Consider the following 72,089-nt stretch of genomic DNA (forward strand, 5'->3'; position numbering starts at 1 on the left):
TCTATCATATCTTCCAGATTTACAGAAAAATTTATACTTAAAAGATTAAACCTTTTGTGAAATTCAATAAATATCCATCTGTTGGTAAACCTCTTTTGAGAATTTTTTATTTTACACCCTATCTACATTATTTTTTGTTTTACTAAAGTTTATCTTTAAACCAGACACATTTGCGTATAAGTCTAGCGTTAGGGGAATTCCGCCAAGAGATATCAAGAAGCCTCCTATGATTAATGAAGTTTCATCTGTATAGTGGTGTATTTTTATAATCTTCTTCATATATATTTATGCCTATTTAATTTTTATTGTTTCGAATTAAGATACCAAGGGTTTCTGCAAAGAGTATAGATTAATATGAAGAAATTTCATCTCCTAGTGTATATCCTTTCTCTGTTGGAAATATTCAGATTTATACCATTTTGTATAATGCATAAAATTGTATCACTATAAAAAATTCTATTCATTTTTTCATTGATTTACCAAAATGGAAATGCTCTCAAGTTTCAAAAACGAATTTTCACGACACTTTATCAAATGCTATTTTAAAATCAATAAGCATGATTAGACATGGTATTTGTTTACTTTCAGTGTAGTTTATGATATCATATCTAAGTCTGATATTTCCCCCAATAAATCTACCCTTAACAAAGTCTGTTTGATCATTACTAATTATTTTATTTAAAAATTTTTAAATTTGTTTTGTTATAAAGTCTGTTGCTTTTTTATACAACTATTTATAAAGTAATTGGGCGCCAATTAAAAAAAAGTATTTAGATTTCTCTTGCATTGGAATACAACTGATTATTCCTGACTTGTAGTAGACAGATTCGCCTAGTTTATGTGATATATCAATTGATCTTGTTACAAAGTATATTAAATCAAACAAGAAAATGTTTTAAAAACTCAGCTGTAAAACCATCAGCACAAGGGCTTTTATCATTTTTCCTATTTTTAAAAAAATGAAAGGGCTTCATTTTTCATTATAGGTCCTTCTATTTCTTCTTCTTTTTCATCCCTTGTAAGTTTTCTTATGTCCAAATTAGTTCATTTCAAACATATATCTTCATTTTCATATTCTCTTTTCTTCTCATAAAACATTTTTGTCATTTTCTTTTTTTAATTTAGGTTTTTTGTTTACTGATAAAGTTTTGTGATTCTAACAAAAATGTTTTGGTGTTTTTTCTTTCCATTGTATCCATTTAACTATTGGCCTAATATAATTTTCTCTAAGTTTGTGGTTTATAATATTTTTAAGTTCAGTTTGTTTTTCGTCAATTAGCTTAATTTATTTATGGTCTGCATTTTGTTCTGATAGTTTAATTTTTTTTTCTTAGTGTTTTTAAGTTTCATTTTAGAAGTTTTTTTTTAATGTTGCATATAATATTGTTTTTCCTCTTATATCGATTGGTAAAGTTTCTAAAGATAAGTGATCTTTTATTCTGAAACAAATGGGTGCATTACTTATACCTTCAAAGTTTTTCAAAATCCAGCTGTGGATTTTTTTTTCAATGTTCGTTATTTTCTGATTGATTAATTGTACATAATCAATATCCGTTAACAAGCAGTTATTAAACTTCCAAAAGTCTCTTCCTATTTTAAGTTCAGTATATTCAATTTGTTATAAATAAGTGCGTTATAGCTAGGCATGGTAAAGTATGTTAACATTTTGCTAGCCGAAGTCTTAAAATTACTTCATTATAGCCTTAAATTCGTTAAGTCAAGTTCGTTAAATACGTTAGTTTTCTATAGAATTATAAAGGAATTTTACTAAAACACGAATAAGTTATAGTAGTAAATTTGCTCTCTGTCTGTTATCTTTAAATTTTTGCTCTATTTTCTTCTCTCTACAATTATTTGGCCAGAAAAGCTAGCACTTGTGTGAAAGCATCCACAGGAATTGTAGATTTATTTTCTTTAACCAATGGATGGAGTCATAATGGTGGTCGAACTTTTACATCGGAATATTAAGAGAAAAATCTTTATGAATCTTTTCAACAACCATTTGGTCAGGAAAGCTTTAATTGGGGTAAAAAAAAAATCCTCAGCTAGTGTAGAGTCAAGTAGTTTTCAATATTAATTCCCATGGGTACACTATTGGTAGATATTTTACATAGGAATATATAAATAAAATCTTTAAAAATCTTCATCTTAGAATCCAACCGACCAGAAAAGCTATAACTTTGCTGGGAGCATCCTTAGGTAGTATCAATTTCAGTTTTTCCGAATTTTTGATTAGGTTTATGTAGAGAAAAATCTTTAATAATGATCACCTCTAAATCCATTTGGCCAGAAAAGCTGAAACTTGTGTGAAAGAATAGGTGGTGTAGCTTCAAGTTTGCTCAAATAATCATTTTCTTGGATGGGTGAGGCCATAACAGGGAAGAAGTATTAGAAAAAAATATAAATCTTCTTCTCGATAACTGAAACAATAATTCATAGAGAAGCTCAATGTTTTACTAACGTACATGTATATGTTATGAAAATGTTGAAAGGCTTTGAAAATAATGATGTCTACTACAATACATTGTCCTGATATTTTGAATTTGATACTCTAAAAGACGGTCTGAAGCTTTTGTAGTTTATTGTTGATCAGATGAGAAACGTACCGATTTGTTATGTAAACAAAGCTCTGGTCATGTGTCTGTTTATATTTTGAATTAAGACGTAAAATAAATGTGACAAATTCTTGGAATTGTTTATCACAATATATTATATCCGTGCTTTCTATATATTCGAGATAAATTACAATTGTACCATAGTCAGGTACATTTAACACATGTGCGCTGAAAAATATAGTTCTTCTCATGATCAGCAGATACACTACAAATGTTAAAAAAAATCGATGCTATTTAATACGTGTTTTTTTAAACAAAATTGACGTAACATTAATTTTAACCAAGCACCTTTTTATGAGAAATATATATGCAAATCATTCACATTCCTACACTAGATGCCCCATCAGTCGTTTTCATAAAAATATATTAGGTCATTCCTTGATTGACATTTTTTTCACTAATGAATATCGCTTGTAATATTACACACCATTATCATTGTTCGTTAGATATCACACAAATTCTTTTAATTATATACTGTGAATGCTTGTGTGTTTTAATGACACCTGCACCGTATTTCTGATCGCACGAGTGTATACTCTGAATAATGATGAGTGCACAGTTTGCTAGTGTTGCAAGACTTGTGGCAGTATTTGTTACGAACACTAACAACTATCTACGACAGTTCCCTATTAAGTTCAATAATTTAAACTTCGGCTGAGCACAGTGAAAATTCAGTTTATTTAATAGTCGAATATCTTGGATATTGGGTAAACCATACAGTGTATCTATTCTTGTTGATGTTCAAAACTAAACAACAGATATAGTCAATCAGCCTGAAAGAATTCTGTTTATTGTGCATTGAGTCACTCTAAACAAAAACAAGATATAAGCTTTGTTTACATAGCACATCATTTTGAGCTCTGTATCTTGCTTACGTGTATATACTACTAATAAACTAAATCCTTACTTGATGCAAACCTTTTTTGTTTTAAGTTTATTTTTTCAAACCTCGCATCTTCGCGAAAGAGACTTTAACCACGAGGTTGCCATTATATATTCGATTTCGACATCTATATATTGGGAATTTTGCATTCTTCTTTATCTAAAATTATGTAACATTTTAATATCTTTTTATTTCTTATCAGTATTCATATATCGTATATCCAGTAATTTTCGAGATGCTCAAATGTTTGCTTTTCTTCGATTTCTTTCAAATCGCAAAATATTGAATGCGCAGAATTATATCTTGAATTATTTTCTAAAGGAAACTTTTAAAATCGCAAAATTAGACGGACGTAAAATTAAAAATTCTACATATTTTCTCAATTTTTGCAAATTTTGTGATACGCAGCAGAAAACCCCCCGATTGAAAGAGGTATTGATTCGATAACTGTTACATTTATTATTATGCTATATTTCTGGATAGCAAAAAAGGCATGTACAGTAATGGTAAATGCCAAAGGAATTAAAATGCATACATTTAATCTTACACTTACATTAATCAAATGTTTCTATTTCAAAAGTTTTAGTTCAAGATTCTGCTTATTTATTATTATTTCGTATTATTTTTTTAACTTTTAAGACAGTATGTGATATTATCTTGATATCGATATGTTAAAAGCTAATAAATGTAATTATTAACTACAGCTACAACTTTTTTTTTTACTGTACTAGGAAATATATATGACCTGAAAACAAAGACACATTCATCCATACATGAACAAAATTAAAATTAATCCGATATAATACTGTCTAATTATATATGTTCTAATGCATGGTTTACATTAATTAGTGGGTCTATTAGACGTTATTAAACACAAAATCAGAAACGATACGCGAGGATATTTTTCATTAGATGCTGAGTTTGTGTGCTGATTTCTCAGTAATACTTATGCCAAAAAATAGTTCAAAATTGTTTGATACTAAGCTTTGTAATAATCAACGTAATACTCACCGATTGTAAAGCATTTTTTAAGAAAGGACAAAGCGAATATAAACGCATAGATTGTCACTTGAATATGCATCTTCATGGTCTAAGAAGGGGAAGAAAAACCAAATCTTTTTGTACAGAACGTCAGTCGTTAAACAAGAGTGAGTTAAATGGGATTTCCGGATAAAGTTTAGCATGGTAGTTGAAGAGATATGCTTCAAGTTGTATTATTTTAAGTACCAGTTCATAGAAATATTAGAAGACAGATATAATAGGGAGAACACAAATGATAACTACTTATGATCCACACTTAGATTTTGTTGTTTACTTTCTCTTTCTTATTAACATGATGAAAGTATGCAATGTTTGGTAGTGCGTGACTGTTGCTTTTTCCGGAATATTCAGACATTTTGAAAACATGAAAACTAAAATATTTGAAGGGAAACATTGCCACATATTTTTTAGTTTTATATAAGATTAATCTTTTTAGGAAGCCATGTATTGTCTTTATCATCTTATCTATATCGTTAATTTTTTTAAATGTCAGTATATATAGATATAATTTAAAAATTTGTATGACCAAACTTATCATTTGTAATCAAAAATTCAAACAAATGGTCTATTCTCATAAAGATAGCTAAAATATTTGTAAACTTATCGTTATCAAACACAAAATTTATGTTCAATAATCCTGTTTTACACGTTTATCGATCGTATATTAAATTTATTTATCTCAATATGTCCGAAGATGTTAGGGTTTTAGTTTCGCAGCATAGAGATTTACATTTAAAAAACCCTGTATAAATGTCTTTCAATTTTTTATGACGCATATGATAAACGAAAGATTCTGACAAACAAGTTGATAACACAGGACTATTAACAGTCTTGTTTGAAGCCACCTACAATGTATTTATAATTTTTATGGTCGGCACAACGACCTTGTCAGCAAATACAATCTTTCACTGGGTCGCATGCTGACTGACGGTTTTTATACTAATTGCTAGACCATAATTAATCACCTCATTGTCTACGGACTTTTCCGATTTTTTCCCCCATTACGACAAAGAGCACACGGTGTGACCGGTCAGCAGATGATGCTCACTCCTCCTAGGCACCTGATCATACCTCTATCTTTTTAGAGGCCCGTGTTTCTCTGCCTTGAATTTGTGTTTCGTTTTATGGATTTTTTTAGATGATTGGCAGTTTGTTATTGTCATTATTCATCAAGATAGACGAATGGCTTTTTTCCGGTTTCCAGACTGACCCTTACAAGTAGCAATCAAGAGATGTGGGTTTTAGTGTCAATGAGACTGTTTCTTGCTCAAAATGTTATAAAACTCCAAACCTATGCTAGCTTAGTATCATCAATATTTTCTAATTATAATCACTTACTGGTAGTTTCCTGCACGTCTAACAATTTATAAAATTAGGAAGCAGTAAAAGCTTGAGTTGTTGAGATGTGAGAGGTTGGGATTGTTAATGTGTACAGATACATCTACTTGTGTATGTAGGGGAATCCCCTAAAACATTGTGTATTACGTCATAATTACCCGAATCTGTATCGTTTCTACATGTTTTAAAAATCGTGTAGCGCGGCATCTACTCGTGGTGCTTGAGAATTGATCAAGAAATGCTTATCTTTATGTCGTCGAGCCTGAAACACACTTGGCTGTGCAAAGAAATTAAATACCGCACTCACGCAAAAAAATAAATTAAGTTAGCAAAAGCAGTTGTTTTAATGTGTATATACACTCAAAAAAACTTCAAAGTGTTCACTCTAATAAAAAGAATAATTTTGAAATTACGAAATAAAATGATGTGAAATTTTCGTCATATCGTAACTGATATGTCTTCTCATCAGTAGTACAGATAAAATAAAACAACACCGATTGAAATAATTTACCCGTGACGAAACGTCAAAACGTAAAATTGTTTTTTTTTCTGTGCATGCTTAATATTATAGGCATTATTTTGTGATTGATTTTAGTCTTTGGTGATAGTTTAAAAAGAAAATCACATAACATGGCCAAAATGATCACTGCATACACAGCCAGGTCCGTTGGAATATTGGTGTTTTGACCTCGACATTGTTTTAAATGGTGAGCAACCTGAAGGAAGCGTTATTTTGATATAATTTTTCTATTTCGTAACCATAGTAGCTGTTTAATCGGCAAACTCAAAGTAATCCAAAAGCTCTGAGCAAAATTCAACCAAACCGGAAGTGTTACTAATAATTGGCAAAGGTCAACATTTCGGGTCGCAACCTGGGGTCAAGATAAATGCATCGTTTTTAACAATTTGAAAGCTAGTGGAAATCAGTCACCCTGACGACAAGACCAACGAATATGCTTATTTCATTTATGAATACATTGTACTAGATGATCACTTAGAAGTTTTGTTGAGTATATATATGAAGCCATTATTTTAACAATTACAGGTTACGCGCGTACAGGTAACATTGATCTCAACCAGATATTTAATCTTCCTTTTAGTTGTACCTGTAAGTATTTTACTACTGGTACATGTACACGTACCCTTACACGTAAAAAATATCAACCTCTCTCTTATTTATATGGTAAGTTAGTATTATTATATCCTAGCCAACACTTTGCCCATATATTATAAACGATATTCAAGAAGTCCTAATGAAAACTACGTCGTACGTGTTTTCCACCCGAACACGGATACCTGGCCTTAATCTGAGAAATAGTACGAACTTCCTTGCACTGAAATTGATTGTCTATATATGTCTTTTACAAAACTTTTTATTGACATAAACATTTTCTGGGTGTTTCTTGTTCATAAGCTCCCATCCTCTTGGATTGCCTAGCTCCGGTGTGAGTACATACACACATTACAAGCATTTTTGTGGCCATTTGGCTAGTATACATTAAAATATATAACATTTGATTACCATTAAGATGTTCCTTAATTATTGATTATTTACAAAATTGTGTGTGTTATAGCTGTCGCTGATTTCAACTGTGTAAGTCATCATTTGGCTTTAACATTACTTTTTACCCTTTATATATGACATTCAATGGATTGTCATCGACAAATGTATGATACAAGACACTTAAAACAATGCCAACATTATTTTACAGACGTTTTTGAATAAAGATTGTGATTTCATCAGTTAAAAATGAATTTAAATAGAGTATTTATGAAAAGTACAAGAAATGCGTATAAAATAAAAATATAAGCGGACAAATGTATTTTTGCGTGGTATGGTATTTTCATGGCTTCATGCAAAATATGAATTTCAGAAGTTTCGTGGAGAATATACCCAGAAACTGTCTATGAAATATCGGCATCTTTTACATCCGATTACTTTATATTTATATATTTATTGATAAAAACTAAAAGGAAAAGGGGGATGTTGTTTATAAATATACAAAACTTCAAAAATAATTGGAATGAAACATTTAGGTATACACTGAAGAAATAGCTCAAATTTATACAAATCGGTATGACTCAATTTTATTTGCTACTCGTTATGCTCAAGAAAAAAGTTCGACTTTAACAACGGTTTTATGTCATACCTTGCCCATTTGGCACTGGTTTATTATACGGTCGGTACCTTTTATGAAACGAGAATGCGCAATCTCAAGTGATTTATTTTGATTTTTTGTCTTAATACCCCTCGATTTATCTATGTTTACTCTCGTTCAACTTTTCAATTTGTTTGCATCTATTATGTATTTTTGAAAAAAATCCGACAAATAAAGAGCAGCGCATATCGCTTTTATGAAGATGTGAAATACACAACTTATCACGAACGACCACAAACGGAAATACATACTTTGTGTCACTGGTTGTTTCCTTGTTAACGTTTACAAGCTACGAGGGTTGTTCGCAAATTATTGAGACATTTACTTTAACTTCCTTGTGTAAAAAGATAAATCATTGAACTTTCACCGGGATATAAACCAGGATGTCTTTTATTATCGTAAAAATGTTGAAGCTGATGACATTATTTGTTCATTCATGGTACGCTAACAAACTTGCCTACATCCAATGACCCGGCGCAACCACAAAATCATCGCAATGTTACTTTAACGTTTTTCCTTGGCCCTATTTTATAAACACCTCACAAACGAAAGGAAAACATGAACTATTTTTCATTTTTCTTCTTTTCTTTTTATTTTAAAATTGCAACAGTTAAATATATTTTCCATTTTTGATTTTTTGTGAAAAAATCAAGTTATTTCTTCCCAAAAGTAAACTTACTGTGAAATTGCCCTTACAATCATTCTGTATGTCTTAGAACTGTTAAAATCAGTTTGTGTGAAAGTACTTGATACATTTATTTAGTCCCTTTGTTTTAAGTCTAGTTAAACAATCAGTTGAAAAAAACCCGACCTTCTGAAGCTTTTGACCCTTTTCCATCCTAGAGTTTTTATTTAGGCAATTTCTTGGCCAAAAATGTCTTTTTCCGAGGTTCACACCATTTTTATGTGTATTCGCTGCGCCACCTTGACGTAAAAATTCAATGAACCGTCTCAGTCAGATTTCAATTGCTTGGTAAATATATAAGTACTTTCCTTGTATTTCAATTCATACACCAGTAAAACTTACACAAAAGTTAGTCACAATAAAGAGCAAAATAAACATACATAATTTGATTTCTTTTATCAAGAATGGTAAGTCTAACAACATTAAAATAAAGATGTTTAACTTTTTTAAACTCCGAGTGTGTGCCTGCGCCGGGTACCCCGACCACGGACTTGTTTATGTATTGTCATAAACAAACTATTAATTCTTTTGTAGTATTACTTAGCTCATTTATTCGGTTATGTTTCTTCAATGTTCATACAAATTTTCATTAAAATCGGCCGCTTAAAAAGAGAGATATTTGTGTTGTCTCAATAATTTCCGAACAACCCTCGTACAAGCATTGCATTTGGAAGTCGAACTTGATACATTAATTATAAGTGTAGCAACTAACGCAGTATGATAAAAATGTAATCAGTCGAACCCCTCATGTATACCCTTACCAAAATATAAGGCCTCTGGCAAACAGTTGCCGCAAATTTGCAGAGAGTTTGTCGCAAATTTGCGACAAACAGTTGCCGCAAATTTGCGGCAGGTTCAGAATTCGTATGCAAATTAGCTTCTGGCAAACTGTTTGCAGCAAAGTTGCGGCAAGTTCAGAATTCGTATGCAAATTAGCTTCTGGGAAACTGTTTGCGGCAAATTTGCCGCAAGTTCAGAATTCGTATGCAAATTAGCTTCTGGCAAACTGTTTGCGGCAAATTTGCAGTAAGTTCAGAATTCGTATGCAAATTAGCTTCTGGCAAACTGTTTGCGGCAAATTTGCCGCAAGCTTACAGATAAACATAGCAACTTAAAGATATTACAACATAAGAAAAACAATTAATAAACACTAATAATCATTTAATTATGAGTTACTAATACATGTACTATGCTTTTCAATCAATTAACAATTAACTTCTACTGGTAATTAACAAAGATGTTTAACTTAAACAGTTGCAGCAAAATTAGAGATAAAGGACACAAGTAATTAACTTTAAATTTTACACATTTTATAAATTTTAAAAATAAACATAAAAATGATGAATAAACCATAATAAAATTTGACAAATAGTACTCAACTGATAGGTGATGATTTGTTGCTGCAGATCGATAAACTTGAATGCAGTTTGATCACAACATGCATGCACAGATGGACTTGTACAAAAGTTCGCAATGAGCGAAGTTCAAACTATATAGTTCACAATTAAGCTCTGCGCGGTCACTGGTCATGTTACAATTAATCACGGATTCTTTAAGGCATTCTCGATGTCTTTTTTATGACAGTCTGCTGTACGTGCTCTCCGATTTAATTTCACACATAAACAATATCACACAAATAGCTGAATATCGCAATAATGCCCAAAATGGAATGGTCAGACTTCATCACTGTTGTTTAAATATGCTTTTCCACGTAAGTCTTACACAAATTCTGTCTTCACTCTTTTTTGGTTGCATCATTTGATCATAAAATCAGTGAGTAAGTTGTTCATGCATGGTTTTCTTTAGGTCTGTGTAACCCGGCAAAGATCGGCAAACAAGTTCTAAAGTTTTCTGGTAAACTAATCAGTTTGCCGAAAATTTGCGGCAAGTTTCCTGCAAATTTGCCGCAAACAATTCATTTTGGTAAGGGTATCTCTACATGTGGCGATCAACGTTAGCGGATCTAAAGATCCTATTTTAATTAGATTTATTAATTCTACAGTCATCTAATTTGAAACATATAAAATTAAAAAAAATTATATGCAGGACGCCTGTATATGATTTCCTATCTGCACCCTATTTGGTTATTGGACTCTTGATAAAATTGTGTACACGATCCAGTGTCCTTGAAATTTGATGAAACTTTGAACCATCGTTTGACTTGTAGTAAAACAACTACAAGCCCATAATCCAAACCAGCATACATGTATGTCATCATTTATTTATCATTGCTGGAATAAGTTGTCATGTATCATTTTTTTCTGCTTTTCAAAAAAGAGATTGTTTAGGCCGCTCCAATCGTTCCTTTCCAATCTGATAAACAAACATGCCTGCCTCCAATTTGATAAAAAAAATGTGGTCTCTGGTGTAAAAAAGTTTACCGTTGTTTCGCTCTCTGATCAATTTGAATTTGTTTTACATACCTCTGTCATGGATAAACTTAAACACACTGCTTTTCTTCTTGTGTTACTGTAGTCTTTTCAGTTAGTTTATCAACTTCACACTCCATTCTTAAGTCATAATCATCATTGTTTGAAATCATAGAAACGTGTTAAATAAAAATTTCCTTTCGAAGTGTTAACAATATATATAATTATTTTAAGACACGACAAAAGCTCTCTGTTTATTATTAATTCTTGTATCAAATTTCAAAAGTACAAAAGGAAAATACTTTTAATGTACTTTGTAGTATATAACGAATTTTAAAACTGTTATTCATAAAACTATGTACATTTATAGAACCATCGATGACATAGAAACGTATATTTGACAATATCGTTTACGAGTGCTTAAGTAATATAGTCTTTTTTTTAAAAATTAAAGAATATTTAAAAGCATTAAAAAGACACAAACAATCCCTAGATACAATGAAAGTAAGACAAAATAATGTGTATTGTTAATCTGATTGTAGAATTTTACATTTCCCAAAATGTTTCTAAATAGAGTCTCCAAAAAAGTATTTTTTAAACCTTTTTATACTTGCAATATATATGAATTGACATATTTAAAGAAATAGGAGAAGAAAGTTTTTGTTCAATGATATTGTTTCAAGGCCTAGCAGAATCAAGAGCAATGTACGTTTTAATGAGATTCTGATCAACAGTTTAAGATCAGACTGTATTTTGCAATTGTTTTGAAACGGGCATGGTCATTCAAATTTTGGTTCATCGTAAGAAAAAATTACTTAAGCATTGTTAACAATTTCGCCAAATTCATGACCACGCCCCTATAAATAAGACTTGTGAAAATTATAAACGTCAGAAATATTATACAAACATTATGCAATGTTTTAAACAACACACATTCTCTCATTCTCTCTCATATACAGTTAAAAGAAATAAACGAAACTAGAGCAAAGCTCGTTGCAAAGCAACGAGTGGGTCTTCCGTTAATGTCGGAAGTAAAGCTGGGAGTTCCTGTAAGAAGCAGAGCTCTTGAACCAATAACAAGAGTAACTAAAATAAGAAGATGAAAAAATCGAATTATTCCTGGTACGACTTAACAAAATCCGAATGATTTTAAGTACGACTTAACAAAACCCTTCCTGATTTCAAGAACGACTTAACAAAAAAAATCCGAATGTGTTCAAGTACGACTTAACAATTATTTTTGGTACGAGTTAACTTTACTTTGAACATTACGCTATTTTTTAAACCAAGGACGCGGAAACAAAATTTCCGGAATAATAAATTTTTAAACCCCGATATCTCTTTAATGCATTGTCCGATTTTAAAACGGAGTTCAGTGTTAGATTCAGCCTGATAGGCTCTATAAATCACATATTCATTTTTGATTTAATCAGAAAATTCATTTTTTCGAAAAATTTGTTTCACTTCCGGTTTCGACCGGAAGTGACGGATTTTTATTTCCAGTCTTATTGCACATAAAAATTGCCAAATTCATAACCACAGAAAATTTCAAGACTCTATCTTAAAGCGTTTTTGAGAAATGTCGCGGACAAAATGACTTTTTTTAATGTTTAAAAATGACGTAACGTCAAAACGGAAGTGACGTTGTTATGGAAACTTTAACATCTTTGAGGCATTCTAATTGCACATAATCCCTGAAAGTTTCCTTTAAATACGTTGAATTATTTTTGAGTTATGAAGCCGAAAAGGAGTCAGAAAAAAAATTAAAAAAAAATAAAATAATAACTAGAGCAAAGCTCGTTGCAAAGCAACGAGTTGGTCTTCCGTTAATGTCGGAAGTAAAGCTTGAAGTTCCTGTAAGAAGCAGAGCTCTTAAACCAATGACAAGAGTAACTAAAATAAAAAGATGAAAAAAATCGAATTATTCCTGGTACGACTTAACAAAATCCGAATGATTTTAGGTACGACTTAACAAAAATTCTCCTGATTTCAAGAACGACTTAACAAAAAAATCCGAATGTCTTCAAGTACTACTTAACAATTATTTTTGGTACGAGTTAATTTCATTTTGAACATTACGCTATTTTTTAAACCAAGGACGCGGAAGCAAAATTTCCGGAAAAATAAATTTTTAAACCCCGATATCTCTGTAATGCATCGTCTGATTTTCAAACGGATTTCAGTATTAGGTTTAGTTTAAAAAGCTCTACAGAATTCGTATACGTTTTTTATTTGATCAAAAAATTCAATTTTTCGAAAAATTTGATTTACTTCCAGTTTCGACAAGAAGTGACGGATGTTCATTTCCAGCCTTATTGCACATGTAAATAGCCAAATTCATAACCACAGAAAATTTCAAGACTCTATCTTAAAGCTTTTTTGAGTTACGTCGCGGACAAAATGGCTTTTTTTAAAGTTTAAAAATGACGTAACGTCAAAACGAAAGTGACGTTGTTATGGAAACTTTAAGATCTTTGAGGCATTATAATTGCACATAATCCCTGTAAGTTTCCTTTAAATTAGTTGAAAACTTTTTGAGGTATGAAGCCGAAAAGGAGTCAGAAAAAAAAGAAAAAGAAAAAAAACTAGACACGATTTCGTTGCGAGCAACGAGGAGGTCTTCCGTCCGATTTTTAGAAGGTGAAATGACGTCATCGACTTTAATTTTCGACAACAAAACATGATATGGAAAAAGGGGTGAAGTACTAATGCTTTTCTGTAATGCTTTTTATAAGTTCTCTAACGTTGCTTTTTAGCTCACCTGAGCTGAAAGCTCAAGTGAGCTATTCTGATCACATTTTGTCTGTCGTCCGTCTGTCCGTCCGTCTGTCCGTCTGTCTGTCTGTCTGTCCGTCTGTCCGTAAACTTTTCACATTTTCAACATCTTCTCAAGAACTACTAGGCCAATTTCAACCAAACTTGGCACAAATCATCCTTAGGCAAAGGGGATTCAAAGTTGTGAAAATTAAGGGCCACACCCGTTTTCAAGGGGAGATAATTAGAAATTAATGAAAAATTTCGAGAAATTTTCAAAAATCTTCTTCTCAAGAACCAGAAAGCCATGAAAGCTGAAACTTGTGTGGAGGCATCCTCAGGTAGTGTAGATTCAAAGTTGTGAAATTCATGACCCCCGGGGGTAGGGTGGGGCCACAATGGGGGGTCGAAATTTTACATAGGAATATATAGAGTAAATCTTTAAAAATCTTCTTCTCAGAAACTAAACAGCCAAGATAGCTGAAACTTGTGTGGAAGCATCTTCAGGTAGTGTAGATTCAAAGTTGTGAAATTCATTATCCCCAGGGGTAGGGTGGGGCCACAATGGGGGGTCAAAATTTTACATAGGAATATATAGAGTAAATCTTTAAAAATCTTCTTCTCAGAAACTAATCAGCCAGGAAAGCTGAAACTTGTGTGGAAGCATCCTCAGGTAGTGTAGATTCAACGTTGTGAAAATCATGACCCCCGGGGGTAGGGTTGGGCCACAATGGGTGGTCGAAGTTTAACATATGAATATATAGAGTATATCTTTAAAAATCTTCTTCTCAGAAACTAAACAGCCAAGATAGCTGAAACTTGTGTGGAAGCATCCTCAGGTAGTGTAGATTCAAAGTTGTGAAATTCATGATCCATGGGGGTAGGGTGGGGCCACAATGGGGGGGGGGGGGTCGAAATTTTACATAGGAATATATAGAGTAAATCTTTAAAAATCTTCTTCTCAGAAACTAATCAGCCAGGAAAGCTGAAACTTGTGTGGAAGCATCCTCAGGTAGTGTAGATTCAAAGTTATGAAATTCATGATCCCTGGGGGTAGGGTGAGGCCACATTGGGGGGGGGGGGTGTTAAAATTTTACATAGAAATACATGTATATAGAGTAAATCTTTAAAAATCTTCTTCTCAGAAACTAATCAGCCAGGAAATCTGAAACTTGTGTGGAAGCATCCTCAGGTAGTGTAGATTCAAAGTTGTGAAAATCATGATCCCTGGGGGTAGGGTGGGGCACAATGGGGGGTCGAAGTTTTACATAGGAATATATAGAGTAAATCTTTAAAAATCTTCTTCTCAGAAACTTATCAGCCAGGAAAGCTGAAACTTGTGTGGAAGTATCTTCAGGTAGTGTAGATTCAAAGTTGTGAAAATCATGATCCATGGGGGTAGGTTGAGGCCACATGGAGGGGTGGGGGTGTTAAAGTTTTACATAGGAATATATAAAGTAAATCTTCTTCTCAGAAACTAGTCAGCAAGATGATTCTTTATAATTGTTAAAACTTTGGCTCCAGGACAATTCTTCGGCCTCACAAGAAGGTTCAGAGTTTGATGTAGCTAAATATCCCATATATAAACAATTGTAAAGGATCTTTTTGAGAACTGCAATACTCAACATGCGATATGACTATAAAATTGAAGCAGGCAGCTATTTTTTCATTAGAATCTTTTTGTAATACTGTATTGAGTTATTGTCCTTGATTTATTGATTCTTGATTATTTTAATTAATGCATCCACTGTTAACCAATTATTGTGATGATTATTTTTATACAATAATAAATATTCAATGTATATAAGTTGTTCTGCATTAGAAGTTTTGGGTTAGGCCGGATTAGTTTGTTTATTTTTGATTTCCAATTTTTAGATACTATGAATTATTTAAGGCCGGCACATATATAAGGACAGTGTCTATTACATTAAGATGAGCGACTGTTTGGGGTTAAACTTAATCAGGTCAAGACCACTATATTTTGTGACGCTGGCATAAATTTGCATACTAAATTAGCCATCTGTTTACTTTTACCAACAAACCAATCAGGTGAATGAGTTGCAAGGTATTGTGGGCTACTACAAGTTTCAGTGTATACAAAGCGTATTGAAAATATATACCATTTTGAATTGTCCTTTGGAAACTCATTTTGAATGATTTTTCAGAATTTATGAAATTAATATGGACAATTATGTCTGAACTTCAATTTCTATGCTCACATTTGCATATGAGGACTTATATCAACCTATTTAAATACCCCATTGCCAATGTTCAAAAGAGAGGTACGTCCTATTGAATTAAAAGCAGTGAGTACCGTTTTTTTCACGTGTTACCCCATATTTGGGAAAACATTAGTAGAATGCGCGTTGATATTTTCTTTAGGGACATTCATCAGAATGCTTAAAGCTGACATGAATTCATAAATACGCATTATTTCCCTTTTATCTCCGACTACCGCCATATTAGTTGTCGATTTCTATTGTTCTGCTCATCGCTACACACCCCCTATATAAGCTGAGAGCAGTATTCATGCTTCACCCAATCAGGTATTTCATGCACCCGAACACGTTGCCTTGGACGAAAAGACGTGTAGAAACGCGTTCTGAAGAAAAATAAAATGACAACCACTGCACTGACAAGATATATCCAATACACGATGAAACAAGACAGACTGAAATCCAGGCGCTGATACTTATAAAATTCCTCGATAATTGTGGGCCGTTTTGTGGACCTGTGTATGTTATAACATCGCACATGCGCAAACAACACACTGTGGCAGATCGAGCAATGTCAATGATCGCATGGATTTTAGAAACAGTGGTACAGATGGAAACGATGTTACATTGTCATTTTCTTGGATTTACTATCATTTATCTACTGTGTTCGATGTAGTGCCGCCGGGGTTTTCAAAAAGACGCAGACGTTATTCACTCTGTTTGAACGACACACGTGTTCGATGTGAATGCGTAGTGAGGCAGCACTGTATGTGCAAAATAATAAAGATATCTGGAAAATCCTTTCACAGAATAAACATATTTTGTATTTCATTGATTGTGTTCTTTATTCTTTACTACAAACATTTTACTACAATGTGTAGTTCATGCATTTAGAAGTCCGTGCAACCTGTATGCCTCGATCGGAAAGCAACCGACCGTAACTTTCTCAACCGATATATATACCCCAATGGCATTAGAGGAGCGATCGAAACTAATATGGCGACCAAATGTTTTTATGAAAACGGACAAAATACTACATGTATATGCTGCATAGCTTCTGCGTTTGTATATGTGTGCATTTCTAGTACCGTGGCTATTCACGTATGTTAAAAGTGTACAGTTACTTGTATTTATTTCTAGTGCACAATGATAAAGTCACCAAAACACAATTGTGCGCTTTTTCTTATTAAAATGTGTTTGTACTTGTATGCGTATGTTTGTCAGTCGTTTGATACTGATCATTTTTGAAGCAACAATTGATCAATTAAAACAACGGTATTTTTCAATGTGAGCATGGAACAAAGTTAATGGTACGTAATCTTTCCTTTTTTACCTTCTAAAGTAAAAATCAAGATGTACAAACATTCCGGCAAGCAATTAAATATTGTGAATAAAACAGACAAAAACCACGTGCGTTTGTTGAATCGTAAACACGTTGTAGACCGTCATGCATTGCAACTCATTCAATGGATTGGAGAATCTGCTTGACGTAAATACTGTCACGTGTTAAGTATTGCTATCTATATAAGGTAGTGTACCCGACCTGTTAAACAGGTATGGATAGATTGAGTGTGTGAACATCCCTGCTCTATATAATCTACGTGTTTTCTAACCTTCGATACAAAGTGTGCGGTCATTCCTGCCCTGTATCGCATTAATACAAGTGTGCAGTCATACCTGCTTGTATTGGTGGTGGTTGCGGCGGAGCACTAGTGTATGGTCATCCCTGCTGGTGTTCAGGCCTTTCTAGCGCAAGTGTGTGGAACTCCCTGTTTGCGTTAGGTTGAGCTGTTGGCGTAAGTGTGCGGTCATCCCTGCCTGCTTGCGTAAATGTTGGTACCTGTTGAGTTGTGTAGGTGTGCGGTCATCCCTGCCTGCGTAACGTGTGCAGGAGCAGTGATTAAAGTCTGCTCTTGTAAATATTGGCAGCAATCAGGGCTATCCAAGTTCCAAGGGGGAAAAATGGATTTTATTTATACAGGATCTACATGTAGTATTGTACATTGTCCAGATTGTTTGTATTATGACTCCATTAAGCTGACTTTATCATACCTATTGTTCCTCAGGTGAGCGATGTGGCCCATGGGCCTCTTGTTTAAATACCTGCATTTCTTCCAATTGAAATAGAAAAGCTTAAATTATTTTACCTCTGGCCCCTAATATCCCTAGTTAGGTAACGCATGAGAAAATCATTATATTGTTGGGATATATAAACGTATTGTACATAAAGACTGTCCCAAGATATTTTTGCCACACATTTTCTCAAATTATTCGACATTTGTAAATATTTCTTGATTCACACGACGTTCATTCGATAGTATGAAAAAATCCCAAGACTTCCCTTTTGTAACGCCCCCTTCTAGCTTGTCAGGTTTCAATACACGGCTAAAAAAAGAAAGTCTACGGGGATTTTGCATTGCATCAGCCATTATAAAGCCCGAATGACAACGTTGAAAAATTGTGCTAGATATTCCGTGAGACTTCCGAATTGAGAAGAGATGTAAACATTTCCCATCATTAATCTCCGTAGGAAATCTGCTTTCGATTTTGTGAATATTTACGAAGGAAAAATAGTAATTTCTTAATGAAGTTTGACCCCCTAAAACGTTAGTACCTAATTACGTAACACATGATAAAATCAATAGATTTCTTGGATACATAACAGTTGAGATCGACACAAAATTTAAAATTTTGATTAATTCATGTGATTTTGAATGACCACAGTTGTGAATGGAATTGTAGATCATTTTGGAGAATAAGCGGGTATTGAACATAATTAATGCACATGATCAAGCATACTAGTGTGACAAATAAAGTGTCTTACACATGTAAATCTTAATGTTAAAGCTGCTTGATCCAATTTTCAATAAAATAATTGTACGATTTTAAACGATGGTTATGCTAAGTACTTGTATGTGTGCAATAATATACGTTGCAGTAGTTTTCCCGGTCAATTAAGCCATATTTCAATGCAAAAATTATGTAAATGTTAAAACTCGTTTAATCCGGATGTTGGGTATTACGGCATGCTGCCCAATCTGGCGGCATTATTCAGCCCCCTGACATTTTCCCATCATTTTTGTTTAAAAAAAATTGTGCAATCCGGATCTTGTCTATTCTGTAAACCGGCGAAATGAAAAAACACTATGCTTATAATTAGTGAGAGTTATCTCCCATAGTCCGTCTACTTATCAATCGGTCGGCCTTCTGCGAGATATTCTAAATGCTCAATTATCGACCATTTTTTTTTGTCGTTGCTATTGATTTAAATAACTGTAAATATTAGATCTTAACTAGCAAATCATTTCAGTTAATACCGTAAAGTCTTGTTATGAATTGCAAAAATTAGATAATTAGATTATAGTTCACCCCATTTTTTAAGGCCGTGTTTCAGGATACTGTGAGAGTAAGACTGCCGATAATGTTTGGTATTCCCGTTGTATGGCTACACGTACTGAGTTGCATATTATTCTGTCAAAATGCTCATTTTTTAAAAATAAAATTCTCATTATATTAATATTTATCCATTGTTTCCCTGCATCATAACAGTTCTCGCCATCAGGTGTTTCAGCCACCTGTTGACTTGTTAATGTTTTGTTTAACAATTTACGGTTAAGCATGCATTTTTCTGGTAAATCGGATGCTTGAAAAATTATCAATAACGATGATTTGATTCAAAAAGTATTTCAATCGTATGTATTCCGTTATGGATTTATTGTTTCAAAAAAAAAATTTAAAATGAAAATTGGTACCGTAAAAATAAGATCGATGAAATCTAATATATTTCAGAACAATTTAAAATTTTACAAGAATACACGGTCAGGACCTACTGCATTAAATACTTAAATTAATTTGCAACAATGTCCTCTAAACCGGATGTTGCCTAATCCGGCCATTTTTTTCAGAACCACCCTCCGCCGGATTAGACAATTTTTGGTGTATCTACAAAATATTCGACATAAAAGGGTTTTGCGTTATTTCGCCTCGTGATTAAACTGGCCCCTTACGTCGAAGCTAGTATGATTGTATTACGACTTTGACATCTGTCTTTTTTTAAATAATCTATTATAACATATGAAATATCCAGCATGACTATTTAAACAAAAATAAAGCAGTGTACATTTGTTCATTAATAGTTTTTATGTTTACGTTGCTTATAATCATTGCAAAACATGCCGGATGAATAAACCCAATCATTCGAAGGATGAAACCCAACGGTTTTCTTTTTTAAACATTCCGATGATGTATTTTTTTTGGGGGGGGGGGGGGGGGGGGTTGTATGCCCAAAATTTATTTTTATTTACTTTGAATATTTCTAACGTTGAAGGAAGAGCAATTCCGTGAAAATACATCTGTAACTTTTTAAGATCATTCATTTGGTTTGCAAGGAAAATTATTTGATAATGTAATAGCCGACAAATCGGAAGATGCAGCTTAAAGAAATTTCTCAACTTATTATACCTCGAAACGTTATTTCAAATCAGGCACCAAACAATAAAGAGAAATCGAAATAATCGACGGATATAAATGTTAAAGTATTCTTATGATAAAAATTTGTATTTTTGGCAAACATAAATTAATAATTTTTTATCTCCTACAAGATATAATCGCACCTATGTTTTGTATCCATCTCCTTTAAACTCTTTTTAGCCAAACCTGTCAAAATTCGTGGTCGTTTCACCCTCTTGTTGTAAACCCCGCTGAAATGTTCACCATCGATTCGCTGTTGAACGAAAGACTCGACTAGAAAAACTTGCTGCATGGGCCGTCTAACATTACTAGTTTTAATGATGAATTCAGAAACTTATAGATTTCAAAAAGTGTCATTTTTTGTTTAGTTACATGAACATTGCCATTCATGCACATACAACTTGTACAAAATAAGTTATATGTTATTCAACCGGTGTTTGAAATTTAAGGCCGTTCTTGAAATATTTGGGAGAGAAATTTTAGGGGTCATCCTTTCATCTTTTTATCGGACCCGTGTAGCAAAATTTGAGCCATTTTCGAATAAATGTGTGCACAAAAATCGTTAATAAAAGAAAGCAGGTAACGAGAGTTTTTAACAGGGGAGCAGGGAGTGCTTTAAAATTCATATTTACTTGTATTAATTTACCTTGTAAAATTATCAATCATAGGCATTAGTTAACTGCTATTGCCTGATTGGCGAATTTGATTTGCCTATTGACTCCATGACATCTACAATTTCGCTTAGTTAAACGTAAACATTTTTAAATATATATATATAAGCATGTACTCCAATCAGGTGCTGTACTTTACAGAACGCTAAAAAATTACGCGATTGCCGAGCGCTTCTTTTTTGGGAAAAATAGTCCTAAACAGACAGCAAATACATAATACAGCATACAGACGTTTTTATTAATATATATATAATTTATGTATCAAATATTTAAGTGTGCTTCAATATACAAATTTTAAAGCCAATTCTATTTTTAACCATGTGTTCTCTACTCGATTTTCAACTGTCCGAATACAATCAAAATATTTACAATGAATGCACATGTACATAAACTTTTTAAAACTCACATATTCTTTCAGAATCAAAAATAAAATTTGATTAATAAATTAATAAAATCAGCAATTAGTATGCTTTTTAATGAATCTGACAACCATTGAGAAGACGTTATACCAATATTGTGACCCTTATTATTTTACGGCCTGAATGTAAATAATACTTCAACTTCTTTAAAAATGGTTAGTTTTATCGTGCCTGCACCTACTGAACGCTTTTTAAATATATTTCAACTTTTACTTACTACATCCTGCTGAACTCTCTCTCTCTCTCTCTCTCTCTCTCTCTCTCTCTCTCTCTCTCTCTCTCTCATAACTCATAAAAAATTCTAATACTTTGTTAGACAAATGAAGAATCACATTATCATAGATTACAGATACGTATGTGAATATCGCCTATATTTTGTTGAAATTGGTAGTGTAATGCATTTAATTCTCAGCAGCAAAATGTCACAAATAAACACAGATGAATTTATTTACATTTCAAATCGTACGACTGTAAAACGTATTATATTCATCGATGGCAGTTTTTTCCTTTATTTTACGAACTATGATTTAAATCAATGGTTTGATGCATCGTTGACCGATATCATTGGAAATGAAAATAACAACGAATCAATGAGCATTGAAATGTGTGATAACGTATAAACACGAGAAGCATGTGTCCTACAGCAATCGGCTGTCCACTAGCGCGGCTTCTCCTCGGCCCGTGTTATGAAAATGTACACTGACTCAACGTGGTGGGTTTGAAATGTTTGCAGTTTGATAACTAAATTTTATTTTCCAACAATAAAACTATTTCATGACATAGACAAGATCACAAAGAACGCCCTTTTTTCAATGACAGTCATACAATCCATTTTTTTTTTAATTACGAGAGCAAAACAGCAATACATCGTAGGTAATGGTATAATCTTTTTCCATTTACTCTGTAATATCGTTTAAATCTGAATTCTTTTTGTTTGCAGCAAAATAGATAAACCCGTGTGTGCATTTCAGCAAGGCGCATATCTTGTGTATTGGATAACGGCCGGTAGACCGCTCGCTAGTCCAGCCGCGACTCATTTCCTCGGCCGCCGGCAAGGATCGGATACGTATAATTGTTTACATACATGAGGCTCGGAATACAGCTAGCTAGATTTTAAATGCGACTCAAATACATTGCATAGAAGTAATTCTTTTACCCATAATGTGTTTCCTTAGAAAAGAATTAAACTGTTTCAACACTTTCCGAATGCAAGCTAGTACACTGTCTGTGGTAGTAGGTAAAGGTATAATCTTTTTTATTTCCTATTAAAATCACTAAAATCGGAAGTTTAGTGTTTGCAGCTACATATAAAAACCCATGTGTGCATTACAGCAAGACGCAAATCTTGTGTATTTGATAACGACAGACCCGCTCGCTATAGCTAGTCCAGTCGTGACCTATTTTCTCGGCTGCGGACAAGGGTGGATACGCAACTGTTCACATACACAGCTCGGAATACAGCTAGATTTTAAATGCGACTCAAATGCATTGCATAGAAACAGTTCTTTTATCCATAATGTGTTTCACTAGAAAATAACTAAAATGTTTCCGTATGTAAACCGGTACCCTTTATGTCAGTTATGCGCACAAATACCCCGTTTATTTGCCAAATAAAACACAAATACATGGTAACAAGTCTAGCTTTTTACTTTCATATTATGCAATACCCGAACAAAATATTATTGTTACGACATTAATAAGATCATAATGAACAACTTTTGCTGCGACAGCCATATCGAAATCTTAATCAATTTTGAGTTATAAAGTGAAAACTTTGAATTGTTCTAGGCCCTTAATTTGTGGGGCCAGCCCCTTTTTTGAGGTGTCAAACAAAAGATCTTGTAAATATAATTTTTTTTTCTTCTATATGTCTTAACAAAATATTTGTGAGAAAAAAGATAATCTAAGAAAACCAGGCAAAATCACAACACTTTTTTAATCTCATTTTTTGAGCCCTACCGAGCTTTAGCGCCTTTTGTGCCTGAAAATTGTTAATGCCTTATTACATATCTACAATCTTTTGTCTATCATTCCTGAAATATTGAACTAAATATCTTTTGTAGTTTTTGATAACTCTCTTGGACAAGCCGACACTCTGAAAATCAAGAAAACGTCGATATTTCAAAAACGGAAATGACGTCATCAACCAAAAAAATTTCCGATCAAGTTTAAACTAATGTCAGTAAGATCTGAGAATTTTATTGAAATCGATCAAACAGTTTCCGAGTAATCGCTGACACAAAATCGGTAAGAAAAAAAAAGGAGAAGAATGAGAAACTAGAGCAAAGCTCGTTGCAAAGCAACGCGTGGGTCTTCCTTTAATGTCCGAAGTCAAGCTGGAAGTTCCTGTAAGAAGCAGAGCTCTTAAACCAACAACAATAGTAACTTAAATAAAAAGATGAAAAAATCGAATTTTCCTGGTACGACTTAACAAAATACGAATGATTTTAAGTACGACTTAACAAAAACTTTTCCGATCTCAAGAACGACTTAACAAAAAAAATCCGAATGTGTTCAAGTACGACTTAACAATTATTTTTGGTACGAGTTAATTTTTCTTTGAACATTACGCTATTTTTTAAACCAAGGACGCGGAATCAAAATTTCCGGAAAAATCAATTTTTAAACCCTGATTTCTCTGTAATGCATCGTCCGATTTTAAAACGGCTTTCAGTGTTAGATTCAGCTTAATAAGCTCTACAAAACACATATTCATTTTTGATTTGATCAGAAAATTCATTTTTTCGAAAAATTTGTTTCACTTCCGGTTTCGTCCGAAATTAAATTCAAACACACCCGGCTAGCTTGAGGCGGAGGAGAATTCCATTAAAAATGTTCAAATTTGACATGTTTTTTTCTACTTTTTTATGCATATACATGTATACCTTAAAAGGATGAAAATAGATTGTTTCTTGCTCATTTCAAAAGTAATTTTCATTGCTGGTGTTATTTAAAAGTCAAATGTACATTTACATATCCTACATGTAATCTTAATGGATAAAATTGGAAAGAGTTGGGTGATTTTTCAACTATGTAAACACATCTAAATATCTTTATAAAATAAAAAATGAAGGAAACATAATTGCATACTTTTATTGAAAAACAAATTTTCACAACAATTATATTTCTTTAAACAGCCTTAATTTTGTTTTTCATAATTTCTTATCAAACATGAACAAACCACAATAGGACATGATGCTTTCTTAAAGTTCCATTATTGTTCATGCATTATCCGATTTAATTTGAATTACCGGTAGATAGTCTGTAGAACACAAGGAATATGCATGTGGGTAGAGGTGACAGGTTAACCTCAAGAGCTGAAACCACAAGAATCAACAGGTAAAAGCCATGTGGTAACAAGAGTCTGCTTTAAGCTGAAATAAAACAATAATAAATTAGCTGTGTTAACATACATGTACTTGTACTAGCTGTGTTTACATTAACATATACATAATATTTTTGGAAAAAATACACTGACCATGCAGTGTTATAAGTATGACATATCCAAATATATGACATTAACATTTAGCCAGTACAAAAACAAAAATGTGCATATCAAGTCATAATATCATAACATTAAAATAACTTCTTGGGTATAGACATATCAGATTGAGAGAGAGCGAGAGCAGGAGTGAGAGAGAGAGAGTTTGTTTTACTTGAAGTGCGAAAGCAATATTTCAATTCATAACCTACAAAGAAATATTACCAATCCAAACAGTGTCAAAGAATAAGCTTCTGCTACGTGTATACCATGTTTTGTCAATTCTACTGGGGTTTATTGCGAATAAATTTAGCGAGGGTTTTTTTTCCTTACGAATTACATGTTTTAAAAACAATACTATGTATAATGCGCATAAAAATGAGGGATTAATAATACATGCTCATTTTAAAATTCAATGCACTTTGGATTTCTTTTACAAGATCGAGATATTTTGTCACAAAATTAAGTTGCCCTCTGACAGTTTCAGTCTTTGCCAAGATTAAGAGAGAGAGAGAGAGAGAGAGAGAGAGAGAGAGAGAGAGAGAGAGAGAGAGAGAGAGAGAGAGAGAGAGAGAGAGGAGAGAGAGAGAGAGAGAGAGATCTGAGGCACATGCAGTAACAATTATTTACATACTATGTAGATGTGATATGCATGTAAAGCTTACCTAAAATGAATCAATATGTATAAAAGATAATCTAATCTCTCAAATTACAATGATTCTGTGAAATACTTACATCTTGAGAAGACTGTTTAATAGATATCATGGAACATTGATCTAAATTCTGAGCTTGAAATAATATGAAATTTGAGACTTTTCATCTCGCACTCTGTTTTACATGCCTGTTACACAAGCAATAACCATATATAACAGAGAGCGAGACAAAAGGTCTAATGTTAATTAGATTGAAAATTTACTTTGTCAAATATATTTATTTAATTAAGCACAAGCCTGAGTTTTTTAATTTATAAATTAAGTGAAGGCGATATGGTAAAGATCTGCTATATTTAAATATTTAGGGTAAAGTTATCATCATGCAAACATGCACTCTAATTACAACATTCTATTCTTGTGTACCTTAGGACTCCCACCGCTTTTAATTTTAAATTCTTCATGCAATTTACTACTGATATCCTCTCTTCACTTGCCTCGGATAGTCTTTTAAACACCATCACCAGTCCCGTAAATTCATGTGGTCCACTTTGTTTACATGTAAAAATGGCGACTCTCGATCTCGATGTAAATTCAACATACTTGATTTTCCGAGTTCGGTAGCGTGTTTCGGAGAAAGTCTGAGGCAAATAAAGAGGCGATATCAGTAGTAAATTGCTTGAAGAATTTAATGGTACTAATTGTTTTCACAGAATTTGCGTATAAATAAGGTAAATCAGTCCAAAACTAGCGCACGTTTTTCTGCGCAATAAATATACTTGTACAATCTTTTCAATTGGTGGCACTGTAACTCTCCGGTCTGTCAATATTTTTTTCCCGGAGAGCTACACTTCTGCAGCTACCGTGCAAATACATTGGACAGATAATATTCCGAGATTCCGCTGACTCTAACGCCCGCTTTATATTGTAACGTACTTCAAAAGCGGAGGTTAGAGTCAGAGGAATCTCGGATTAGATTGAAAAGTGCAAATACTTTGAAAAGAAAAAGTCAATACGACATATCCTGTATTGAAACATACCTTTATAATCTGTCATACGTTAGTTGAGCTGAAATTTCCACTATCGACGTCTTGCTTCTTTAAAAAATGTAGACACAACGCTATCAGCTGATTGTTCGCAGTCAAAACATGGCGAGTTGAAATGGGGAATCGTACGATAATTATTTCGATTAAAACTAATAAGACTAATAAAAACTAACAACGTAATTATCGATCGAAATAACAAAATTGTATCGATAAACACTTTAATTAACTATTAAAAAACAGAGTCCGGTTTTATGACCTGCACGAATTGTTTTCAGCAGGAGTTACTTTCAGTGTGAATCTTACACTATTTTTTAAACCAAAAACACGGAATCAAAATTTCCGGAAAAATCAATATTTAAACCCCGATATCTCTGCAATGCATCACCCGATTTGAAAACGAATTTCAGTTTTGTATTAAGCTTTGCAAACTCTACAATATGCATATAATTTTGTGTTTTATATATAGTTTAATTATCAGTACGAATTGTTTTCAGTAGAAATTACTTTCAGTGTGAACTTTGCACTATTTTTAAAACCAAAAACACGGAATCAAAATTTCCGGAAAGATCAATTTTTAAACCCCGATATCTCTGAAATGCATCATCCGATTTGAAAACGAATTTCAGTTTTGCATTTAGCTTTGCAAACACTACAACAAAAATATAATTTTATTATTCGCTCAAAAAAAATGAAAATTCCGAAAAATTAAAATCACTTCCGGTTTCGACCGCAAGTGACAAAATATTTTTTTTTGTAAATTTGCCATAAGTAAATCCGCAGATTTACAATCACAGAGAATTTCAAGTCTTGATAAACAACCGTTTACTAGAAAAGTCCTGGACAAAATCACTTTTTGAAATTTTCAAAAATGACGTAACTAGAAAACGGAAGTGACTTAATGACTGAAAGTTTAAAATCTTCAAGGGACAAGTATTTAACATAATCCCTGAAAATTTCTTGCAAATCGGTTGAATAGTTTTTGAGATATAAAGCAAAAAAGAAGTCAGAAGGAAAAACAAGAAGAATAATAATAATAAACTAGAGCAAAGCTCGTTGCAAAGCAACGAGTGGGTCTCCCGTTAATGTCGGAAGTAAAGCTGGAAGTTCCTGTAAGAAGCAGAGCTCTTAAACAAACCAGTAACAAGAGAAAGTAAAATAAAAAGATGAAAAAATCTAATTATTCCTGGTACGACTTAACAAAATCCGAATGATTTTAAGTACGACTTAACAAAAACCTTCTTGATTTTAAGAACAACTTAACAAAAAAAAATCCGAATGTGTCTTAGTAAGACTTAACAATTATTTTTGGTACGAGTTAATTTTACTATTAACATTACGCTATTTTTTAAACCAAGGACGCGGAAACAAAATTTCCGGAAAAATCAATTTTTAAACCCGGATATCTCTGTAATGCATCGTCCGATTTTCAAACGGATTTCAGTTTCGTATTCAACATGAACAACTCTACAAACCTCGGAAACATTTAAAATTAAAACGAAAAATTCGAAAATTCGAAAATTTTAAAACACTTCCGGTTTAGACCGGAAGTGACGGAAACTAAATTCCAGCCTTATGTCCAAATAAAAACGATCAATGCTTCAACACAGAAAATTCCAAGTCTCTATCTTGAAGCGTTTTTGAAAAATGCCCTGGACAAAATCACGTTTTTAAAATATAAAAATTGACGTAACGTTAAAACGGAAGTGACGTTGTAGTTGAAAATTTAATATCTTTTAGGGACGATAATTGTACATAATCCCTGAAAGTTTCATGTAAATCTGTTGAAAACTTTTTGAGATATTAAGCTTTAAAAAAGTCAGAAAAATAAAGAAAAAGAATAATAATAATAACTAGAGCAAAGCTCGTTGCAAAGCAACGAGTGGGTCTTCCGTTAATGTCGAAAGTAAAGCTTGAAGTTCCTGTAAGAAGCAGAGCTCTTAAACCAATAACAAGAGTAACAAAAATAAAAAGATGAAAAAAATCGAATTATTCCTGGTACGACTTGACAAAATACGAATGATTTTAAGTTCGACTTAACAAAAACCTTTCCGATTTTAAGAACGACTGAACAAATAAAATCCGAATGTGTTCAGGTACGACTTAGCAATTATTTTTGGTACGAGTTAATTTTACTTTGAACATTACACTATTTTTTAAACCCAGGACGCGGAATCAAAATTTCCGGACATGCCTGCTTTTCCGTTATTAGAATATTTTTTTTAAAAATCAGAATACAACGTATATTCGGACGAAAGATTTTACAGAGAATATGACAAAATGTTTGAAAAACATGAACTGTTTTCATTAAAATTTGTGATATACAAAATGTACAGAATTTGCTAAACATTATGCATACCTTGTTTCTTCGATTGCGAAAAACCTTGGTTATAATCTTTTCAATAATAATCGTTGTTCAGTTTTTTTTTGGCTAAATCTTATTGTACAGTCTCAGCTTTGAAATATTAAAAGATACTACGTTTTTAATTTCGTATTTAGCTAGATATGTTGTACAAATATTTCTTATTTATTTGGAAAATCTACATTGACTTTTTCTTTAATATTGGTTATAAAACCGGTGTTTTACAGAGTCCATAAAATATATTACATTAATCAAAACCGCATTTTTAGGACATATTGATTTATAGACTGTGTTTTTTCAAAGCGTCTTGTTTGAATTGGTTGTACCTTATTTGAATAATAAGAAATGGTAATTACTAGTATATAAACATTCACGAAACTTGAGCTTAATATTGCTGTACTGGCTACCATCAATGAAGAGGCAACTTGTTGCTAATGCACATCTTTATTCAGTCATTGAAAAACTAGTATGATGATTTGTGACAATGGCATGATGATGTGACTTGATGGGACAACACGTGATGTGACTAGATGTGATTAACTGGAAAAACAAAGAAAAGTTTTGATGCTATGAATAAACAAACAAAACACACTCAACATATGACAAATATCACTCTAGTAAATATATATGCCCCGTGTTCTTGAAATGAATACTTTCACTTATGCTCTAGCAAATTAGCAAATATAACGAAACTCGTACTACTGGCAAATTACACAATTCAAAATGAATGACTATATATGTACGCCTATTGTAGAGTGCACAAAACATTGCATGCAAACAATGAAACCTTAAATTCCGACATATCATATAATAAAAACATGCTATGATACTTTAGCTTTAAATCTATATACACATTCTAGATATATCCCTTGTGCCAACATTCGAACATGTTATTTAAAATGCATCTTCACAGTTGAACACTTTTGTTTACACATTTATACCTATCGTTTATACATAACTTTTTGCACAACACTATACACAAGCAGATTCATGTAAAACTTACCAACTTAGAAGTTTTATCTCGTAGAAACAAACATAGTAAACATTGTAAATCTAAATGGTATTGAGCACAGGAACTAGGGAGAATCTAAACTGCTCGTGTCCCGCGAAAAATCCTAATAACAAAACAGAATCCATAAATCCGGAATATTCTAAAATTCAAACTCAATCCGGAAAAATGTGTATAATGTTAATGCTATAACAATTGCCTTGACAAAAATTGAAAATTGTCCAAATTTGACAAGAATCTTAAGAATATGGTAAAAGTTTGTAAAATCGTGTTTTTAATAAAGTATTCTACTGTAATCATGCCAACTCATGCCAGTATGGATTTTCAAAGAAATAGAAATACACCCTCATGATAACTGTAAAAGGTAGAAAATCTTTTTGTGTGCGCTTCAATTGAATCAGAGATATAAACATGGTCTAAAGTTGTTCCACCCTCTGTTGTGAAAAAATTCACTATCTGCTTAAACCCGTTGTGCTCCATAAAAGTTTGTATAGGGCCAGATAACTTTGTATCTTCGTTGAAATCTCCTACGAAAATGCACATTTTGCATTGTAATCTTACGGTGTCTATTAAAGATTTCAGAGATTGCAAAAATATGGTAACGTTCAATGTAGGTGGCCGATAAACATTCACTATGGCTATGTTTTTTTTCAGCAACTTGACAGCAATGCCTTCAATGTTTTCGATTGAATGATGAATTATCTGACTCTCATTGTTTTCTTTGATATAGAAAGCGACCCCACCTCCTTTTGAATTACGTAATGACCTCGTGTGTTCATCGTTGTTGCTATAAGCTTCTATTCTTGCAAGATGGCGAAATTGAAACCCATTCAAATGTAGATGAGCAGTTTCTTGATCAGATCTTAACCATGTTTCAGTTAAACAAACAATGTCCGCATTTGTGAATCTCCTGTCACATTTCATGTGGTAAAAGTTTTTATTCAGGCTTTGAATGTTATGAAGTACAACTATGGTGCTGTTGGAGTGAACTTCAAATGGTCTGTCAAGTTCCAGTTTTTTCATGTCTTTCATGGCTGATTTCACATCTGGATCAGCGTACAACTTTTTGGCTAACTTTGCTCTGTCGTTTGTTTCTATGAATAATCCATCTTTTGAAGTTACTCTCGTTAATGCAACATAGGCTTGGCCAGGAGCAAATGTTTTGTCAAGGTTGACAACAACTTTTTCAACAGTCATCCCTTGAACCTTGTGAGCTGTACAGGCCCATGATAGCTTTAATGGAAACTGCTGTCTAACAATAGCATTTGATTTCCTTACAAGAATTTCTTCTTGAATTCTTTCAATCAATACCATGTTTCCATTTTTAGTTCGCTTTCCCGTTTTTATACCGACGTTTTGACTGTCAAATATAACAGCTATAGCTGTAACGTTTGTTTTTTCTGCATCTCCGTATTGAAAGTGTGAAATGTATCCCATAACTCCATTGACTAAACCATCTTTGACATCGCAATTTCTCGTCAACATGACACGAGCATTAACTGCGAAGAGTAACGAGCTTGATAAACTGTCAGTTTTGGTTATGCACGGTTTATCTCTAAGGCAGAGTTTTCCTGAGGTTTTATCTTTTTGATAATCTTTTGCATCAATCTGTTTGAAATCTTTGCATTTCTTTTCTAGCATATTCAAATTGTAATTGTTTACCTCATCGTTAGTGGAGTATACGTGAAGAACATCTTCCGGACCATCTCTGATACAATCATTCACTGTGTCAAGTGTTTCATTTGCTAAAGGATCTTCTAAGGTTCTTGTGCGCAGCAAATTCAAAGCTCTTGCAAATGGAACATCATTGCGTTGACGCATAATTTCAGTCAATTCAACTTCTTGAAATAAATCTTGCCAATGGTCAATTGGATATGATGCATTGTCTTTATATAGTCTCTCATCTTTTCTTTGTTTTACTGGTGGTAGTTGGAAGAAATCACCGACTGCAAGCACACTAACGCCTCCAAATGGGTGTTTGCATTTTTTGATTTGCACTAGTCTTTCATGGATGTAGTATAAAAGTCTTTTGTACACCATCGATACTTCATCTATTACAAGAATTTGCAAGTCTGAGAGCTTCATTCTGATTTCACTTAAAGTTTGTTCTTTTAATGGTTCATATGGCAGTGGCAAGAACTTTGTCAAAGAAAAAACACTGTGAATTGTACTGCCACCAATGTTAAATGCAGCTGTGCCGGTAAAAGCTGTCAGCAACACTGATAAAGCCTCTGGTGACGACAATCTTTTAGAGAAAAGGCGTGATGCTTCGAAATTGATAGCTTTCACAATTTGGCTTTTTCCTGTTCCTGCACCTCCTGTTAAAAATATATGGAACGGAGCTGGGTTTTCATTTACTATTTTTCTGACACACCAGTCTCGCACAAAGTAGAACACGTTTTGTTGGATTTGATTCAAGTTTTGTACAATATTCAACATTTCTTCATTAGAGACGCAAAGTTGTTGTACTTGATATAACACATCAGCTTTGTTGAAATCACTGTCAATATCTGGTATATTTTCTACAAGATCTTCGGGGGTTTTCTGTGTTGACTTCATCATGGCACATTCATCTCTATTTTTTTCTGTCTCGGGGCATAGATTTGCCCATGCATCTTCCGGTTCTCCTATGTTTTCATACAACTCTTGAGCTTCATCTATAACACTTTCATTCTGAGCAAAGCGAGCATGATTTGTTTCCACAATTATTTTTACTGCTGTTACAGATCTCGTGCCATGTAACTTCACAAATCCTTTTTCATAAAATGTTTCGTACAAATCAAAAGTTTCCGGTTTTAATTGTGTTTCATGCCGATAGGGAAGAAACAGCTGTAGTCGAGATTGATAAAATTTCTCAGATGTTTTTTCAGCGCTAAATCTTGGATACCTAACAACTGCCTGTTTTGTTCTCGTTCTCTTTTGAACATATCCCTTAGAATTTTGAAGTTCAAAGACATTTTCATTAACCCCTTTTGGAACTTGGGATTTGGCAAGGACGCGATAATCAGAGCAGAACTCGGCTAGACATATGTTGTTAAATATCTTGTTGTCTGGTCGGTTTTCGTACCTTTCGACAATGTTTGTCATGAAAATTTCGTCATCCTCGTCATTTTCGTCGTGTAAATCATCGTTAGCATCCTTTTGTTTTCGCTTCATTTGTGAAAGGGGTTTTGTCATTCGAGTAGGGTTTTCTCCAACTGGTATGAAGATCACTTTCCTTGAAGCTTCTTTCATTCTTAGATTGCAAACTCTGTAGACGGCTTCTTGCGCAGTAACTTCTCTGTGCGTCAAATATGCAGATCCTATTTTTTTTAATGTTTGTTTGGCATCCAGATTTCCTTCTTGGGCTTCAACGTTTGTTTGTTTTAATAACATTCCCATTTCCCTTTCAGATTTAGAGATGTACGAGACGATGTATACGATGCAACTAAAAGGATCCAAAACATATTGTATATCCATATTTGCATCCCAACATTTAAGAAGACATGGGTTGTACTGATTTGTCCACAATTCATTTGGATGCCTTTTGAGGACAACTGTCAGTTTTTCTGACAAAACATTCATTGCATTTTGGTATGTGTCTTGATTCAGAGAAAGATCCTCGAAAATATCTTCTGTTGTCTCATACCCATCACAATCAGTGTGAATCTTATTCCAAACACTCAATAAAATTTCTTTTGCTTGAGACTTGGTAAGATTTGAAGTAGAATTACGTTGGTGCACATCTTGAATTTCTGCAGTTTCATCTTCATCGTCATCATCATGCTTTTCTGTTATGAATGTACGCTGTGAGGGAGGTCTCGGGAAGTTAAATCTACATTCTTTTCCATTTTTCTTGCACGACTTTGAGTGCTTCTTACTGTGTTGTTGAACATCCAGTACAATTTTTCTTAGTTCAGAGTCTTCATTTTCAGTTGGCACAGCACATGTCACGTATCTGTCGATAAATTCTGCCACCGCTTCCTTACCATCAACATCTATTTTTGGTGCGTTTTCCACCCAAAATAAACAATGCATGTGTGGCGAACCTCTTTGTTGAAATTCAACTCTTTGAAAGAAATCGGCTATTTTCCCAATAGGTTCTGACGGTGAATGAATAACATCCCGCTGAAAGATACGAAATCTATGTTCAAACATTCTAGCCACTGTAACGGGATTGCTCCGCAAAATTTCATTTTTTTCGGTCCAGTCTAACAAATCCGGATTTCTTTCATCATTGAGTTGTTTGAGTAAAGAACTTATGGCATCATTCCATCTATATTCTGCTGAAGAAAACGAGCAAAACCATGTTGGAATTCCAAGCTGTCTAAGCATAGCAAATAGATCTTTCTGAGTTGCTGACCAGTATGCTGGTGTACCTCTTATCGGTTGCATAAATCTAATTGCTTCATCGTTCCTCAACAGTTTTGACAGAGTTTCTGGATTTCTAAGCATATCTGAATTGATAACGCTCCCCTTTTCATTTTTGGTGACCGTCTTCCGAACAGAAATCTGCGTTTTTTCAATTACTTGATTTAGTTCTGACATATACTGACTAAAGAAGATGTAGTTTGTATCTTTTGCAAATCTGTTATCTGCATTCATCAGCCTGTTATTGAAATATCGAGCAAGTGTCAATCTTTTATCTCTTTGTTGATCAAATGAGAATTGTCCTGATGGAAAATGGCAAGGGAATGTCTTTGCTTCGTTTCCTTGTTCTTGAAGCATCCGTACTGGATTATTTCCTTCTGCAGGGGCAATATTGAAGACATCATCAAAATAATGGTCCAAAACTTCTTGTGCAATATCTACAGGTTGGAGACAGCTGTCTACAGCTATTTGTATCTGTTCGGAATCTTCATTCAGTGTTTCTCCTTGAACTTGTTCAGTATCTTCATTTGATGTTTGAATTTCATCTCGTTCAGAATTTTCATTTGAAGTTTGAACTTCATCTTGTTCAGAACCTTCTACATTTTCATTACTCTCAATGTCTCTATTGATAAAGATTCCAGCATACCATTTGTTGTTTTGTTTTAAGTAGTCTAGTGCAGTGAGAACATGAGTTGGGTTTATGAATTGATATTCATAATAACTTTTGTAGCTCAGTTTCCTCTTTAATTTTACTCGAAGCAAAAGGTTTTCATCCTCTTTTAGAGGTAAAAATGTTGCTTTCTTCAAATTAGATGGTACACAAACAACAGGACCATGAATATTCTTCTGCCCACCCTTTGGAAGAGCCATGACTTTCATGAAAGGTATATGTAAGGAAATCAAATGCTGTTCCAAATTGTTTAAGCGAGAAAGTTCCTCAGGGACTGGCTCAAGGAACATGTTATTAGCTGATGCTTCTGGAGGGATTTCACCACTCATTATCTTTCGGTGACATGTATAACATATCCACATTGATGAGTTCGCACAATTTTCTGAGCACGACGTTTTACATTGATGCAAAAACGTATCTTTGATACAAGCACCAGCCACTTCTCTCGATTTTTCACTCTTGGAATACACGTCTCTATTGCACATTTGTACTTGATTTTGGAACAACAATCGATGACAACAACAGCATGCAAAATCTGGACCCCGAGCAGTATTTTTTTTGAACAGATTTATAACTTCTTCAAAGTTTTCAAGTTTGATTTTTTTGTTCAACCTACTTTGCTTGGACTTTTGTATCTTCTTTTTCTGAATACCTGGACTAGAGTGGTAATAACGCTTGCTGTTTTCTAGGGACTTCGATCTGAAAGTTTCATCCGTTTCGTATTTCAATGAACTACTGCGAAGGAGTTTTTCTCTGAATTTTTCATCGCATCTATATTTCTGAATACTCGCTTTTTTAACCCTCTCTTTGTGAGCATTGATCATCCAAACGATACTTATTGATACTTCTTTGTTTCACATTTTCTTTGTGTTTTTCATTCAATTCATACTTTTTTGAGCTTCTCATTTTCATTTGTTGTCTATGTTTATCATCGGTATTGTATTTCTGAGTACTTCTAGTTTTGACGTTTTGTCTATGTTCGTCATCAGTTTTGTACTTCAGCCTACTTTTTGTTTTGACTTTCAGTCGATGTACGTCATTGGTTTTGTATTTTAATGTACTTTTTCTTTTGACATTCTGCCTATGAACACTGTCAATTTTGTACTTTTGCTTGCTCTTCTCCACACAGGTAGATCTATATACACTATCTTTCTTGTACTTTAAAACCGCCTTTTGCTTAATTTTCTCTCTGTATGTCGGATCAGTTCGATAGTTAGAGTTTGCTTTGTTCAATACCTTTTTTCTGTGATCAGGGTCATTGTATTGTGCTCGACTTTTGTTCTTACTCATGAGCCTAGCTTTGTCCCGAAATGTCTGATCATTCTGATATTTTGTTTTATTGCTTTCTTTTAATGAGATTCTGAATTTTTCATTCTCTTTGTACTTCAGTGAGGCTTTCCAAAGCTTTTGATTTTTGAAGTCTAAATTTTCGTTGTACTTTTTTCGATACATTTCCCTTTTGTATTGATTTTTTTTATTTCCTTTTTCAATTCTTGATTTTCGACAACTTTTATCTACGTACATGGAGTCGAGTTTGCTTTCGCTTATAACATCAACCATTAACTCACCAACATCAAGGACAACTTCATAATGGTTTTGATTTTGGTGGTTTAAATATAAACCATTTCGTTTTGTTCTGAGAGATGCACAGACATTTTGTCCTGAGAACTTGAGCCAATTGCCATTTGAAAATGTGAAAATATCGACCGATAGCATATGAGCTAATGCAAAAATTTCGATTTCCGTTGCCCAATTCCCTTCTTTCTCCATTGAAGACACGTGGTTTTTGACTGACGCTTCATTAGATCTCAAAAATGATTGAAATTTGTTTTCATTCTTTAGAATGTGATTGCATATTGCGCTGCGAACAACATGATGGTGATTTTCTGTACTCGTTAGACAATATGAGACTGCTCTGAAAAAACAGTTTCCATCTCCAGTGATAGGTATGGTTAAATTAGGGATTCCTAATTCTTTATTTGGTGTTTCAACTGAGGTAACTTCTATCTGAGCATATTGTATTCCTAGCTCAATGCAGAACTCTTCCTTTAAAGCATTTGATAGGGGACAAAATCGAAATCGGTTTTCTTCATTACGAATAAATACAATTGCATCATCATCACTATCACCATCGCAATCTGTTGTATTCTCACATTCATTTTCACCACTTTGCTCTGTAGAAGTACAACAAACTTTCTTTTCTTCTTCCAACTTTTTTGCACGGCATATTGCCCCTGTTATATTGCATTCAACAATGCTCGAAAACCCCATGGAAATGGCAAGCTTCTGAATATGTTCTAATAATTGCTCTACATTTTGGAACAAAAGTCTTGTACTTTTCCCACTACAACTAAATAAGCCTTGTGGTGATCTTGAATGGGAGTCAAATGTAAAATAAAATCCATTTGTTTTTCCAATAAGAAATGTATTTCCCCCAAAGCACACAAAACACCCATTTGATTCTAGCAAAGCAATTTGTAACGCCTCATATAGATGGTATGCATTGAAGTCAGCATAGCATGGTTCATGACCCGACAAATTTATAATACTTGCTAACGTTGAATTCGTTGTGAATTCAAATGCCCTGTTGAAACACTCAAAGTACTGGGGTAATTCATCTACCAATAAATATCTACTATGCATCGAAGAACTTCTCTGCAAAAATGTGTACAACTCATCACCTGTTGCTAGTATCTTGTTCATATCCTGTGTAGTCCAAAGTTTGCTGCTTTTAAATTGTTCAAAAGCTAGACCAGCTAAACTGTTTGCAACACATTGAGTACCTGCATTGTCACCAAACATGGGATGTGCCTGATGGAATGAACCTTGAACAGATGTCTGAAAATTTGTGTCATTTACATTACAGTCAATTTCATGCATTTGAGTACATTCACTATTTTGAACAAAGTATCTCTGATGATTGTCAACATTCTCATATACAGTTTCATGTGCATGTCTCATAACGTTTTCCTTCATGTAACTATTTTCAGCTATGTCAATCTCATTCTCATTCAAAATTTCATCTGCATGTTTTACTTCCTTTTTTTCCATGTCACAAGACAAGTTTACATTGACCAAGTCAGTACTATTTTTACGTTCAGAAGCCGTTTTTAACACTGTCTTTATTTCCTCATCTTTTGATATACTGCTAGACCCTCTTAGCACAGAAGAGTCCAGCTGCGCCTGACCTGCTGGGCAAGGCTTAAAGCCTTCATCATGCCCAGGTACCCTCGTTGGAGTACAAACCCACGCTGGGGAGTCAGTGGACGGTGCCTTTGTCACGTTTTTGACAAACAGACGACTTCCCCGAGGAGATGGCAACCTCGGGGCAGGTGGATGCATTTTCACTCGAGGCGAGGCCTGCATCCTGGCCAGGGGTTTTTCCTCTTTAGGTGGAAACCCCATCAAACCAAACCCTGGAAGATTACCAGGGGGAGCTGACACAGCTCCGTCCATTGACCCGCAAGGGACAACAGACTCTGTGGTCTCATTTGGTGGTGTGACGGCAGAGGAGCAAGCATTCTGTTGTCTTTTCAGTCTCTTTCTCAGCTTGTCTTTCTGGCGACTACGCTTATCATCAATCCTTGCTCTCTTTGGCATCTAAAATTATATTTTAAAAAAATCAAAATTTCTATTGTTGTCTCCCCTTATGAGATGATTGGAAAATGGAATAAATTTAATTAAAGCTAGAGCAATTACCATAAGAAAATATCTCAACATTTGGGATTGCCATTTGTTTCATATTGAAATACAGTTAAACCTCATTATCTTGACCTAGATAGGATTGGTTAATATCTTCGAGATATCTGAGTATTCGAGATATTAAGGGTAAAATACTTAAAGTTTAAGTGTTTGGGACTAAAACATCACTTCGAAATATCCATTGTATTGGAGATATTGGTGTTCGAGATACCGAAGTTCGACTTAATGCCTTGTACATAATGTCCACAGGTTTTTGCTTTTTTCTTCTTTCTCATGTACTTAACATATAGGGCCTACATATGAATATCAATTTCAACAAGAGACATCACTTGATAATCATTAAAAACAAGATATGTGTGAGCAAATGCTCACTAGTGATAACCCCACTCTGATGTGAATATGCAAAATAAGCAAAGTTGACATTTAACAGTGGTTGTCATCCGATTTGTACTTAAATACCGATATATCCTATGATATAAACAAATGGTGTGCTAAAATTTATCTTAAACATAAACAATAAATAGTTGCTGAGAAATCTTTGATGAAAAAATACATCTCACAATATGGCATGCCTAAACAAATAGTGTGTTAAAATTTCAAACTCCTGCAATAAATAATAGCCGAGATATCTTTGATAAAAATTTACCCGGTCGACTAAAATTAACAGTGGTTATTTAACAGGATGTTGACGTCCAATTGCAACAAATATATATCCCACCGTATGGCATGCCTAAACAAATAGTGTATTCAAATTTCAAGCATCTGCGATAATTGCTGAGAAAAATGCGACATAAATTTTTGTTACGGATGGACAGACAGACAGACAGAAACAGAAGGGTATAACAGTATACCCTCTTCTCTGTTGGAGAGAGGGTATAATTATATCATGAATTTTAACAATAACAACCTTCAAGTACAGCAACTCTCAATTTTACAAAAATATTGACAGGTACTTTATCTCAAACTGCCCCTTGCTACCTTTATATTACAGTAACATTCTCTGAAAAGTCATCTTGTCTTAAATTTAAAAAGCTTATGCTATTCTGAGAAAAAGTGTACCCCATTTTGCCTATTCCATTGATATTTAAGAAAAATATGGTTATTTATGTGAACCCACTATTTCCACTTCCCTCAATTTAACACAGATAAGATTCATAGGACTCTCCATAAATAAAGCATCTTTATCCAATCTTTTAGCAGTCAATTGTTGTTCAACCTCCTTAAATAGGAAATCTTATTTCAATACTACATACATGTACATGATATTATCATGATAAAAGCATCACATCACTTTGAAATAACCTTACAATTTTACCCACCTCCATCTTTTGATTTTCATAAGCATTAGTTTGAACACTTAAATCTAATTAAGGTAGCTCCATACTCGTAAAATTCTCTGAGGAAAGTTGAAAAACTGAACTGATTTCGACTTAATAGACTTAAATGTCATCAATTGTTAGAAAAAATTTACATGTCATCACACTTTTTGAGATGCCACATAAACATAAACTAATAAAAGCATATTTTAGCATCAGAAAACTGTAAATTTTTTTGTCAAAAGTAAAATCTTGTAGGCAGAAATTTGTTTTTCTTGTTTAATTTTAATGTCAACGTTATCAGAAAACAAAAATTACAAAAATATTTTAAAATTAATCATTGGAATAAGAAAAACTATAGCATTTAGACATACAACTGAGAGAAAAGTCAGAAAAAGAGTTATTTCCCCTTTGCATAGATAAAATATATAAAATTGGAAATTTAGTATAAAATTAAGTGCGAAAATATCTTGAACCTACCAATAATTCTAATTACATCCATGTGATTATATTCACAAAAAATAAATAAAACTATCTTGCACAATATTTAAAGAATTCAAAGTTTTACAAAAAAGTGTGACATCAAAGAACACTGGATCTACTTTAATATAATGAAACTAGCGTTGCAATTTCCTTGAGTCATGTCTCATATATATTTGAAAACAACCATCACTGATATTGAAAATTGATCTTTTTTGGTAAATGGATAATTTGTTGCATTTTTATTTACAAAAAAACATGCTGCCCTACATGCGATTTCTTGTTTTCATGAAAAAGTAAGCTTATGATCATATTTAGTGGATATCTTATCTATTTTGGTTTCTAGTTTGCTTTTAACTTTGCTAAAATAGTAAGACCTACAAGTGTGACACCAAAACTCCTGTCCCAGTGGCCATGAAATTCATAATTTTGGAGAGGGCTTTAGTGAAAAGATAATTTTAGATAATAAGTGTGCATGACCAGATACATTGAAAAACTAGAAGACTCTTATGATACAAAACAAAATATTTGTGAGCCAATGCTCACTAGTAATACCTGTGCTTTGATGTAATTATACAAATAAGCAAAGAAGACATTTTTAAAACAGGAAGTTAATCAATTTGTTGAATCCCACCATATGGCATGCCTAAACAAACTAGATGTGTCGAAACTCCACAAATGCCACCGTAAACAACCAAAATTTCAACTGCCAAATTTAGTATAACGTTTGATTACAGAAAAACTAAAAAAATCCCTTAAAATTACTCATTCTGTTTTAAGTTCACTAAGCATAAATCTTTCATAAATCATTGGACTGAAAGTAAATTAGAACTAGACCTGTAATTTCTATAAAAAAAAAAATTAACCTTTAACATATAAATATCAACTTTAAAAGTTGCATCACTTCAAAAGTTAGAGAGCACACACTAAGAATATTCCATATACCGGTAGTTCAAGAGGCATAAATCTATCAAAAATCAACGGACCAAAACAAAATCTACTCAAGCTGTTTTTTTGCCAATCATAAATCTACATATATATATATATTAACTTTACATGTGCATTCCTTCAAAAGTTGGAGAGCGGAAACTGGGAATTTCTCTTTTTTTTCAAAGAGGCACAACTCTGTTTAAAAATCATCCAAGCACCCAAATTTGAACTGAACCTGTAAATTCAATCACATATTAAAAATTTCAATTATTCACGATGTGTAATAGAACAGGTGGCATGAGCTGGCTCCAACCTAGGACCTTTCAATTTTAAAACCGACATTCCAGCAACTGAGCTAAAGGGTTAACCCACTAGCTAATAATAGTAGTGAGCCTATTATATATACCTAATTTAATTTTAAACACTTTAACATTCTTCCCCCTTTTCTTAATAAAAATCTATCATTTAGAAATGTCACACAAGAAACTCTCAACAACTCTACATCAGTTTTTTTGTTGAGTGCTACAAATGTAATAGAAAAAAAGGCTCGAAACCAGAATTCTTCAGTTTAAAAACCAATGTAGCAGAAGGCTAAACCTCTAGCTCAAGTGCTAATAGGAGTGTAGAAGTTCTGAGCCAATTATATGAAAATATACAGACTAATACAGATGAATTAATGCTAAGAAATTTATCTAAGAATTATTTTTTGGGGGGTAAATTTAGGTGTATAATAATATAAAACAAAAGAAAAGGTGTCAATGTGACAGGAAACCTTTCTTTTGTGTGATCAATATCCATTATAATCAATTAGTCAACCCTTAATTAATTAACACCACAGAACCCACAATTTTATTTATTACAATTCAATCCTTTCCCTTTGTGTATTATTCCTTTTGTCTTGTGCGAGTACGCTGTTCTATCTCTGCCTCAGAGCTATCCAATTGAGTGTTAATCCTATCAGGTTTATCATTCTATTTATCAGATTTTTCCATTTATCCTATCGTGTTTATTGTGTCATGCCTTTTCATTGAATATAATTTTATTTTGAAGTTACAAGAGACTCATTGTGCTGTATAGTATAATTTATAGAACACATAATGTACATTTCGATCACAGTTTTATTCAAATCTATACACCATAATCTAAAAAAAAAATTACATGTAAATCATATCTATAAGCAATGTAAATGACAATGAATGTAAACTATTGTATTCTTAGGGACAAGTATTTACCTGAATGTTGAATGTATTAAACCGTACATCGAGTGTACTGCTTAAGGTATTCGATGTATAACGACCACATTTTGTACCTAATAAATGAATGGTCCGATATTCTTAATCATGATATCATTTTGAAGGTGTTATCAAATATAAATACTCCACCAAAGGAATTTTCAAAATTTTTATTATGGCCCAACAAATTACACCTTGAATTCTGCATTGAAGTCTATAGGCAATGTATGTTTTATTAAGATATTGTAAAAAGTAACTTAAAATTAGTAAAATTCTTTTGGTTAATACATGCATAAACTTTCTATTTATTTAAATATGAAATAAAATGAATCATTTACCGCAGATATTTTGACGAAACAAAATTTTTCTTTTTTTCATCAAAGGGAAATAACTCTTTAAAAAAATTCAAAGTGCAAAATGACCGGCTCCTTATATGTTGTCTGTCATGTGAATTTGGTTCATTTCACTTTCATAGTTATCAAGCAACACATATCTAACTAGTTTAAAATGCTTCAAAATTGTTTAATATTCCTTCATTATACATTGAATACCTTAAGCATTAACTTGCATGTAATTCAAATTGTTAATTTATGAATTTGTTTTTGATAGAAAGAAAATTACTTAAGCCAAATAAAAAAATATCACTCGACCGTCCCTATTTTTCTGTTAGAAAGTGAAGTCTCCTTAAAACAGACAAAATGGTCATTGAAAACAGGCACGTTGAGGGCACAGGACCTAAAAACACTGGTTGCTGTCCACCTTAGAAAGGTGGCCTCTTAATTGAATTAAAAATATTCATAATAGTGAAAAACGAAACGAACAACATTGAAACTTCCCAATTATGGGCAGTGGCTGCTGATTAAAGGTGGCTGTAACAGCAAGTGCCACTGATGTAGAACATTAGAACAAATGCATTGAAAAAAATGAATTTCTTTAATTTCTCTACCCAGTAAGGGTGCAACAATAAACCGTGAGAGGGTATATCACTGTAAAAGTATGTCATGATACAGTAGGCTATACCGCGGTTCTGTAATTCAATCCGGAATATATTTATCCGTCCGATTCGGTTTGAAAATTATATTTTAAAAATGATTTCGGTGTTGAAAAACGTGCTTCGCATTATTTAATTTTGCCCCCAGCTACAGTGCATCCCATAAATCTTTGATATAGTTACATTTAGGGTTTTGTAGAATAAACGAAATTGGTTAACGAAGTTCCCAAATTGAGTGTTTCTACATGCAAGTACTATTTTGCAGACCTTTTCCTAAAAACAAACGACATGTGTATTGCACCTCGTATAAAACGGCAATTATCCATGCATTTGTCTGTTGTCGCAAGAAATTAATGCCACATTCCTAGATGTGCAAAAATGTAATCAAAATTAAAGGTTACCATAGTCATTAAATATTTTGCCTTCAGAAAATTCATTACAACTATAATAAGAGCATATATAAGTAATTTAATTGTTGTCAGTGTTAAAATAACGGTATTGATGCCAACATTACATTTTTACCTTATGCAAATCATGTTTACATTCTAATATATACATAGCTGATTAAGAAAAATATGTGGAAAAAATTATGTAACAAAGAGTTGGAGATTAAACAATATGCGTAATTGTTCAAATGTTGATTTGTTATTCTTAAAAGCACATCAAAAGTATCAGAATATGTATCATGTCACATTGTCTGTATCGTGATATGTATCGTAACGTGAGGCAAGTGTATCATTGCACCTGTACTACCCAGTCATAAATTTATTTAATTAACTAACAATAATTTAAAATAACAACTAAAACCTCAAGTAATGATAAAGGTTTGGCTATTCCAGTGTATTCATATCAAATAGTATTAGGGTTGGTCGGGAAATACCAGTGCTGGGTAAATACCGGTATTTCCCGTTCTGGTAAATACTACTGATTTTCACTAAACTGGGGAATACTGAGAAATACAAATTTGTATTCCTTATTTCTTTAATTTGCTCAATGTCAATTGTATGTTTGAGATATAAGATATTAACTATCAATAAGCATCAAAACACAATTTAGCATACTTTGCCATTTCACTGTCAGTTTATGAATCTTAAATTCACCAGATCACCTATTCCCAAAGACTTCAATAGTTGCTAGAGTACAAATTTTAGTCCAGCTTTTTGAACCCCTAGTTTAGTGATTTACATATTAATAATTCAAAGCACAAAATAAACTGTTATAATTACTGCAGGTGTTAAAAGAAACAATTTAATAATCACACATGTTGTTTTAATAAATAATTGACTCTTGACAGTTTTGAGCTCCTGTTTTGGGGAGATATATACTATGAGTGGGGTTAATTGGCTTCTCAAATGTGTTGCATACTAAGGTAGATTTGCAAATGTTTCCTTATATGAACCTATAGAATATACAGTGAAAACATTTAATTCTGAGTAAAAATGATTACCCACAGGCTCATCATTAAAAGTTGCATCAATATTGTAAACATAAAAGCATGGTTATATTTATAATTTTGAACAATTTAACCATTCTTAGCTGTAAATATAAGTAACAAACAGCAATGTTAAAAAGTTCACCAAGACATGAAATTGGTTGGTAAATGAAAAAATGTTCTGACAGGATGTAGTCAGGTGACCAATGAAGTTCAGACAAGTGATATTTGTAATGTGTTGTTTATCTTTTAAATTGTTTTCAAAGAATCTTTGTTTTAAGAAAAACCAGGTCATTACAACCAGATTCGATCACCCGGGACAAAATCCAAATTTCCGTAATAGTTGCGTGTCTGTGTTATCCCACATGGATATTTATTTTCTGTTTTATGAAATGGTATCATCAGAAATGTGCATGTGTAACAAATTCAGGTGACATTTTCCTATTCAACTTTCATTATATATATAGTATATCAGCCTCTTAATAACTCCTATGGATAATTAATATGTTAATATAATTTCACAATTATTTTATTTCTATCAGTTGATTGTAAGATACTGGATTTTTTAATGGGCAAACTGAAAATCAACAATCGTCGATAAATTCCAAAATACGCATTGTTGTGAAACAATATTTGCAGCGAATACAAATATACCGCTCCGTAACATATCCTGAAAATTTAATTCACATTAGTTAATTATTATCGACGGAAATTGAAAAATCTCGATCTGCCGCGGCTTTTATTTTGCCCTGGCCCGCGTTTGCCTACCCATTTTACCATGAACAGGAACGATAACTATTGTTTTTAAAACTAAAAAATTATTAAAGCTAAATTGCGACCGATTCTATAGATTTCGTAGGCTTAAAAATTCCTGTTTTACAAACAAAGCACGACAATCTTAGGGAAACAATAATTTTGGTCTTACAAAACAATGGCCGTTGTACGACGAACACGTGACCTGTTACAAAACAAAAACAAAACTTACGACTTTCAAGTAAACTGCGCTGGTAAACAACAAAGCGGCATCCAAATGTTATGGTGCAAAATTTTACTTTCTGTTTTTTAACTTCTCTCCCCGTCACATTACATTCTTTCGTAAATGGTGGATCAGCTACATAAGTACATTCGATCTAACAAGTAAACAACAGCAAGAAAACTTCTCTTTTGACCTTCACCTTTGCATCATTTGTTAACTCGTACGATAAACATGTCGATTTAATGTTCAGTCTCCCAGATTTTCAAAAGTAACGTTTGTACAGACACGTATATGTAGCATCGTTGTTTTTTTAAAATGTGTAGTTGTGTGTGTGTGTGGGGGGGGGGGGGGGGGGCAGACTAATAAAAAAAAAAGAGGGGGGAGGGGGGTACAACTACAACTTTTCATAAAACGTGAAAATTCTAATTTCCATTTTTTTTTAATTTAGACAATTATAGAAAAATGTTTGCTGAGAGAAAAAAAGGGGGCACCCCCCCCCCCCCCCCACGATGTTACGTGCCTGGGTTTTAATTCAACAATTAAATATAGTTCTAATTTTCAATACCATTTAAAAATTCTGTATGTTAATATTTACAATAACAATAAAATCAATTTTAATTATCGACAACTGTCAATTTGTATGCGAGATAACATAATAGTACACTGTAAAAAACATTTCTTTGTAATGTGGCTAACGTACATGCAGCAATTTTGAAAGTTTCATTGAAATCTGTCTCGTAAATATAAACACATTTTGTTCTACAAGTGTTCAAGACCATTGTTAACTGTTCTAGACATATCTGAACAACTGTGTATTAGGGACTGACTCATAAACTCATTAACGTGGCCACTAACAAAAAAAGGTAGCATTTAGTTTAAAATATTATTTTGAGCAACTTTTCCTCTACACTAGCTGCTTTTTAAAGGGTTGACCGTCTGTACTGTGTGCTTGTTGCACAGGCATCACATGTCTGAGACTTACTGACCCCCTCCCCCCTCGAACCGTTCATGCCACTAACTAATGTTAATCATTAAAATTCATTTCATGAATCTTAGCAACACTCATAAGCCTTCAAGTACAACAACTCTCAATTTTACAAAAATATTCACAGGTAGTTTATCTGAAACTGTTCTTTGCTACCTTTAACTTAGTACATTTTGTACAACAACATTATATAAAAATATGTTTTGGCTTACAATAAGAAAGCTAATGCAATTCTTAGAAAAAGGATACCACATATTGCCAATTCCATTGAGGTTTAAGAAAAATATGGCCATTTAAGTGAACCCGTGCACCATTTTCACTGTCCTCATTTAACACAGACTCATTGGGTTATCCATAGTAAAAAATCTTTACCCAACATTTTAGAGGTCAATTGTTGTTCAACCTATTTTAATAAGTAATCTATTCAGTACTACATACATCTACAAGATATTATCATGAAAAAAGCATTATATCACTTAGAAATGCCCTTACATGTATACCCTCCCCCATCTTTTGATTTTAATAAAAAATCATGGTTTGAAATCTTTTACCTAATTTTATAAAACTTGTGGCAATTTCTTTGAGTTATTTCTCACACATATTTGAAAACAATCAATTGCAATGATACTAAGAATTGATCTTTTTTTGTTTACTGGATGATTATTGTGCTGCATGTCATTTCTTATTTCCATGAAAAAAAGTAAGCTAACAGTCATATTTTGAGAATATCTAATCAATTCTGGTTTCTAGTCTCCTTTTATTCATGCTGAACAGTAAGACCTTAGGTATACAAGTTTGACAATTTCTTACATTAAAATTAAATTTAAACAAACCTGGGTAGCTGGAGACGGATGAAAACTCCATGATAAATGTTCAAATTTGACATGTTTTTCTGCATTTGCATAATTATATACATTTAAAATGTAAAAATATGCTATTTCTTGTTCATTTCAAAAGTAATTATCATAGCAGTTGTTATATCCTGGTCAAATGTACATTTACATATCCTACATGTAATCTTAAAGGAGAAAATTAGAAACAGAGATGATATTTCAATTAAACACATCTAAATATCATTATAAAATACAAAATAAAGGAAACATAATTGCATACTTTTATTGAGAAACCAATTTTCACAACTAACAAATAAAAATTGTAAATTTCTTTAAACAGCCTTAATCTTGTTTGTCATAATTTCTTGTCAAACACAACAAGCATGATGCTATCTTAAAGTTCCATTATTGTTCACGCTTTATCGTATTGAATTTGAATTACCGGTAAAAAGTCTGTAAAACACAAGGAATCATGCATGTGGGTAAAGTTGAACGGGTAACCTCATGAGCTGAATCCACAAGAATGAACAAGTAAAAGCCATGTAGTCGCCATGTGGGAACAAGAGTCTTTTTGGGCTGAAATTTTAAAAAATCAATTAGCTGTGTTAACATACTAATAAAAGCTGTGTTTACATTAACATATGCAGAGACAGAGAGAGAAGTGAGGAGACAGACAGAGACACAAAGAGAGAGAGATTTACTCATTGTACGACTGCGACAGTCAATATTTCAATTCGAAAACTACAAATAAATATCACACATCCAAACAGCATCAGATTATAAGCTTCTGCTCTACCAAGTTTTGTCAATTCTACTGTTTTTTGGGGGGAATGAATTTAGCGAGAAATCAATTCTATGCATAATGCACATAAAATTTCATGAACTTTTTTACAAAGCTTTGTTATTCCGCTGAACATAGGGGGAAAAAATGTGCAATTGATATTATACGCTTATTTCAAAATTCAATGAACTGTTCATTTTTTTTCTACCTGACAGAGATATTTCTGTTACAAAATTAAATTGCTCTCTGACGCTTTGCCAAGATTCAAAGCACAAGAGAGAGAGAGAGAGAGAGAGAGAGAGAGAGAGAGAGAGAGAGAGAGAGAGAGAGAGAGAGAGAGAGATCTGGGCACAGTATCAATTATATCTGTCTTAATTTAAATTGTTTACATACAATGTAGATGTGATATGCATGAAAAATTACTCAAGAATGAAACAATATGTAAAAGAGATAAACTACACTAATTACAGCATTCTTCGTTTGTGTACCTTGGGGCCCCCAACCCTTTCAAAAGCACTGTTTTACAGGTTATGGTATGTAATTCAATACACATAGACATACCGGTATACATATATATAGTGAAATAACAAATAAAAATTCCAATCAGCGATGTGTAAAACAAAAACGTGCAAGTACACTTAACTAGATGAGATTTCACTGACTCTAATCCCCGCTTTTATATCGTGACGCACGTCACAACATAAAAGCAGAGGTTACGAGACTGGGAGTCAGAGGAATCTCGGGTTAGACTAAAAAGTGCAATTATTTTGAAAAGAAAAAGTCAACAGGACATAACCAATATTAAAACATACCTTTATAATCTCCCAAAGGAAAGTTGAGATGCATTTTCCACTATCGAAGTTTTGCAAGCCATGTTTCATATGAAAATGTGGACACTTTACTGTCAGCTGTTCGCAATCAAAACAAGGCGCGTGGACGTGGTGATCGTACGATATTTATTTCGATCAAAACAAACATGTTTGTGTTTGATATGCAGAGAACAAATTAACATGTATAACTTGCATTTATGCATTTATTTTGTGAGTAAAATTATAATAAATAGGTGAATTGAAATATTTACAAACTCTTCATTCAATTATACATGTGTACGTGTTGTTCTATTATACAACAACTGTCTGACGAGCATGGCTTATATTGCACTTACGCTTATTTCAAGTCTCAGCAAAGTCTTTCTTAACTACCGTAATGACTTTCAATAGCTTTTCGCTGTTTAAATCGGGAACAGTGTGTTACTCCTGCTTCTTTTTTATTATGATTCAGATAAAAAAAAGTCGCTATTTTCTAAACTGGTATCACATATTCAACGTACTTATCAATCAAATTAACGATATCATTTCAATGCCCACGCTGATTAACTTTAATTTTTTTCAAATCAGATTTCTGTTTTATGATCAGCAGGCAATTTTCGAATTCGTTTGGAACGAGTTATTTTGACGTTGAGCTTAAGACTATTTTCTGAACCAAAAAACGCGGAATCAAAATTTCCGGAAAAATCAATTTTTGAACCCTGATATCTCTGCAATGCGTCATCCGAGTTTAAAACGGATTTCAGTTTAGTATTAAGCATGAAAAACACTATAAATAGCATCAACTTTTTAAGTTAACACAAAAAATTGAAAATTTCGAAAATTTTGAAATACTCCCAGTTTGGACCGGAAGTGACGGAAGGTGAATTCCAGCCTTATGTCCCAATAAAAATGATCAATGTATGAACACAGAAAATTTTAAGTCTCTATCTTAAAGCGTTTTTGAAAAACGCCCTGGACAAAATCACTTTTTAAAAGTTTTAAAATTGACGTAACGTAAAAACGGAAGTGAGGCTGTAATGGAAACTTACACATCTTTAAGGGACGATAATGTCACGTAACCTCTGAAAGTTTCATTGAAATCGGTTGAAAACTTTTCAAGATATGAAGCTTCAAAAAAGTCAGAAAAATAAAGAAAAAGAATAATAATAATAACTAGAGCAAAGCTCGTTGCAAAGCAACGAGTGGGTCTTCCGTTAATGTCGGAAGTAAAGCTGGAAGTTCCTGTAAGAAGCAGAGCTCTTAAACCAATAACAAGAGTAACTAAAATAAAAAGATGAAAAAAATCGAATTATTCCTGGTACGACTTAACAAAATCCGAATGATTTTAAGTACGGATTAACAAAAACCTTTCTGATTTCAAGAACGGCTTAACAAAAAAAAATCCGAATGTGTTCAAGTACGACTTAACAATTATTTTTGGTACGAGATAATTTTACTTTGAACATAACGCTATTTTTTAAACCAAGGACGCAGAATCAAAATTTCCGGAAAAATCAATTTTTAAACCCCGATATCTCTGTAATGCATCGTCCGATTTTCAAACGGATTTCAGATTCGTGTTCAGCATAACAAACTCTACAAACCTCGTAAACATTTTAAATTAAAACGAAAAATTCGAAAATTCGAAAATTTTAAAACACTTCCAGTTTAGACCGGAAGTGACGGAAACTAATTTCCAGTCTTATGTCCAAATAAAAACGATCATTGCTTCAACACAGAAAATTCCAAGTCTTTATCTTGAACCGTTTTTGAAAAACGCCCTGGACAAAATTACTTTTTTAAACTTTAAAAATTGACGTAACGTAAAAACGGAAGTGACGTTGTAGTTGAAAATTTTAAAACTTTGAGGCACGTTGGAAACGGAAGACCCTAATAATAATAAAAAGAAACAATAGAATAACAAGAGGGTCTTCCGTTGGAAACGGAAGACCCTAACTAGACACGATCTCGTTGCGAGCAACGAGGAGGTCTTCCGTCTGATTTTTAACAGGTAAATCACGTCATCGACTTTAATTTTCGACAACAAAACATGATATGGAAATAGGAGTGAAGTACTAATGCTTACCTGTAATGCTTTTTATAAGTTCTCTTACGTTGCTTTTTTAAATACTTGCATTTCTTTCAATTGAAATAGACAAGATTAAACTTTTTTACCTCTGGCCCCTAATATCCCTAGTTAGGTAACGCATGAGAAAATCATTATATTGTAAGGAAATATAAACGTATTATACCTAAAGTCTGTCCCAAGATATTTTTGCCACACATTCTCTTAAATTATTTGATATTTGTAAATATCACTTGATTCAGACGATGTTCATTCGATAGTATGAAACAATCCCAAGATTTCCCTTTTGAAACGCCCCCTCTAGCTTGTCAGGTTTTAATAAACGGCTAAAAAAAGAACGTCTACGGGGATTTTGCATTGCATCAGCCATTATAAAGCCCGGTTGAGAACTTTAAAAAATTGTGCTAGATATTCCGAAAGACTTCCGAATTGAGGAAAGATGTAAACATTCCCCATTATAAATATCCGCAGGAAATCTGTTTTCGATCCTGTGAATGTTTACGAAGGAAAAATGGTAATTTGTAAATGAAGTTTGACCCCTAAAAACGTTATTACCTAATTACGTAACACATGTTAAAATCAATAGATTTCTTGGATACATAACAGTTGAGATCGACACAAAATTTTAAATTTTGTTTAATTCATGTGATTTTGAATGACAACAGTTGTGAATGGAATTGGAGATCATTGTGGAGAATAAGCAGGTATTGAAAATAATTAATGCACATGATCATGCACATGACAAATAAAGTGTCTTACACATGTAAATCTTAATGTTAAAGCTGCTTGGTCCGATGTTCAATAAAATAATTGTACGCTTTTAAACGATGGTTATGCTAAGTATGTGTGCAATAATATACGTTGCAGTACATGTAGTTTTCCCTGTCAATTAAGCCATATTTCAATGAAAAAATTATGTACATGTTGAAACTCGTTGAATCCGGATGTTGTTTATTACGGCATGCTGACCAATCCGGCGACATTATTCAGCCCCTTGACATTTTCCCATCATTTTTGTTTAAAAAAAAATTGTACAATCCGGAACCTATCTATTCTGTTAACCGGCGCAATGAAAAAGCCTACTGCATATTATTAGTGAGAGTTATCTCCCGCAGTCCGTCCACTAATCGATCGATCGGCCTTCTGCGAGATATTAATGCTCAATTATTGACCAATTTTTTTCAGGCCGTGATTCAGGATACTGCGGGAGTAAGACTGCCGATATCGTTTGTTATCCCCGTTGCATGGCTACACGTACAGAGTTGCATATTATTCTGTCAAAATGCTCAATTTTTTTTTTATATAAAATTCTCATTTATATTAATATTTATCTATTGTTTCCCTGCATCAAAACAGTTCTCGCCATCAGGTATTTCAGCCACCTGTTGACTTGTTAATGTTTTGTTTAACAATTTACGGTTAAGCATGCAATTTTCAGGTAAATCGGATGTTTGAAAGATTTTCAATAACGACGATTTAATTCAAGGATTTCCATCGTATGTATTCCGTTATGGATTTATTGTTTGAAAAAAAATATTTAAAATGAAAATTTGTACCGTAAATAAGATCGATGAAATCTAATATAATTCAGAACAATTGAACATTTTGCAAGAATACACGATCAGGACCTACTGCATTAAATACTAAAATTAATTTGCAACAATATCCTCTAAACCGGATGTTGCCTAATCCGGCCATTTTTTTTTCCAGAACCACCCTCCGCCGGATTAGACAAGTTTTGTTGTGTATTCGCAAAATAATCGACATAAAAGGGTTTTGCGTTATTTCGCCGCGTGTTTAAACTGGCCCCTTACGTCGAAGCTAGTATGATTGTATTACGACTTTGACATCTGTTTTTTTTATATAATCTTTTATAACATATAAAATATACAGCATGACTATTTAAACAAAAATAAAGCAGTGTACATTTGTTCATTAATAGTTTTGATGTTTACGTTGTTTATAATCATTGCAAAACATGCAGGATGAATAAACTCAATCATTCGGAGGATGAAACCCAACGGTTTCCTTTTTTAAACATTCCAATGATGTATTTTGGGGGGTTTTTGTATGCCCCAAATTTATTTTTATTTACTTTGAATATTCCTAACGTTGAAAGAAGAGCACTTCCGTTTAAATACGTCTATAAATTTGTATGATTATTCATTAGGTTTGCAAGGAAAATTATTTGATACTGTAATGGTCGACAAATCGGAACATGCAGCTTGAAGAAATTTCTCAACTTATTATACCTCGAAACGTTATTTCAAATCAGGCCCGAGACAATGAAGGGAAATGGAAATATTCGGCGGATCCAAATGGTAAAATATTCTTATGATAAAAATTGGTATTTATGGCAAACAGATTAATCATTTTTTATCTCTTAAAGATATAATAGCACCTGGGTTTTGTATCCATCTCTTTTAAACTCTTTGTAGCCAAATCTGTCGAAATTCGTGGTCGTTTCACCCTCTTGTTGCAACTCCAAACCCCGCTGAAATGCGCTGATGAACGAAAGACTCGACTAGAAAAACTTGCTGCATGGGCCGTCTAACATTATTAATTTTAATGATGAATTCAGAAACTTTTACATTTCAAAAAGTGTCATTTTTTGTTAAGTTACAGGAACATTGTCATTCATGCACATAAAATTTGTACAAATTAAGTTATAAGTTATTCAACCAGTGTTTGAAATTTGAGACCGTTCTTGAAATATTTGGGAAAGAAATTTTAGGGGTCATCCTTTCATCTTCTTATCGGGCCCGTGTAACAAATTTGAGCCATTTCCGAATAAATGTGTGCACAAAATCGTTAATAAAAGAATGCAGGTAACGGGAGCTTTTAACACGGGAGCAGGGAGTGCTTTAAAACTCATATTTACATGTATTAATTTACCATGTAAAATTATCAGTCATAGGCATTAGATAACTGATATTGCCTGATTGGCGAATTTGATTTGCCTATTGACTCCATGACATCTACAATTTCGCTTAGTTAAACGTACACATTTTAAAAAAATTGTACATAACACTGGCGTCGGGAAGCAAATTGAAAGTGGGGGGGGGGGGGCCTAGACTAATCCTCAGAAATATTGAGAAAAAAGTAATTCCCAAAATCATGGAAATCCGATTCCGGGGGGGGGGGGGGGGGGGGCTAGACTGCATCTGAATCCAACTTCTCAGTCTTTCAAGGTATATTTAGGAACAATAATCTTTCCTCCGAGAAAAAGTGGGGGGGGGGGGGGGCGGGGGGCTGAACCCTCTATCAGGCTATGTTTGTAATGGTTAGGTATAATTTTGCAAAAAAAGGGGGGGGGGGCTCAGCCCCCCCTTGCCCCCCCCCCCCCCCCCCCCCCCCGGTTCCGACGCCTATGTATAAGCATGTACTCCAATCAGGTGTTGTACTTTTCAGAACGTTTTTTACGCGATCGCCGAGCGCTTCTTTTTGGGGATGAACAGTCCTAATCAGACAGCAAATACATAATACAGCATACAGACGTTTTTATTAATATAATTATATATAATTTATGAATAAACTATTTAAGTGTGCTTGAATATGCAAATTTTAAAGCCAATTCGATTTGTATTAGACAATTAATCTACTAAGTCTAGTGTTCGCTACTCGATCTTCAACTGTCCGAATACAGTCAAAACTTTTACAACGAATGTACATGTACATTACATTTTTAAAACTCACATATTCTTTCAGAATCAAAAAAAAAAAATTTATAAATGAATAAAATCAGCAATGAGTTTGCTTTTTAATGAATCTGACTACCACTGAGAAGAGGTTATACCAATATTGTGACCCTTATTATTTTACGGCCTGAATGTAAATAAAACCTCAACTTGTTTAAAAATGGTTTGTTTTATCGTGCCCGTACCTACCGCAAGCATGTAGCATTGTACTTCTTTAGCTGCCTTATCTCGAACGCTTTTTAAATATATTTCAACTTTTACTTACTACATCCTGCTTAACACACTCTCTCTCTCTCTCTCTCTCTCTCTCTCTCTCTCTCTCTCTCTCTCTCTCATAACTCATAAAAATTCTAATATTTTGTTAGCCAAATGAAGTATCACATTATCATAGAATATCGCCTATATTTTGTTGAAATTGGTAGTGTAATGCATTTAATTCTCAGCAGCAAAATGTCACAAACGGACACAAGTGAATTTATTTACATTTCAAATCGTACGACTGTAAAACGTACAATTGTATTATATTCATTGATGGCAGCTTTTTTTTCCCTTTATTATACGAACTATGATTTAAATCAATGGTTTGATGCATCGTTAACCAATATAATTGGAAATGAAAATAACAACGAATCAATGGGCATTGGAATGTGTGATAACGTATAAACACGAGAAGCATGTGTCCTACAGTGAATCGGCTGTCCACTAGCGCGGCATCTCCTCGGCCCGTGTTATGAAAATGTACACTCAACGCACAGGGGCTCGGCACGAAGTTTTTTCAACCTTTTATATATACCACCTCTATACTATAAAATACACAAGGGAGTGTATTTTATAGTATAGAGGTGGTATATATAAAAGGTTGAAAAAACTTCGTGACGAGCCCCTGTGCTCAACGTGGTGGGTTTGAACTGTTAACGTTTGCAGTTTGATAACTGAATTTTATTTTCCAACAATAAACCTGTTTCATGACATAGACAAGAACACAAAGAACGCCTTTTTTTCAATGACAGCCATACTATCTATTTTTTTTTTGAATTACGAGAGCAAAACAGCAATACTTCGTAGGTAATAATATAGTCTTTTTTTTTATTTACTCTTTAATATCGTTAAAATCTGAATTCATTGTGTTTGCAGCTACATAAATAAACCCGTGTGTGCATTACAACAATGCGTATATCTTGTGTATTGGATAACGGCAGACCGCTCGCTAGTCCAGCCGCGACCTATTTTCTCGGCCACGGGCAAGGATCGGATACGTATAATTGTTTACATACATGAAGCTCGGAATACAGCTAGCAAGATTTTAAATGCGACTCAAATACATTGCATAGAAGCAATTCTTATACACATAATATATTTCCCTAGAAAAGAATTAAACTGTTTAAACACTTTCCGAATGCAAGCTAGTACACTGTCTATGGTATTAGGTAAAGGTATAATCTTTTTTATTTACTATTAAAATCATTAAAATCGGAAGTTTTGTGTTTGCAGCTACATAATAAAAACCCATGTGTGCATTACAGCAAGACGCAAATCTTGTGTATTAGATAACGGCAGAGCGCTCGCTAGTCCATTCGTGACCTATTTCCTCGGCTGCGGCAAGGGATCGGATACGTAATTGTTAACATACACAGTTCGGTATACAGCTAGATTTTAAATGCGACTCAAATGCATTGCATAGAAACAGTTCTTTTATCCATAATGTGTTTCACTAGAAAATACACATGTAACTAAAATGTTTAAACACTTTCCGTATATAAACTGGTATCCTTTATGTCAGTTATACGCACAAATACCCCGTTTATTTGCCAAATAAAACACAAATACATGGTAACAAGTCTGGCTTTTTACACTCATATTACGCAATACCCGAACAAAATATTATTGTAACGACATTAATAAGATCATAATGAACAACTTTTGCCGCGACAGCCATATCGAAATCTTAACCGCTTTTGAGTTATAAAGTGAAAACTTTGAAGGGTTCTAGGTCCTTAATTTGAAGGGCCAGCCCCTTTTTCTAGGAGTCAAACAAAAGATCTTGTAAATATAATTTTTTTTTCTTCTACATGTCTTAACAAAATATTTGTGAGAAAAAAGATAATCTAAGAAAACCAAGCAAAATCACAACGCTTTTTTCATCTCATTTTTCGAGCCCTACCGAGCTTTAGCGCCTTTTGTGCCTGAAATTTATTAATGCCTTATTACATATCTACAATCTTTTGTCTATCATTCCTGAAATTTTGAACTTAATATCTTTTATAGTTTTTGATAACTCTCTTGGACAAGCCGACACTCTGAAAATCAAGAAAACGTCGATATTTCAAAAACGGAAATGACGTCATCAACCAAAAAAATTTCCGATCAAGTTTAAACTAATGTCAATATAATCTGCAAATTTTATTAAAATCGATCAAACAGTTTTCGAGTAATCGCTGACACAAAATCGGTAAGAAAAAAAAAGGAGAAGAATGAGAAAAAAAAACCGAAGAAAAACAATAAGGTCTTCCGTTGGAAACGGAAGACCTTAATAATTAAAAGAAACAATAGAATAACAAGAGGGTCTTCCGTTGGAAACGGAAGACCCTAAAAAAACAATAGAATAACAAGAGGGTCTTCCGTTGAAAACGGAAGACCCTAAAAAACCCGAAGAAAAACAATAAGGTCTTCCGTTGGAAACGGAAGACCTTAATAATAATAAAAAGAAACCGAAGAATAACAAGAGGGTCTTCCGTTGGAAACGGAAGACCCTAATAAAAAATTCAGCATGCAAGTAAATGGTTAGCTTTATAAAAAATTCAAATGACATTTGTTTATAACAGCTTCTTTCTACATTTTTGTCACTGTATACTTTCTCTCCCACAGCCATAATATAACGTCTCACAAAAGACTGAACTTGTAAATGTATGTACAGTTTAAGGCGGAGCAAGAACTTTAATTGGGCTGTTGCTCTCATATTTGTATCGCCACAACTGTTATGTAAGTGAAACCAGGGGGTATGAAACAAGTGTTGATGATACAGGGGAATACGTTGATGAATCTAAATAAAATTATTAACTGATCTTTGCATTGTTTATATATTTAGGTTAAAATATCTTCAAAAATAGTGTTACATTGATGCGGGGATGCAAATTATTCCTTTTCAACTGCATTATTTTTATTATGTACACTGAGGTAAATTAGTGAATAAAATATTGTTAGAAAATAATCAACATTTCCATTTGTATTTAAACTCTTTAAATGAGTCAGTTATTGTCATTACAGATTTGCCAGTTTTAAATTATATAAGTATATTTAAATACTACAAAATTTCAACGCACTTACGTCTTCCAGATGTCGATTACTCATCTCTCGCAGTTTTGGACATTTTCATTAGGACAATTCTGTCTCCGTTTAAATGCCTATTTAACTCGTACGTTTATAAATTCGTATAAGAAGTATGAGAGGGTCGTGGGTATTTGCCTCGGCTCATTCCCCTAGATTCAAAATACAAATTCTATGCAGAAAGTTAATTACAGCGAGGGAGAAATTGCAGAGCGCACACGTTTTTTGTGTTTATATGTAAACCAGGTGTGCGATAGAAACTACTAGGTTAAAAAAATTAAACCAGAAACCGTGCATCTTGGTTCTGCGTCGAAAAATGCTCGGTATTTATTCTACGTTACACCGGCACATATAGTTATACGCTATATTAACCCAAAACTAGACAAAACTGGGAGATTTAAAGTGTTCGAGAATGGAGTGAGTACAATCACAACTTCTCGGGCCTTTCCGGCAGAGCTCGGAAAAACACCTTGAATGTATTAGGTAGAAAAATGTCATGGCGGAAGGAAAATGGCGGCGCCCATGGTAATAACGCCCCTAAAAGTTACTGACATAAAAAAGCAATGTTTGCTATGTTTATCTACCCAAAAGAGTCTTTTTAGACTAGATAATCCAAAATCAGTGCAGAATGGTTACATGCAATCTATTGAAAATGACTTGAATGTAGAAATACCTAGTTGGCAGTTTTTTTGTTTGTACATCGTGTGTGCACAAATGCCAGGAGGTAATTGCTATGAAGGAGACGTTCTCCTATGTCATCAAAGAAAGTGACAAAAGTGGGACTGGTGCCAGGACTAAAAGATGTGTGGCAGACAACATTATTAGATCCGTGGAAAAGTTCAAGATTTCTAAACCAGAATCTGAGGAAAAGGTCACTCACACGAAGTCACGAAAGAAAATCGAGTTTTCTACAGGGGACGAACATTCTTATTCTGCTCGTGGAGCAACTCAAAGTATTTACTACATTTTCAAATTGTCTCTATGCATAAAAATGCCCCTTCACCAGGTATTATCAGATTATGTAGAGATTAAGTTAACTTTGTAGAGGATATAGTATGTTATTTGATCTTCAACACCAAACTAAATAATTCTGCAAGAGCAGTACCACAGTTATAGTGAAACAGACTTTTAGAGATTAACAATAATTAGATAACAAATTTTGAATTAGGCTTAATAGCAAAATGAAATAAGTTACAACTGCATCTTGAAAACTCAATTTATTGTTTTTTGAAAAGCTTAACTGCTACTTCAAAGAAATATGTTTTTTATGTGCTCATGCATACATGTAATATAGTACCTTTATATACATGCATTTCTTATGGCATTGACATTGATTTTGATTAAATATTGTCACAGAATGCCATCCTAACACTTCTGAGCATAGCTACTCACAAGAAGAGAGGAATACAGCAGAGTTAAATAACATTTTGAAAGATTCTCAAAGTGACCAAAGCTTTACTTTAAAAACCATAAACTCTGAACTTTTTCTTGTCTCCAAAAATGGCAGCAGTGTTCTATTCAATAGAAATCCATTGAGTTTGATGGACCCCCATGTATTTGACAATATTCTTCTCGAGATTAAAGAAAAATGTCCATATCTGCTTGGTGTTTTGGTATGCGGACTTGGCAGCGAAGGGACCACTCAACGACAAGTCTGTTCAAATGTTACCATGTATGTCATGTTCCTGCATGCAAGAAATAACAAAGCATCTGCTATGCAGAGAATGTACATAGCCCTTGCAATAAGATTTCATGCTGACAATGAGGTAATAGTATATAAACCATGAAGCATGCTGCATTATTTACACGGCAACCGTATCATCATTACTTTACTTATGGTAAGTCTTGATTTATTTATTCCTTATAAAATAATCTAACGATATAAGTACATGTATAGCATTGAATCATCTTTCAGGATTCTCATATTCAAAGACAAAGTACAGGTATGAATATGCTATCAACCTCAAATCATTTAATGTCATCAATTACCAGTAATATATCAAATTCACATTCCGACATTAGAAACCTACTTCTAGCCCTCAAATTGTAATTTATAACATGATTACATACATGTCATTTAACATGTTTATTTCTACCTCAACACCATTTTACTATCTTGGTTTTTTTCCTATGATAAACAATTTGCATGATAGATGCAATGTGGATTATACAATGATATTAGTTACATCTTATTTTTTTTATCCTTGCCATCTTACATTTTCATTGTAGCTTCTATCAAGATCTTACATTTTCATTGTAGCTTCTATCAAGATTTAACCTTGCTCACATAACAGTTTCACCAGAATAAAAAAGAAACATAATAGAGGATTTTGGAAAAGTTTGTGAAATGCAAATCATTCAAGACATAGCAAGTGGCTTAGAAGGGAAATTAAATGGGGACAATCTAGATATAAGAGTGACAACAAATGATTTGCGCCTCACCAACAGAGACAAAGACCTTCGTTTTTTTGCATCCGACTTTGTAATTAACAGAATAAATGTCGGTAATGAGTCCAAAAAGGCAAACCTTATTCCTACTTATACAGCTCAGAATTTCCTTCCTAACGATGATGAAATATCTGCTTATTAGGAAAGCCTTACGATTTTGTTAGGAAGAGACATACAACATCATGTGAGTGAATTTCGGTGGATGAGGCACTGTTTACCAAAGAACATCCCACATAACCTCTCCCATGTGATGAGTAAGAAATCAAACATTCATCTCTTGCCAGTGTCTCTGAGCAATGAAACGTCCTATGGTTGGTGCTTAAAAATACTGGACGAGTACACGGAAATGGTAAACCGATGGTACACAAAAGCTGGACGAGGTATTATGAAAAGCTAATTTAAACCACAATCCTCATACAAAATAATTAATGCAATACAGCATAAATATGTTGCAAACATTTAAGATCAAGCTACAGTAGAAATTTTAAGATTCAAGTGGTTAATCAATTACCATTCATATATTACAGAGTGACAGTTTAGATATGAATGAATCAAAATCAATTGCCAATATATACTTATATATGTACATGAATCATCAGGATCAGCAAATCTTTTTGCATATCTTAAAAATAATATATTACATCAATTAATGAGAAGTTTTTCCAAACTTACTGAGTCAAGAAAAGGTTTAATTCAAACACTTAATATGATTAAAAGCTTTTAAAAGATGAATAATTAAAAAGGGGAACTAATTGGAAGGTGGGGCTTAAAATTTGTACTGGGTCAATCTGACCGGTTCGAATACCGGCACCAGATGGCTCAGTTGGTAGAGCACCAGTGACTAGAGTTTTAGGGGGCTCGGGTTTGAAGTTCGATCTGGTCCATCATTGTTTTTAACATCCGGTTACATTTTGTGTCTTGAACTGACAGGTTAACCCCTACCAGGGAAGAGCATTTTAAAGGGCAAAGGCCATTTAATGGGGAGTAAAGTGACGGTCAGACAAGATAGCTCAGTTGGTAGAGCACCTAGTTCCATTGCTACTGAATGAACAAACTGTACATTTGACAGTTCCCACAGCAAATCTTAGAGCAGATCTGAGTTTGACAATTCCTTGCCTAAGTGAGCCTCTTTTCATACAGGATATCACATCCCCAGAAGTCAAAGATGATCTTTACAATTATGTCTTTCAATTCATGCAGTGGTACTTTGTTGTTATTCAGATAAAAGATTCAATCAAGGAGGGTGACATTTACAGAACAAACATTGTGCTAAAATCTATGATCCCTTTCTTTTACTCACATTCGTATCTATCTAAGTACTTAACAGAATGTTTGGACTATATCTTGAAAACTGAGATAATTTTGCCACCAGATTTGGCCTTTATGGTCAGAGCTGCTTCTTTTGTGAACCCTTTTGGAGGAGCTGAAAAAAACAAAGCAGCAGACCTTCACAAAGAGTATCAAGTAAAATCTCTAAAAGACTTGATAAAAGGACTTGTTGCAAACAAAACGGAGAAATCTATAATTGCAGTCACAAAAGCAGCACCAACCATTGATACAATTGTGAAAAACTTTGACTGCATGGTAAATGAAAATACAGTAAAAACAACCCATAAAACAAGTTCCAGGGATGGTGACATTCAGTGTCTTTTACAAAAATTACAGATATGGAAACCTTGGATTAAGAAGGAAAACAGACGTTTGAAGGTCTTCTCTAACATCAAGAAGACACCATTCAGCTTTGACAAGCAAAAGTTTTCTCAACATATCATGTACACAGCTGACAGACTAGCCAGGGATCTTCCCTATGAAGAGGAGAGCAGTAGTTCTGATGAAGAATAGATCTGATGCATTTTTTCAGAGACTGACATAATTTTATTTGTTAGTTAAAATATTTAAAATGGACAATTTGGAAATAATTCAAGACTATACATACATACCAAGATTTTTTTTGTCACCAAAATTACAAACAGAGGTTTTTAATATCCTTTAATATAAAATTATGAAATTATGCTAATATAAAGAGTATCATAACAAATAATGTGGTGATTTAGATATGATTTTAAACATTGGTGATTTGTGAAAAATATTGGATATTTTGGATATTTTTTCGCATAATCAAGATATGTTTTTGATATTATTCAAAGATTGGTTATAAAGGAGGGGGGATTTATTCAACCGTATCCAAAAAGTTCTTTGATTGTTTGAAACTAAATTGTACTACAGACTGTTAATATGTGAACACTTAGAGTCTTGAATACATTTTTTTCCATCCCAATTTAAGGTACATCACTACGCCAAAATTTTATTTCATTTTTCATTACAGTACCAATAGTTAGACAGATATCAAATATCCATGTGATGATAGTAATATCTTCAGTATTTTAAAATAATTTTTTTATGTTTTTTGTGATTTTCATTTTAAAAAATATGTCCAGTACATAGTCAATAAAATAGAAGTAATTGTTTCAAAAGATAGATCATTTCCTATGACACTTTAAAAAAAATACAACACCTCATATCATTCAAATATATTTTTATTAGAATTATTTGTGTTTTTCCTCAAAACAATCAATGTTCATATCTTCTTAAATAATTTAGAAATTTTGTTAAAAATAGTAAAGAAGTGTAACAAAATAAATACAATATAAAAAATTGAATGAAAAATGTTACAAATAATTGAAATAATTTTTCAAAAAATAATATGGTATGAAAGATCTAATTGTAAGAGTTATCTTTCCTAATTCTACGGACTGAATCACCATGGGACTTTTTCATGTCTAAAACATACCATTTTCAATACTTTGTTTGAAATGATGTAAATTTGCTGCATTTTTTGTTTAATTATAAGAATATAAATCAAAAGTATATGACTGAAAATTACTGGTAATTGAATTTAGAAATTAAACCTTTTGATTGTAATAGAAAATAGAAAAGAAAACTATATATATATATATATATATATATATATATATATATATATATATATATATATATATATATATATATATATATATATATATGTAGCCTTCACACATTAAAAGAAATTAACTTACATATTTCAGCAAGTACTCTTTGCAAACTATTGTACAAGGAAGGATCAATAATATGAGTTAATAAATTATTAAAGAAAATTTTATTCTAAAAAAAAAAACTAACATAAATTTACACACAAATGCATGCAATGGACAATACAACAGAAAAAAGGACAATACAAAAGAAAAATAGGAATTATAATTATACTTATATTCTGTATAAAGTGCCGACGATGTTCTGATATATATTTTATATTTAAAAAGCTTGCATGCAACTACATGTACTACAGACACAGACACAAAGAACACAAACAGTACACCATACATAATACTTACATGATGAACATCGAGTTGATACGCTATGGAAACACAAGCTTTTCAAACCAACATGATCGACATACTTACAAATAGTGTGTTTTTCCGCAACGATGTCACTAAACATGTTAAAATCTGCAATTGGATAATACATCTAAAAATTTACGAAACAAATTAAAAAAAATTTACGAAACAAATTAAAAAATATGTATACATTAATAAATTCTACATATATTATTAAAATCAATGTTCAGAACAAGCCTAAACTATCAAAATAAGTTTAGCAAAAGTGATCATAAATTTTTCCAACTACAGTTTTGTTTTTTGTTACCCTAACATTGCCCTGCTCAGTCTTTTCTCCTAAAACCATCTTTAAACCATCAGCACCACCCCTTTCAATAGCAAGTCTAAGATGGTCATTAGACTGTCCAGACAAGGCAATTTTTTAAGGATGTAGGGAGATATGCATGAAGAGAGGGGAGCTAGTGTAGCAATCAATTCATTAGTTTTACTCTTGCTCTCAGTGGAAGAAATTATAAAGTCTACACCAAAACTGTGCTTCAGCATAATTTGATATGAAACTTTATGATGTAGAACCAAAGATTGTAAGGCCTTAACATCCTCCAATGCTGAATGGGCATTGAAAGCCAGTCCAATAGTATCTTGTACCAGTGTCTGTAGTTTATAGTAGTGTTGTTCTGGCAAAATTTCTCTAAATACATGAAGACTGTGAACAAATCCAGCTATTGTTGATTTTAGTCCACTCTCTTGATACTGCATAACAGATCTCATTAGAATTACAGAATCAAATACCTTTCCGTTATGACAAACTAGGATAGGACTTGGAAAATGTTTCAGCCATATATTAAACTCTGTCAAACAAGTCTGAATGTCAACTGAGTTCACTTTTGTTTGTTGGTAAAACAATTGTCCACTGGCAACATGGAGACCTGTAACTGCGGTTGCTTTGGCAGAAATGGGGGATTTGGGAAGAACATACCTATTAAAGGTTTCTTCTTCAAATATGCAAACAAGCTGTGTTATTTCTGCTGATGTACCTATGAAATAAATTAATTACAATGTAGTATACGAGCTATGCTTACTTTATAAATAATGTATAAAAAGCAATGTTACTTAAAGCAAACTGTTCACATGTGCTGATAAAATTTTGTTTTACTGTAAGTGCCCAATAACAATAAAATACATGTATTATTTTAATGCAATGAACATATAATAATAATAATAAGTAAAATATGTCTGCATGATTCATTCATGAAATGTCATTTCCAGTGTTAAAACACATGATTGTTCAAACCTAGTCCAGTTGTTTCCAAGTCAAAATAAAGAAGGTTTGAATCTGTATGGGTAGGCACTGAAACAGGTTTGGAAGCAGGGGTGCAATCTAGGATGTCTTCTATTACAGCATCAGCACAAGACAATCTAACACCTGATTCATACGTTGTTCCTTTTTTTATTTCTGAAGTTGATATCTATTGATAAAATTTTACAATGTGAGTTAATTTGACATTGCTAATTGATCGTTTGAAATATAACAATATTAATTGATTGTAAAAAGAAATTAAATCTTTACACTTAACAAGAAAAAATAAAAACAATTCAACTTACTTGGCTTGATTACAATTTCTTTAGTTCATGTCTTCGTCTCTTGCACTCAACAGTGCTTTGTCGCAATTTTTCTTTTTCTCTCTTTCGAGAAACCCTCCTTTCATGTACATTTGTGTGCATCCCTGGCGAGAGCATCAAAGTATCGTAAACCTGATGAAAAATAAAATTAAATATACAGAAAGCAATAATTACATTTCATATACATATTACATGCATACATTTCTTATTTTGTAACTAGCTGTTATAATGATATATACTATAGTAATTATTCTATGTAACATCTGATATACCTTTCCAATTGTCAGATGTCCAATATTCTTATGTGCAACAGCAGCTGCTACTCTAAAGGATGTGCTTTCATATCCACTGTAATATGCTTTGGGATTTTTGCAGGCCACTATTATGTTGAAGTTTTCATTTGCCTGAGTGCTTGCAATATTGGAAAGTTTACTTGCACTTTTAGCTAAATCACTTAACGGATGCTGTAAATCTTAGAGTAAATCCACTCCAGAAAGATATTTTCCATATGGTAAATTTATGGGTTTATAATTGTCTGGGTCCTTTAGATATTTACACCACTTTTTTTCACATTTCTTGTGGTTTCCAAATACATGGAGAGGAATAGAGTCTAAATTTCTCTTTAAAGTGTCTGTGTCTTCGTTGGATTTCACAGCATATGAAAAACATTTTAGTAAATGTTGAATGGATTTTGGACCTAGAAGAGGATACTTTTTCTCCTTCTTGATGTCATAGAGTTTACTTGCCAGATTTTTATTTGTATGATTAAAATCCGAAATTATTTGAATATTTGGATCAAAAGACATTTTTGCCTTGGCTAAGGTTATTGAGTCATTATCCATTATAAGATGTTTTACATGGAAGTCACGCGCTTTTAAGTCATGCAACATTTCTAAAGCCATATCTGGTTCCATTGCCTTTGAGGATTTTTCCCAATTTCTTCTACAATCATGTTTATTCACTTCTGCTGATACTGGTGCTCTATCACAGAATCTGTATTTTTAAGAAATCAATTTATCAGTACATGTTTTTATCTGATTACATCTAAATTCAAGAGAGAGAGAGAGAGAGAGAGAGAGAAGAGAAGAGAAGAAAGCACACTAAAAGCCCTACCTGCATTTCTTGCACCGAACAGCATATGAAAGAATGTTTCCTATCTTCTCTCCAATCATACTCGCATGCCCTTAAAAAGCAACAACACTTTGTCTTATTGCTATATTTCAATACCAGTAAGTCCAACAGTATACATGTACATGTATTTCCTACTTACAAGACTGTTTATTATCTCCCCTTAAGAGAACTACTTTGTTTTAAATACAAAAACTGCTATACTGTTAGGTTTTATGTAGCATTGGGATGCTTGAATAATTATGCAACATATAAAAAATGAATGATGGATGTTACCTGACAAACTTGCATAGTTTCGACAGCTACCTCTGGTCTGCCATCCAGCATCAAAGGACACGGAAAATTTTTCGGCATCTTGTGATCTATGTTGAAATTTGTATCAATTTATAGATAATCTTTAACCTATCAAGTCACTGAAAAAATATCATATGTTGAAATAAATCAGCAAAAAAACATTTCTACTGAACCTTTTTTTCTCCTCGGCAACGGCTTCATTACAAGTCTCATTTGCAACAGCTTCAAAAATACTGCCAACCTCCTCTCTCGTCTCTTATAAGTTACAGAAGTTACAGTGAGAATATTCAAAGCAGCAAGGAAATTGTTAACGGTCATTTCTCAAAGTCCACAAAATACCACAGCTGCAATGAAAATAATTTTTTTTCAAGATTTGATATTAGAAATCCATTATTAATTTTCTTTCATGTTTTATAATTTAACAATTATCTATCAATCAATAGAGTTAATATAATACCTGCACCCAATTTTGTATTAATATCCCATGTATTTTGACCATGTCTCTTGCCAGTAGGTACATTATTAATTTCATTGCAATTATTGCAATGAATTTTGAGGAGGCTGCCTATAATAAAAGAAATGTTCAACAACTTGTGTATTTTGAAACTGTAAGTTATCTACCCTCTCTTATAATTTTAAAGATTGATATATTTTAAATTAAATGATATATTGTCATCTATTCAGATAATTATAAATAGGAGGAAAACTAATTAATGTCTTAGATACCTGGGCCATATCTGGTTTCTCCAACGCAGGATGAAAGTTTTAGCTCTGTAGAGCAATTACTGCAGCCTTCATCTAATTTTGCAGCCAAAACACTCAACTCTGCAATCCTGCGACCTCCAAGAGCCCCCTCCTCTTCTTCCTCATCCTCATCTTTTTCGCTTTCAATCTCTGATTGACATACATCATAGTTGTCATCAAAGCAATCATTTGCTATGATATAAATCAATATTCAGTCAGATCGAATTTCAGTCGGCCATTTAATTCATTTTTGTGTCTATCATAATACTCAGTAATTGCAAAAATCATGGTGCATTCAAAAGTAGTTAATTTACCTGGTGACAAAGACTGGTTATGTTCTTGTTGACCATCTACATCATCATGTAGTTCCAAGTATTTACGTTTTAGACCTAGATAGAATTTTAGCAAAATGTAAATTTCATGGTTTTCTCTGAATGTATCAAATGTTATAATAAACTAATGCAATGTTCTTTGTGCCTATAATTATTTAAAATTTCAAACTTATTTTATATACACATCATACCTCTGCTATAACAATGTTCTTTACTTATATTCTCAAGCTGTCCATCCGTAATGTCACCTAAAGTTAGTAAACACACATTTCTGTTTGCCGACTCCGTGGGCGTGTCCATATTCCATTGCCATCTTGTTGCTCTCAATGTAACTTTGTTCTTTTTTTCGTAATCAATATCTCCCTTTCAAAAACGTTTAAAAGATTAAGATCTCTTTTTCAATAGTTTTCTTCCTCTTTTTTAAAAGAGCTGTACCTATACAATTCGTCCCCGACAAAAACAACCGTTCCCGGAAATACGTTCTACGAAGTGTATTTTTTTGGTGTACTGCGTCATCAAAAACTGATTTAGTGCAAGACCTTAAAGTCTTCTTCATTTTATCAATTCATCATTCCAACTGGCACAATGACTGCAACAATCCAATGGAGAACCAGAGAACACAACATTTTCATATCCAAAGTGGTTTACAATAAGTAGCCGAAAACAAGCAGCAGAGTTTTTACAATAATCTACCATTGCTTGAGAAATCCCTTTTCTGTTAGAGGCAATGTCCCTATTGTTATAATACAACAAAGCTGATGCTTTCTGTCTATTTCTGCCAGCTCTTCCAAACTTCTGCAGGTAGTTTTCCAGGGTTGTTGGTGGTCTGCAGTGGATTACACGAGAAATACTTGGCGCATCCAATCCCATTCCAAGGGCAACGATAGCCAGTATAACTCTGATTTTTGGACAAGGTTTACGCAGCTCCATTACAATGTAGTGTTTCATTTCTGGAGTATAATCAGTATGAAATTGGGCAAATATTCTATTTTCTGGGAACTGTTCATCAACTGGGATATACCGTTTTTCCTTGAGGGTGTTTGAAAAGTACTGATATGCATATCCAAGAGCTTCCAGACTTTCCATATACACAATTGTAAGAGGAAATGCATTCAGTTCCAACTATAGTTGTGATGCCAGAGGTGCAAAAATTGCATCCCACTTCTCATGTTTGCGGTTGTTGGGTAGACGTTTCTTGACCTCTAAATATATGTTTGGTCTGTCAGGGTTTACTTTGATGACTGCTGGATTGTCATACTGCAATATTTTGTCACTGCATTTAATATTTGGGGGAGTACAAGAAGCTGATAAAGCTAAATGGCTTGTCCCAGGAAACAAGCATGTTAGCTCTCCAAGCTTTTTGAAAGTGGTTCTGAAGTTATCTCCCCTGAAATATGTGTTTTATATTAATATACTGTGAAATTGAGAAGTAATTGTGTATTGACATGAGTTATTTAAAAACTGTAGATAAATTGATTAATTTTATGACTATATAAAGTACTGTAGTTGACTGCTCTGTCATTGAGATATCCTGTTTTCTGTCTACTGGATTGGGAATTGAACCCAAAACCTTTCAGCTTCAGTCACTTTACATCGATGAATAATACGGTTCATTGATGAGTATCAATATTCTAGGTCAAATGCAGTTACATAGAATATCATATATTTGGGGAAACAATATGCTGTTTGTAACAATGTATTACATTTTTTCAAACAAACTGACATTACTTACCACTGTTTTACAATGTGGACCTCATCCACAACAATAGCACCTGAGCGTTTCTGATATTTGTCCGACCTTAACATCTTTGACATAGCCTTTCCTGTGAAGAGGGCCTCTGGGTGTGCGTATAAAAGGTCAACATTCCCATCCTGAATTGCTGGTAATTGAACAAACTTGGGAACTACCTCCTTATCATCACCTTCTCATGCAAATAAATAATATGATTGAATGCAATTTCATAGAATATACAGTTGATATACTATAATAATAAAAATTAAAACCCTATATCCATAATTATTGTGTTTGTAAGGCATGAGCACATAAAGATAAAATGTATATTATTATACTACAAACTGGCAAAAAGTCTTAATAAAAAAGATATGAATCAGAGCTAAATCTGATTCATAACATGCCAAAACATATGCTCTATTTCATAGAACAATTATATACTATACATATAGTTACGAAGCAAAGTGATACACACAATGAAAATCTCCATAGTATTAGTAACGTTATACCATAAATTCTTATCATACTTCATCTTCATCATCAGAGGAAGAATTGTCAAGTTTGTACGACAATCCCTTCGTCCCCTCTGTATTTAACATACAAACTCTTAACCCCTTCTTCCTTAGTGCCATGCACTGGTCCTCCATCAACGAATTTAACGGACAAACGGTCAAAACAAGCTTTGGTTGGGACGAACCGAATTTTCTCTGCAGAAAATATGGCAAATGCTGACAAATAAGGCTTTTGCAATAACCAGTTGGTAGAATACCGACAGTCTTTGCCAGTATATAAGGCTTTTAAAATCTCGATCTGTTTTTCTTTCAAATCAAAGTCAATTCCCAATTTTTCCGAGCTTTGCCGGTGTAACGAAGAATATTGACCCGGGTTGAAAATTGACCCGGGGGTCATTTTTCAACGTTGAATATTGACCAGGGGGTCATTTTTCAACGTTGAAAATTGAGACCAAAATCGTGAAATTTATACCCGGGGTCATTTTTCAACGGTATGAGAAAGATTTTTCTAAACTCTGATAACCTCGACCCGTTGAAAATTGATCCTGTTGAGAATTGACCCAAACCTCAGAGTTTTGATCTGAACTTGAACTTACTCTACACGGTTTAAATGTACAATCATGCACATATTTGAAAGTTTCAGTTTGAAAATGTACATACAGTCCGATACATATGCGGACGTGGCTAATTTCTTTTAGGCTGATATGTCCAATTAATCATTTAGTTTTTAGATTGAAAATATGATATCCATTTATTATTACAATACTATGTAAATAAAGCTAAGAAGATGACTGTTTGCTTCGGAATGGAGCAGGCGAGTAGGGCTAGAATACTTTTTGACATAGATGACATGGTTTTCATTCCCTCATGTGACAGAATTTTAAGTTTAAACTTGTCACAATCTCTGATAAATATATCTAACAAACATATTGCCCGTTATCGTCACTTTTAAGGCAATTCAACAGAGCTCTATTCGACAGGCACCTGACGTTGTATATTTTTCTAATAATTGAAAATATATAACCTCTATACTGCTTTATTGGGTAAAGGGTATATATATTTATATCAAGACAAAAGGATATAATGTCAGATACCTATGCTTAATTTGAAGAAGTCAGAATATTTCCCTGACAAAATAATAAATG

At 33.2% G+C, this 72,089-nt stretch overlaps 3 protein-coding genes and 2 long non-coding RNA genes across 5 annotated transcripts; 1 reads left to right on the forward strand and 4 right to left on the reverse strand.

Annotated features, from left to right (window-relative positions):
- Window positions 1–24,697: 24,697 nt before the first annotated feature.
- Window positions 24,698–26,846, reverse strand: LOC136275484 (uncharacterized). The gene is made up of 2 exons (XR_010714063.1): window positions 26,792–26,846; window positions 24,698–24,994 (listed from the first exon to the last, which is right to left on the reverse strand). It is a non-coding gene; the product is annotated as an uncharacterized lncRNA (long non-coding RNA).
- Window positions 26,847–30,232: 3,386 nt separating this feature from the next.
- On the reverse strand, window positions 30,233–38,785 carry LOC117686351 (uncharacterized). Its single transcript, XM_066085220.1, has 3 exons — window positions 37,969–38,785; window positions 31,054–35,186; window positions 30,233–30,271 (listed from the first exon to the last, which is right to left on the reverse strand). The coding sequence occupies exons 1-3, from the start codon at window positions 38,783–38,785 to the stop codon at window positions 30,233–30,235; spliced, it is 4,989 nt and encodes a 1,662-aa protein (XP_065941292.1).
- A 9,544-nt stretch (window positions 38,786–48,329) lies between these two features.
- Window positions 48,330–49,836, reverse strand: LOC117684822 (uncharacterized). Its single transcript, XR_004598548.2, has 2 exons — window positions 49,656–49,836; window positions 48,330–48,638 (listed from the first exon to the last, which is right to left on the reverse strand). It is a non-coding gene; the product is annotated as an uncharacterized lncRNA (long non-coding RNA).
- Window positions 49,837–59,493: 9,657 nt separating this feature from the next.
- Window positions 59,494–63,119, forward strand: LOC136275619 (uncharacterized). The gene is made up of 3 exons (XM_066085221.1): window positions 59,494–59,713; window positions 61,373–61,588; window positions 62,209–63,119. Exons 1-3 carry the CDS (start codon window positions 59,494–59,496, stop codon window positions 63,048–63,050), a joined length of 1,278 nt encoding a protein of 425 aa, XP_065941293.1. The 3' UTR covers window positions 63,051–63,119.
- A 3,065-nt stretch (window positions 63,120–66,184) lies between these two features.
- On the reverse strand, window positions 66,185–70,072 carry LOC117685555 (uncharacterized). Its single transcript, XM_066084855.1, has 9 exons — window positions 68,892–70,072; window positions 68,683–68,757; window positions 68,351–68,560; window positions 68,082–68,189; window positions 67,798–67,968; window positions 67,607–67,692; window positions 67,316–67,385; window positions 66,475–67,195; window positions 66,185–66,334 (listed from the first exon to the last, which is right to left on the reverse strand). Exons 1-5 carry the CDS (start codon window positions 68,998–69,000, stop codon window positions 67,946–67,948), a joined length of 525 nt encoding a protein of 174 aa, XP_065940927.1. The 5' UTR covers window positions 69,001–70,072; the 3' UTR covers window positions 66,185–66,334; window positions 66,475–67,195; window positions 67,316–67,385; window positions 67,607–67,692; window positions 67,798–67,945.
- Window positions 70,073–72,089: the final 2,017 nt, after the last annotated feature.

This window comes from Magallana gigas, chromosome 5 (genome assembly GCF_963853765.1).
Source record: "Magallana gigas chromosome 5, xbMagGiga1.1, whole genome shotgun sequence".
NCBI lineage: Eukaryota > Metazoa > Mollusca > Bivalvia > Ostreida > Ostreidae > Magallana > Magallana gigas.

Coding starts and splice junctions, on each gene's coding strand:
- LOC117686351 (XM_066085220.1), bottom strand. CDS start 38,785: ATGCCAAAGAGAGCAAGGATTGATGATAAGCGTAGTCGCCAGAAAGAC. Junction 35,187..37,968: donor CATGTTTGGTGACAATGCAG/GTACTCAATGTG, acceptor TCACTGCACTAG/ACTACTTAAAACAAAACAAC. Junction 30,272..31,053: donor GATTCACAAATGCGGACATT/GTTTGTTTAACT, acceptor TTTTGTTATTAG/GATTTTTCGCGGGACACGAG.
- LOC136275619 (XM_066085221.1), top strand. CDS start 59,494: ATGAAGGAGACGTTCTCCTATGTCATCAAAGAAAGTGACAAAAGTGGG. Junction 59,714..61,372: donor TGCTCGTGGAGCAACTCAAA/GTATTTACTACA, acceptor CGATTTTGTTAG/GAAGAGACATACAACATCAT. Junction 61,589..62,208: donor GTACACAAAAGCTGGACGAG/GTATTATGAAAA, acceptor AGTGACGGTCAG/ACAAGATAGCTCAGTTGGTA.
- LOC117685555 (XM_066084855.1), bottom strand. CDS start 69,000: ATGGACACGCCCACGGAGTCGGCAAACAGAAATGTGTGTTTACTAACT. Junction 68,758..68,891: donor AGAACATTGTTATAGCAGAG/GTATGATGTGTA, acceptor AATTCTATCTAG/GTCTAAAACGTAAATACTTG. Junction 68,561..68,682: donor TAACCAGTCTTTGTCACCAG/GTAAATTAACTA, acceptor TTTATATCATAG/CAAATGATTGCTTTGATGAC.